Consider the following 71,237-nt stretch of genomic DNA (forward strand, 5'->3'; position numbering starts at 1 on the left):
TATAATTTCAAAAAGGAAAGTGTGGAGAGTCTCAGTTGCCAAAATACATAAGTGGAATGACTTTCGGCAAGAGCCTTTCAAATATCCACACTCTTTCATTTATTACTCACTTGTTTGTTCTCTTTGCATTATTTTAATATGACTTCTTCCTTGACAATCATGACGAGTAAAAACAATAATACAGTAATACATGTCTGCTGGCGGCCGTGATGGCCCAGAACGGCATGGAAATACACCAGCCATTCTGGAAAATTGACATATTTTCCTGAAATTCCTATTCCCAATGGCCACCCATACATTTAGACTTAAATTCTCTATTGCAGTCTGACTTTTGTGCCTTTTGTAAAAAATAAACAAAACTGCTTTTCTTTAAAATGATCTGACATTGACTTAACATTCATTTTATGAATCAAAAGCATAAACGTGTCTTATCACTTACTAGGTATCAGGATTGGTGAACATTCAAGAGTTGAAAACTGGTACCGACAATAGTCAAGGGGGAAAAAAAAGGTATGGAACATCTCTTGTATTTTGTAACGATTGGCCCGTTCACTTGCGTTCGTCTACATTGCTTGATGTGTGACAAGCCAAAGACAAAAAAAAAAAAAAGTATGCAGATTGTAAAATATGAATTTTTAAACAGAGCTTAGAACTGTAGAATGAGTGGAAATCCCAGCGTGATTGTGGAAGTCCTTAGAAGAGGGGTTACACAGCTGAAAGGTCTGGTTTCCGAAAGAGCATAAACACTCTTTCCGAAAGAGCGTGGAGGAAGAAGAAGCGCTGACTGTACAGGCTGGGACAAAGTGTTGCAGATGAACTACACAGTTGCCATAGGGAGCATCTGGATTTGAACCAGTTGACCTGTTTATCTGCAGTCAAATGCTCTTCCACTGAGAAATACACCCCCCACGACAAAGTTCCACACGGTCTCAACTCAACTGTATCTATAGAGCACTTTCAAACAGCCATCACTGTATACAAAGTGCTGTAAATGGAGCAACTAACATATATACAACAACAAAGCTATAAATCAGTAACAAAGATGGTAGAAGGCACCAAACAGTAAAACTAAGATCAGATCTGAGTCATGCTGAGTCAAATGCCAAAAAATACACGTGAGGCGGGTCTTAAAGATGGGCAGCAAGGGGGCTTGCTGAATGTTCAGTGAGAGGTCATTCCAGAGAGAGGGACCAGCAACGGAAAAGGCTCGACCCGCTCTGAGCTTCCGTTTAGTTCTTGCTACTTCTAATAATGTCTTGTCCGCAGACCTGAGGCCCCGGGCAGGTGCGTAGGGGCGGATGAGCTCAGAGAGGTAAAGTGGCGCGAGGTCATTTAAAGATTCGAAAACAAATAATAGGATCTTGAAAAGAACTCTAAAATGTGTAGGGAGCCACTGAAGGGATGCCAGAGTAGGAGTTGTGTACCACATTTACAGTCAGCCTACCAGTACGGTATACAGTAGCACGCCACAAAAGCGGAAGTTGGAGCACTGCTGTTCTTCAGCACACATCTACAGCACACACCAAAACTACGTCGGAATCCCCCTGCAAAATTCTCACAAAGGGATTTCCCTCAAAAGTGATTTGATTTTCTGTGGTGCGCCCAGAGGTGTGAAAAAAAAATCTCATCTGATTTCAGCTGAATGCTTAACGTGTGTGTGCATGTAATCTATCGTTAGGGGTAAATACTTAAATAGGAAGGTGCTGAAAAGTTTAATCAAGCAACACACACACACACACACACACACACACACACACACAAAGGATGTAATATGTACAATACACAAGATATGTTATGGAAACATAAACCTGTGTGTCTTCAAATCACTTTCCCTCAAAACAGCATTTGTTTTGCTTTTTTTCTGTGTTGTTTTTTTTCTGAATCTTATTCCAAAAGAAGGAGCTGTCTAAAGGGCTGTTCACACGGCACACATTTGCTCCGGCGCTGCACCGATGTATTTTGTTGCGATATATTTTGCACCGCAGCAAATTGTGTGGAGCATTCACACGTACAAAGCCGCTGAGCGTGTCTGCAACGGCGCAGCGTCGGCGCAGCCCCACTTGCGTTCACACGGCAGTTTCTGCAGCGGAGCAAAACGACAGAAAACAAATGAGCTGTCGTGTTGGTTCTTTTTAAAACGTATACACAACTCAAGCGACTACTGGACAGGCACGTCCTTCTCCTTCTCGGTCTCTGTGCCTTCTGCTGGAGAGTGACCGCCCCCGAAAACGTAAATCAACGATGACTTCAATGACACTCAGAAAAGCAAACACATCATGCGCCAAACAGAAAATCAAGAGAGGAAATAACTAAATAAATTATATGGGGGGCGGGGGGTTGTGAACACACAACAAAGGAACAAACTACACTAACAACTCCGAGACAGTCCAGTCTCCTACAAAAGGAAAGATGTTACCAGCCAAGTCTTGTGTCGTTATTAAACAAACACATGACGGAAGTCCGACAGAGCGCGAAAGCAACGCATTCTCGCCGTACGTACGCTTCACAAGCATTTGCTCTCGAGCAAATTTAACCCAGTTGTGTTCACACGTGCAAATTTACATCGGTGCTGCTTCGCTAACAAGCATTTGCTCCGGAGCAAATTTTTAAACCACCTCCCTGAGGTGGATCAAATTTGGTCCGGTGTAAGCCTTTTTCCGGGGCTACGCCGGAGCTATTTTGCAAGTGTGAACGCTCTACTGGGGCAGCCCCGGCGTAGCACCGGACCAAATCTTGCCGTGTGAACACCCCTTATGCAAGCGGAATCACGTTCAACGTTGTATAAGTCCAGTCTGATCACCTTAAAAAGTTTGGTCGATTGCTTCAAGTTGTATCACGAAGAATATTTTTCTTTGAATTTCCTTCCTTCGGGATCTTCCATATCCAGCCGATTCAGTTCTTTCATCACTATCAAAATGGCCTCAAGTTCTTGCATTCATTTATTTGTTTAGCTTGCTTTGAGAAACAGTTCGTAATGTTTGTTTGTTTTTTCTTTATACATTGATCTCCATATGATCGGACCCATCTGTCATCTAACAAATTGAACGTGGCCTTTGAGGACATATTTTTTGCCCAGCCTAACCTACTTTACTGTACAATCAACACTTATTAACTTTTTTTACACTTGTAATTCCTTCATGTAACGCTTATGTCATGAAAATATTTTCTCATTCAAGTTAAGTATATTTTACTATTGGGCTATGAATTCTTTCAAAAAGCTGTACAAGAATATTTAAATGTTACTTAAAACATTGCCTGAGCAGTTCAGAAAGGTTTGACCCGGGGATGGATCTTTTTCTATTTACAATACATGCACTTCCTATGAAATAAAGCAGGGGTGCCCATTAGGTCGATCCTGATCTACCGGTAGATCTAAGACAGGTCCCAAGTAGATCCGAGGAGTGTCGAGGAGAAAACAAACAAACAACCATTTGTGTGTCTTTGTACATGTTAGTAATATATTTTTTTGTGTTCATGTACACTGCACCCTAATCATCTTATCAGTCTAATTTTCACCAAATAAATATTGAAAAAATAAAATAAAGCAGGTAAATCTTGAATTTACGGTGGCGCTCTATCTTTTATCGTCATTATTCTCATTCGTGTACAATTCACCGAGGGCACGGGCAAAGAATAGGAATCTAGGAGGGCCCAGGGAAGCACTTTAAAGCGGTACGTGTGAGCTACGATAGTTAAGAGGCTGCAAAAGTGCATCGCATGCCTCAGTTTCAGGCTGTTTCTCATCATGAGGTGCGTGTGCGTGTGCGTGTGCGTGTGTGTGTGTGTGTGTGTGTGTGTGTGTGTGTGCGCGCGTGCGTGCGTGCCGGTAATGGTAGATCCCGGGAGGTTAGTTGATCGAAAAGTAGATCTTCGATCCAAAAGGTTTGGGCACCCCTGAAATAAAGTATGAAAGGACATAAATTGTGCCATCTAGTGGATTTGGTGGGCATAGCTAATGATACCAGTTATACACATAGTCACCACAAGTAACCTCTCTCTCACTCTCTCTCTATCTCTCTCCCTCGCTCTCTCACTCTCTCTCTCTCACTCTCTTGCTCCCTCTCTCTCTCTCTCTTTCTCACGCTCTCTCGCCCCCTCCCTCTCTCTCTCTCTCTCTCTCTCAGGCTCTCTCTCACTCTCTTGCTCCCTCTCTCTCTCTTTCTCACGCTCTCTCGCCCCCTCCCTCTCTCTCTCTCTCTCTCTCTCACTCTCTTGCTCCCTCTCTCTCTCTTTCTCAGGCTCTCTCTCACTCTCTTGCTCCCTCTCTCCCTCTTTCTCACGCTCTCTCGCCCCCTCCCTCTCTCTCTCTCTCTCTCTGCCCCCCCCCCACACACACGCACAAGCACTATCAAGACAATTAGTGACATCCAACTAACTATGTGACCAAACCAGTGACAAACTTGCGCTGTCTGTCCATCTTTGACATTGTGGATGAAAGACTGAAAGGTTGTCCGTCGTTATATGTGCCTTGCAACTGAAAGTGTAGTCTGCCTTTCACGTTTGGTTCCCATGTCCCTTTTTTTTTCCATCTTCCTCATTTCAAACTTCCCTGTTAGGGTAAATTTCCCAACACGAATGTTGTTGTCTATGTGCTGGAGTGTGTTAGTGTTTTATGCGTGCTGCACACATGTGCAGACGTGTGTTACCTGAGGAGAAAGCTGAAAGTAAGGGGAGAGAGGCGGAGCCTAGTTAGGTCTGACATACCTACAAAAAGTGGAACCTGAGCGGATAGTGGGCGGGGAACTGCCACACACAGTATAACAACAGCGGTTTGATTTTTTTTTTTTTTTAAGGAGCAGATTGGTGCAGGAAAAGAACCAAACAACTCTAGCGGAGCGTGAAGGTGCACTAAAACTAACTTTGAGAATGCCGAGTTTGGGAGGAAAGAAGAAGGACAATGTGTCCAGAATGGAGAGATTTATTGAAGACTTGCCACAGGTGAGAGAAAACTTATCAGGACAAGAAAGGACATGTTAAGAGACAACTTGTCCAAAGTGTAATCGTGCCCACAGTGAAGGTAGACTTTGGTTCCGTTTATGAAAGGATCTGAAACTTTCACTACTTCCTCACTTTATATGTGCGCAAACACATTCACCGAAAAGATTTTATTGACTGCAGTGGTTCCTCTTTAACAGCGCGATGCACTTTAGATTAGGTAAAATCAGGTCTAAGCGGTGGCGCGGGTGGTGTAATCTGATTTTGGTGATGGGTTTTATCCCGGCCCAGGAAGACAGATTTGGAGTGAATGACATCTTATTGCGTTCATAAAAATGCCAAATTAAATTCATTTAATGCATTATTATCATCATCATTTTTATTTTAATTTTTGTAACACCCTCCTGGGCCGGGAGGTTCTGTCACAGAAAGTGTAAGACATTCTCGATCTGTTCACTTCTCAGCGGTGATCTGTGATCATCCACCTGTGATGTTCTGCTCGCTATTCCTTATAAATGTTCTCTGTGCTCTTAAATCTTCTGCAAGGTCAAATTTGACCTCCATAAAATCAAAGAAGAGTGTGACTCTCCTGCGTCAAATATAAAGGGATTGAGGGGAGCCCTTCAATTGGTCAGGAATCAAGTCACCTGTGTTCACTCCCACAATGGCGCAATCGCCCCTTTCTAATTGCGTCCATCTGCAAAAATCCAAAAGAAAGTAAAATCCATCCATGCACAATTAGATGCCGCTTTGCACTAGACTTGAGTTGAGCACAAAAAGAGGGCCTAATTGTTAAATAATGAATAAATAGAAGACTTAAAAAATATTTTTAGCACATACTTTTGTACGATAATGAATTACGAGTCCTTTTTTGACTGTTGCAAGCAACTTTTTCAGTAATCTTTTAACATTTTCATACAAGTGTAAACAAAAGTGCATAATAAAACTAAAAGTAAAAGTGCTCACCCTTTCAAGATGTCTGTTGGACCCATATTGGTAGGTAATTCTTGCATGGTAAAAATGCAGATGAACGAAGCAATAATATTGAACGTTTGACTTGGAAACACACGGACAGTTAGAAGAATGAATTGATTTTCAACGCCAAACATGAAATGAGACCGCATGCAACCTGATTGAGTTGTGATGTGCTGTGATTTCAGCTGAGCAACGAGATGCAGCTGAGCATCATGAACAAGGTGAAGAATGGAGAGCTGTCCATCGACGACGCTTTGGACCTCGCCAGGAAGGATCAAGGCCAGTTAACCAAATTGCAGAGTGCTCCCGAGGAGGTCAGAACCTTTCCTCTGAGACAACATCCGATTCGTACCGTCTTGAAGTCATGATACTATCATCCCGTGACAACTTAATTGCGCACAGATATGACAAATATGGGGGACATTTTCATGCTGTCGTGGGATTGCCGTGATATGAGGTGATGTACTGACAAGCATGAGAGTCCATCCATCGGTTTTCATTGGTGAGCCGGGCTCATTCGCACTCACAGTCCTTCGTTCATTCTCTTCTTTGAGATGTCACAAGAGTCATCTCAGCATTCGACGCGCCATATAAAAGTGTCGTTTTTCGTTGCATCACTCTCAAGTGGAAACCTTCTAAATCCACTTCACAATGACGTACTTCATGTCCTCTCGCATCCGCTATTAAAAGCAGGTAGCTATACAACAAAACAAAGTGTCTCCCCGGTCCACCACAAATGTTTTCCAAAAACTTTCACTCACAAGCCCATCTCCATCTTTTTGTCGTCATGAACCAGGTGCGGACATAAGAATACATATTTGCTCATGTCTTTTATGCAGTGCTTTGCATTATTATTATGGCTCTAAAATGTGACTTACGCAGTTGTTGGACAGTTATGAGGAATGTGTCCAATTCACCCAATAAGAAATTTGGTTCAGATGGGAAAGTAATCAGTTTTTTTTTTTGTATTCAATATTCACTATGTCGTGTCTTGTGACACAGGAGGAGCTTCCCTCACAGTACAACTTCAGCGTGCACAAGCATGGACGCTATAGGTGGAAGAAGAGGGTTCTTCAGGTATCTATCTATCTATCTATCTATCTATCTATCTATCTATCTATCTATCTATCTATCTATCTATCTATCTATCTATCCATCCATCCATCCATCCATCCATCCATCCATCCATCCATCCATCCATCCATCCATCCATCCATCCATCCATCCATCCATCCATCCATCCATCCATCCATCCATCCATCCATCCATCCATCCATCCATCCATCCATCCATCCATGCAGATGGATTTCACCACCAAAATGCTGTGCACGATCGAGAAAGGCATCGTCAAGCGCCAACTTCCCTTTGTCATCATCAAAAGTTGTGATGACGGAGTCGGTTCCAGGTTCTCTATTTCGTTCAAAGGCCACCATGATTACGAACTGGAGGCCACTTCAGTGGACGACAAGCATAAGGTTGAATTTTGACACTTCTAACACAAAGGACGTGTGCATTTTTGCTCTCACTCCATTATCCTCCGTGCTTCTTTTTTCTCCAGATAATGCAGCTTGTTAACCAGATCATTTACAGAAACATCTACAGTCATGCAGAGGGGGGCAGTGCAGGCACACACCAGCAGCCTCAAGCATCGCATACCTTACGGGAAGGTGTCCTTATGCTGCACAGAGGCGGGCTGGCATCATTTCGATGGGTCAAGTACAAGCAATTTCTTCTAAGTCATTTACTTCACTTTTGCTTTGGATATCAGGTTAGTTCCAGAATGAAGGCAGACAGGCCAGATCTAATAATACTGTTGTGTAGTGTAGTTACGGTCAAAAGAATTAGCCCCCAAGGAACTATTGTACAGTTACGTTGTGTTTTCAACACATGCAGAAATATTTAGCCAGTTGTTTTCTGATCAACACAGCATGTTGAAGTGAATTGTCCATTCAAGAACTGATACTGTAAAATTGATGCGTCGAGAAGGAATGGGAAGGCCTTCAACCCTAAAAATACAGTTCCCACGGTGAAGCATGGTGTGAACTGCAATATTAGGGGCTGCTTTGCTACTTCAGGCACATGAAACTTTCTGCCAATCTAGGTTGACATTGTTGCCCAATTTTCAAAGAAAATGACACTCAAAACTGCTCCTTCCAAAGGCTACTAATTGGGCCATGTTGTCTGCTCAGGGGGCGGACAGAATTTAGTGGAACTATGCTATTCTTGATACACATGCCTAGCTGCTACTTAAAAAAAATACATGATCTCCTCTATTGTTATTCCAGATATGAGGTCCAGCTGCACCCTGGCCAGCTAACACTGACCCCTTTCAGTCGACGTGGCGCCGCCGAGGGCGAACTGATGTCCTCGACGCCCGTCAGCGTTGTGATCCATCTGTCGGATGGCGACGCCAGTGTCCAGAAACCTCTCAGTGCCGATACCTTCACCCTCGTTACTCGCAAAAATGAATACCAGTGAGTGGAGGTCTCTATGTCAAGATAACGAGAAATGAATCTGAATATTTTGTATTCCCATTGCGAATGTTATTGACCAGCAATCATACTTATGCTATCTTGAAGGGAAAAATGTTTTTTTAAATGTTCATTTTCTGCCTTAAAAAAAGTCCTATGATTGGCTGGCCAACAGTCCAGGGCGTACGCTGCCTCTTGCCCAAAGTCAGCTGGCACAGGCTCCAGCTCACCCGTGACACTAATGAGAACAAGCGCAATAGAAAATGGGTAAATGTATTGATGCCTAACAGAAGCACCATCGTTGAACATGCACGGGTTACTCTTCTATCAAGCTTCTTTGTAACATTTCTATTTTGAAACTTGTTTGGCACTCTAAAAGATTCTTTCTGCCAAGCATAACAGTTCATCTCTGTTTAAAAAGCACGGTTTGTTCAAATCCTGTTCAGGCTGCGTGTTGATAGAATGGCGTTAGCTAGCTTTGTCGGCTAATAGTGTGACATCATTACATACCAGCGAGACAGCGTGTAACTTGGCAATTCATTCAAGAAAGAAAGTGCATTGTAGGGTGCTTTGACAGTAGTTGTAAACAAGAACCCCCCTTAATTTGACTTTTTAAAACACACTTCTTGTTTTATAAGTCTTATACTGTAAATGTATACCCCTGCCATTGTGATTATTGTCCACTGTTCATCAAAGGAGCGCTGATAAGGGGGGTGACTCTGACGTGCTCTAATTCTCATCACTCACAATCAATTTTCATGGGAAGTGACATTCCTACTAACAGTGTATCAAGCACCTTGCAACTAAATATTCAATCAAAGCAGTACAAAGGATCAAGATATTGTGGTTTACTGGTTCACTACAGTTTCAGAGTGCCCCCCTCGAGTCAGCCGCTTCCCGGTGCTGTGCAGACGGAGCGAGACGCTTGGGTCCGCGCTATCAGCAAGTTGTGTTCGGACTGGAAAAGAAAGTCAAAGAGCGAGCGCATGTTTTTGGGCGGCGAGAGCCTCCGACATCTCAGCATAGCAGAAGACGTAGTAGGGGAGGACAATAACGACTCGGACCTCGAGTCTGCTGGAGAGGATCTTTATGAAGATTCAAATTTGGCTGGTGAAATGAATCAAAGTTCCTCTCCAGAAATTCCTGATGTCCCAAAACGGGCTGCTCCTGATCCTACCCTCTCCCACCCCAGCCCACCACCCTCTAGCATGGACCCCAAAAACAATCGAACAGGATCACAAGGGGAAACAGTTTCCTCCACCAAGACAATCCCACCGCCGCCACCTTTACCCCTCAGGTTCAACCTCAGTCCAAGAAAGATCCACACTAAGGCTTTCCACTGGGACCTAGTTGGACCTGACAAGGTACCACACTACCGAACACCTCACCAATTGATTAGGTCTCATATTTCTACAGTTTATGGGGATTGGTGTGATTGGCTGTGATGTATTAACCGATAACAATGAAATCCGGGGTATGAAGGGATGGCAAATCTGTTGTTTCTCTGCAGATCGCAAAATCATTTTGGGAGAAAGGAAGCCAGCGAAGAGTTGAAGTCGACACAAGGCGTTTGTGCATGCAATTTTCGGTGAAAAATGTCGGGTCCTTTGCAGCACCGGAGCCCAGCAGCACGCAACACATCATGCTCAACCAGAAGATTGCGCACAACTTCAGTGAGTAACCAAACATGATTATTATTATTGCAAAAGCCACGATGACTCTAAAAAAATGTCTTCAATAGTGACAAAAACATGTCGGTCAGATTCACTGTACATTTAATGGCGCTCCCAAACATATAACATGGCATTGGTTTACATTTAAAAGCCCTTTTGTAAAAGCTGCCGGTTTTGAGGCTCTGTCATACAAACAAGGCACGGTTTAACCCGCCTCCCACTGCTCAGGACCTATGCTGGTCGCACATGGTATTACCATGACGACAAGGGGTGGCCAGGGGCTGCTTGTGCTCAAGGCCTGAGTCTGAAGAAAGTAAAGTGAGTGAGATGCATACTGATGATACCCTTTGCATTTTTGTCAATATTAGATTTTCAGGGGAACAACATATTGGGAGGTGTAAGTTCCTACTTAATGGATAGGTTTTACCCACCCATTAACTTTACAAGCACAAGCAAAGAAAAAAATGGGACCACGATGTGAGCGTGACACATTTTTTGAGGCCGATATATACTGTACTGTTCTTCAGCTTGCCCTGCAGGGTGCAGTGCGTCATCAATGTTACCAGCCGCTGTGTGGCTCCATAGAAGTGAGCCATATTGTTTTTCCTCTTCAAAAGCTTTTCTCAGAATCAGAATCAGAATCAGAATCATCTTTATTGGCCAAGTATGTAGAACACACAAGGAATTTGTCTCCGGTATAACACGCTGCATTAGTATCATCGTAAACAACAAAATCATTGAACCATTTTAGAGTAACCAGTAGCAGTATTTGTAGTACAAGAAGAGTGACTACGTCAGTGACTGTTTAAGGAGTTAATGGCTAGAGGGAAGAAGCTGTTTAAGTGTCTACTGGATTTGGTGCGCATGGATCTGTAGCGTCTGCCTGAGGGGAGTAGCTGGAAAAGGTGGTGGGCAGGGTGCGGGGGATCCAGGAGGATTTTCCGTGCCCTTGTCTTGATTCTTGCAGTGTGCAAGTCCTCAAGAGTGGGTAGGGCGGTGCCAATGATTTTTTCCGCCGTCCTAACTGTCCGTTGAAGTCGGATTTTGTCCTTTTTTCTCTGATGAACTGGTTGCACTCTGCGTGTATATTTCAAGAGCGCAGTCAAGAGAGACCGTCTCACAAGCGGGCAAGATAATTAGAGTCCATACATTAATGAAAGATGGATTGAGAATGTGCTAGTTAACCGAGATTCCCTGTTGGACAGAGAGGACCTCAGAATGCTTTGGCAAAGGTCTGAAAATGTTGCTTCGATGAGCAGCATAGGCCATGTGAACACAAAATATCGTCATACATAATATTCAGCCCAATCTTTTGGCGATGTTCATGACGGCTCGATGAAAGAAAGCGATTGTTTTCTTTTTTGGAGCTGTAGAAAGACAAACAAACTCCTCCAGAAGTCCATCCATCCTTTTTCTAATCCGCTTATCAGCATAAGGTTTTCGGGCGTGTTGGAATCTATGCCAGGTGTCTTTGAGCAGTGGGCAGGGTTCACCCTAAGCTGGTTGCCAGCCAATCGCAGGGCACACACAGACGAACAACCATCCATGCTCACACTCACACGTCGGGACAACTTAGACTAGAGTGTTCCATTAACCTGCCATGCATATTTTTGGAATGTGGGAGGAAACCGGAGTACCCGGAGAAAACCCACGCAGGCACAGGGAGAACATGCAAACTCCACACAGGGGGGCCGAAGCCGGAATTGAACGCTGCACCTCTGCCCTGTGAGGCCTCCTCCAGGAGTCAAGTTTCATTAATGCAAATATTGGGGGTGGGGGGGGGGGGGATCGTTTTAACAGGTGTTTTTACCTCTCTGCCTTTTGTGGTGTCTTGGCATCTCCCCAAGCATACACACGCACACACACACACACACACACACACACACACACACACACACACACACACACACACACACACACACGCATAGTGCACTTTATTTGCATGTTTATAAAATAGAGCCTTAATGCTGTTTATTCTTATTATTCCTCTCATTTCTCATTCTCAACCATATCACTTATGCTGTGAAACAGGAAGTGTGTGTGTGTGTGCTCGTGTATGTGTGTGTGTGTGTGTGTGCGTGTGTGTGTGTGTGCGTGTGTGTGTGTGTGTGTATGTGTGTGTGTGTGTGTGTGTGTGTGTGTGTGTGAACAAACACAATGGAGCCGCTGGAGTCTTCCTTGTGCTTTCGCAGAGATGTTAATTCAGTGTAATTCGCTAGAATTGCATTGAGCCTGTGACGCACTAACACCACCCAAACTTCTGCTTTCTCTTTCAGCAGTTTTTGCTATTTATAGGCGAGTTTGGGAGGGGTAGCCGGTGTGTTACTCCCATCAGTTTCCTATTTACCTTAGCAGGTGTAATACAATCTCTATGGGGTTTAAGTCTGGAGATGGTCTTAGCGTGTCTTTCCGTCGACTTCTGAGTTCCTTTTGATGCCACCATCAATGTGTTCCATTAATGAAAAGAAGTAAATATATCCCAGAAGAAGCCATGCATGCCCAGTACAAGAATTTACCCACAATGAGCATCGCTGCTCGGCTTTTTATGCTTGTGTCATGAGCAGTTCCTTTCTTTCTTCAAACCTCAGCCTTTCTGCCATTATGATCGCTGTTCATCTTTGTCCGAACGACTTTGACCCCTCCTAGTAAAATTCCAGTCTGGACTTTGTATTCTTTGTGCTGAAGCGTGAGCATGAATTATTTTATTATTGATCTAGACTATTTTAAAAGTTTCACTGTTGTTGTTTAAACCCAACACGTGCACACAAAAAAAAAAGAAAAAAAGTGAAAAGAATTAGTCATCCAATAGCTACAGTATGTGATCCTTTTAAATGTCATCTGCTCATTTTGCCTTGAGTTGGAAAATATGAATATGCTAATAATTGTTTTATTACAGCTTTTTTATTTGGCATTTCTCTCATTTTCAAAAAGAGCTGTGCAAAGCTTGACAGTAAAATCCATAAATTTTGGCACGTGGACACAATCCTCATGGATTGTAAATGAAATGAACATCTTTCATTAGTGTAGGAATTAGTTGTTTGTATGAATACCTGCCACTTTTTGAGGATTTTTTTTATCTGTTTCACTTTTTGACGGCTTCATTTTTAAAAATGAATAAATATTTACTCATGAATCCTGATTCCCATGTTTCACATTTCTGCTCGTGACAGACAGCAAAAATGTGATTTGCATGTCTGAAGTGTGACATTTTACATCTGCATAAAAAAAAAAACCCTCTTGAAGCAGTCGATTCTCACACACTGCTGCTTTCGTATGTGTGAAAACAAAACAAATCGACCTGATGTTGCAAATGTGTGTTTCCCCGAGGTGTTTGGGAGAAGTGAGGCGTAATTAGGCTGCAGACGTTTTGTCTTTTTCTTTCCAGTCATTCCATTATAGGGCAAGACAAAAAAAAAAAAAAAGACAGCCGAGCTCACGCTGTCGACTCTCTTGTTCTCGCAGACATTTTCCTCAAAAGTTTTGCGGTGCAGCCCGCAGAGCTGAAGGACAAACTCTTCATCATTAACGAGGAGGATGGAGGCCTGTCTGACGAGCACATCACCTCTCTGAGGAGGTATGACTTTTTCAGGCCCCAACTTCCTCATTTGTATTCCTTCCTTGCCAAGACGAGAGGCGAGTCGATCTTTTCGCCCGAGTCAGCGAGCGGGGGAAGCGATGCGTTTCAACCTTTAGCCTTCAGTAATGTCCTATTTCAACTTCAAGAAGATATTAATGTCATCAGGGCATGTGACACTGAGGCTGTGGAACAAAGTGAGAAGCAGTAGAAGTTGTTTTATTTATATTATCTGATCATCTGCTTCCTGCATTCGCTAATGAAAGATGGAAACAAATGAAAAATTGCAGATGAACTAAGTCAACTTTTTTTTCAATGATTGATCTTAGCAATATTGATTGAAATTCACAGGTAGTCTGCGCCCGGTGACAAGCGCATGATTTATTATTTCATATTTAACTCATTCACTCCCAAAGACGTTTTTAAACGTCTTTTCAGACTTGTTCTAGAATTGGCTGGTACTGAATGAGTTAAGAAACATGACAGTTGGTGATCCAAAAAATGTCGGTCCAACTCTGACAATAACAAAATCGACCGGGGCTAAAAGCAGAGTGAGGAAAGCATAAAGGAGTGGGGGGGGGGGGGGGCGCTGGGATGGACAGACAGCCATAGCATAGCCTCATTCGCTGATGATTACTAGTTTTGTTGAGGTAGAAAAGAAGAGCACGCCGGCCCACATCGAATTCAACCAGCAGAGGTCCCATCGACAGTCAAAGCTCAATATGACATCGGCAATCATGCCAAATGGGCCAGTGTTTCCTCTTCTGCATGCCCCGGGTTCTCATACTAAAGAGCAGATGGCAAAACCTTTTACCAGAGCAGTGCGGTGATGAAATTTTTATCCCAGGATATTTGTGGAGTTCACAATGAAAGTGGCCTGCTACTTGCAGTTAACTCACTGGATCTGGATTCTGACTCCCCCTGGAGAGCACCCACTGATCTAATGTACTGTGGAGGGGAAGGATTTTATTTATTCTATGAAAACATAATATATATTTTAATGCGCCACTGCGTGTGCCTCAGGAATACAATCTTAAAAAGAAGCTCTCCCAACAGGTGCTGCAATATTAATGTCCGGTGGCCCTCTGGAGGCACGAGAGGGCCTCATGAAAAAGTCAATGCATTTGGTTTGGAGTTCAGAAGCCGAGCAAATGACAGAAAGAGGAAGTTGGACCGCACATGAGTACGGTTAAAGTCAGCGCAGGCACTAAACGGCTGCACCCGGGCTGGCGAGGAGCATCCGATCTAAATGTAGAAGGGCATCCATCCATCCATTCTCTGAACCGCTTTATCCTCACAAGGGTGCTGGAGCCTATCCCCGGCTGTCTTCGGGCGGGGGACACCCTGAACCGGTTGCCAGCCACAGTGCACACAGAGACAAAACAACCATCCGTGCTCACACTTACACCGAAGGATTTAATTTAGAGTGTTCAATCAGCCTGCCATGCATGTTTTTGGAATGTGGGAGGAAACCGGAGTACCCGAAGAAAACCCACGCAGGCACGGGGAGTACATGCAAACTCCACACAGGAAGGCCAGAGCCGGAATCGAAGTACCTCCGCACTGTGAGGTCGACGCGCTAACCACTGGTTCACCGGGCCGCCACATAGAAGGGCAGAATGGCATAAAAGGGTCAACACAGGAATGCACCTTGAGGTCCAGAAATATTGGGGAGTGACAGAATCCTATCGTTTTTGCCTCTAAACACCACCTCAATGCGTTTGAAAGACACCTATGACCAACCTTTTTTGTGTCAGGGACCAGTTGAGATAAGTACATGTTTGCTTTTGAATTGGCAATTTTAAAGCCAATTTTTCATTTGCAGCATTTGTATTCACATGCCTTTGCTTTCAATTTGAAATGTCAAAACTTCTGCATTAGACAGGAATTAAAATGCAGCACAGAAAAGCGCATCTCTCTATAGGACAAACAGCCACATTTGCTCACTTAAGTCAAAATGAATGTCACCAGCTCACTAAAAAGCAGCAGAAATGTGCATTCTCTTAGCCGAGAGGGATGGCACTAGTAAAAAATTAATAATTAAAAAGAAAAGGATGTTTGTGGCGTCCTCCGTTTTGCTATTAAGATCCGAGAATAGCATTTAAAAGGTGGCACATTTAACAAAGCCTTGGCAATGGTTTGTGTTGAGTGTGGGATGGCAATTAACATGTTGCTTTCAGCTAGCTAATTGTGTGTTTTTAAAATCTGACAGGTATGTTCCCACGGTGGAGGATGTGGAGATGTATAAATCCTACAAAGGACCAGTGAGCGAGCTGCATATTGTGGACCAGTACATGATGGAGGTAGAGAGTTTACTTTCTCCCATTGTGATTCCTTCAGTCAGATTTAAAACGCCCGTCCCCGTTCCAGTAACATTATTCTCACTCTGTCAAGACACCTTCTTAACAAAATAACACCTGCCTCCCATCTGACCTGTATGTGCTTCAGTGAAAAGAGTTAAAAAAAAAAAAAAAAAGCACAGGCATCCCACAACAGCTTTCAAGATGGTAGGCCTGAGAGGGATTTAATATGCAAGACGAGGGCCTGATCTCCTGTGCAACACGATGCGTCTTCGGTCCAAGCGAATGTTACCTGTGACAAGCTGTGGGCCAGAATAAAACATCCTCCGATAGACTGTTTGCCGTGTGCGGCAAGCTCGAGGACGTATTGGAATGCTGTATTCCACAATGCTAGCAGATTTCAAAAAAGTAAACGAGAGGACACTGACTGCTCTTAAGAGCACACATCATCTGAATCTCACTTGTTTCTGTGTAAAATTGTAATTCCGTCTGACACGGTATCTCTATGTGGAAGAGATGCTGAGTAAAAAATAACGAACACCATAACGATGCCCAATGCTAACATGCTAATGATGGATAATAACGAATGGATTTGGCTGTTTTACATGTACATTGTGTTGGACCCGCTAATAACGGACATTTCTCAAAGATTCCACATTACAAAAATACACATTGATGGTTAATTAATGACTCTAGATCACAGGTGTCAAACTCAAGGCCCGGGGGCCAGATGTGGCCCGCCACATCATTTTATGTGGCCCGCGAAAGCAAATCAAACATGTCAACTTCCATGATTGATGCTTGCTAAAATCTTGAAAAATGTCAAATTCTCATATGTAATAAATAACATATATTGTAAGCATTTTCTTGTGACCAGAGTCACTTCAAACATAGTTGAATAACACATTATTCTTGACTTCTTCATAGTCATAATTGCCTTCGAAGGGAAACGGTGACTCCAATGTGGCAAAGAGTTTGACACACCTGCTCTAGATTGTCGATAGATATGAATATTACTGTGAATGGTTGTTTGTCTATATGTGCACTGCAACCCCCCCCCCCCAAAATAAAAACAAAAAACAAAAGTGGTTGCACCCCACCTCTAGGCTGTTGTTCACGTGTGAGTGACCCAAACAAAGACAAGTGCTATAGAAAATACACTGCACTCCATTATTATCGGCACCCTTGATTAAGATTTATTATCCTCATTTTTTTTTGCTCAAATGATATAGCACCAAAATAATAATAAAAAAAGGAAAATCAGACCTTTAATTAATATGGAATTATTCAGTAGGAAAAAAAGGGGCTAGAGACGTCAGTGTCTAAACATAGTGAAAACGTCGCTAGTTAGCATAATTTAAGACCCAAGTCTTAACTCTTGCTCTCCATCTCACTCGTACTAGCATCCACATGTGTTTACATAAAAAGCCCATCTTTCAGCATTGCAGATTTTACGTTTTACATTCACTTTATGGTCACATGAAGTGGGCCGGTTGACAATGTTGTCATCAGTTCTGTGCTCATTTCCCTAAGTTATCATTTTAAAGTCTTGGCATTCCTGCTTCATTTTGCAGATGTGCCATATTCCCTACCTGAGCACACAACTAGACCTGCTGCTCACCCTGAGAGAGCTTCCCATCAGCATGAGGGACCTGCAGCCTGTGAGTGCACTGACCCGGTAAAAAAAAAAAAAAAGGTCAAATCCTTGTTTTTGTGTGTCGCATGGCTAAAAGCTCCCATCACACTAACAGCTATTATTCAGCCAGAGCCCTTTGACTGTCTTTTGAATCTTCATGGCTTTCTTTTTATTTGATTTGTAAGCCTTCCAAACAGAATGCACTTTAAAACGACTCTTGATTTGATGGAGCGCGAGGAAAAAAAAAACATCTTCATCAAATCAAATTTGTGCTTTGTTCAGTCGGTGTTGCGAAGAATTCAAAGAATGCAATTTAACTTCATTCCGGAAACTTCTGCTTCTCTATGCAGACAAATGAATGAAGAGAGGTCAAAAGCAAAATAAGCAAATATAGTTTTTAGTGTTTTTGCTCGAGTGAGGATCAATATTTCATCATTAGGCAGTGTGACTCTCTTACACAGGATCATTGTTTATTGGCTTGAGGGACTGCAGGCTGTGAAGTTATTGAAGTCAGACAGCATCCCTCCCAGCTCTTCTTCTACTCTTTTATTTTTCATTCTTCACCAACTTCGCTTTCATTTCAACTGTCTTGCAATGAAGACAAAACAGCAGCGCTGCATCATACTCAACCGAAACAGGAAAACTCGTTTGGTGAGCAGTTCTTTCTACCTGTTTGTAATTTAAGTCGGCTACACATGCCATTTTTTGGGCATTTTGATTTTAGCTTTGCATTATGTTCGCGGCAGCCACGGCAATCACCTTTAAGGTTGAGAAAGCGTGGATGGTCGTGACAGGATGGTGGGGGGACAGGATAGGCAAAACTGACAGGCCATGACTGCCGTGGATGCCTGGACAGATTTTTAACGCTCACAAAATAAACCGAACTGCTTCATACAACAAAGAGGATGCAAAAAAGTGGTTAAGATTGCACGATCGGGAAGAGAATGGAAACCTAGCTTAACATGAGGCAAAAAATAAAAATGAGCGGGTGCGTTGACCTTTGAGAGATAGCACAGTGCCATAGGGCTTCCAAAATGTTGGAAAATAAAAATGAAAATGAAGGAGTAGCAGGAAAATATACTGTAACAACAGTGTGGGGGGGGGGGGGCGGGCATTAGGCTGTTTCCTCATTGGCTTTTGTTTCACGTCCAATTCAGTGTTCACCCCACACATAATAAGAATCTGCCATCATAAATACTGAACAGGTTTAATATTTATGATTTTCGGCCCCTCTTATCACCCCTACAACATTTTTTATCTTTTTTTTTCATATGAATACATTACAACATAGGACAAAGATAACGACATTCAAAAATTCCCTTCCCATAATATTTAGTTTAAAAAGTTTTGTAAAACAGCTAATGCCCTGCCAATAAATTTTACTTTGATTGTTGTCAGGTGTTAGGGTTAACCTCTAATTTTGTTTTACTGTAACCGGATTTTGAATTGGAATTTTATTCTGACAAATATCAGAATTTGCTCCAATGTTTAGCTTTACTCCAATATGGATTTCTCAACAATTAAATGTGTGTAAAAACAGACTCATGAAAACCCTGAAAATTTGTTTTGCTGTTTTAAAATAGCTAATAATCTAATTGATCTATCTAATTTTCACTGGATGAGAAAAAAATAATGTCTTACATTCATGATGGGCGAGCTATCGTTTATTCAGTCCAAGCACTTATTGGTTAATACATCATAGCGTAGTGTAGCAAGCCTCCATATACGTACATACATGCCACCTCTTGCTTGTGAGCAGTGTAGTGATGCCATGACATTGTTCAACAAAGTACTGTATTTGCTTATATGACTCGTTCAAGTTTGAGATGCCTCCTCCGAACTAAACTTGGAGCTCAGTTTGTTTGAAACAAAACTCGAGGTGGGGTCGGAAATGGTGAAATCACCGCCGGTGAGATATTTCTCACCAGCTGGTGGGAACTTTCACTGCCAAAATATCTTCACATCCTAGAATTGACATCTACTTAAGTGTTGTGAGTGTGAGAAAGAGCGTGAGACAGAGAGAGAGACACAGACAGACAGAAAGAGAGAGTTTAATGCACGTAGTGATTAGCACATATTGTACAAATGTGTTGAGCCACCAACTTCTCAAGAAGTTGAATGACTGATGGGAATTCAGGAGTTTTAAGTGTTGGCTCAGCAGGACTTTGAATCAACTGACAAAAGTTGCTCGAAGCAATGTAGCGTCGAAATCGCATAATGATAAACAGTACAACGGACTTCCACTCAATCAGGCCATGTTGTTAAGCAACTTTCCCAAGTTTGTAGCATAGACCCGTGGTAGCCAAGTGGTCAGTTTTTCGACTTTGGTGAGTGGATTGTGGTCAAAATAGTTTGCTGTGTGACAGGAGGCTGTTCCACTTGTCCCGGTCAAGGCGTGCGGACGGATCATTTGTTTTCTTTAGAATCATAGCCTTAATTATTTAACTTTCAAACGTGTTGGTATAGGTGGCCCGGTATTCCAGTGGTTAGCGCGTCGACCTCACAGTGCAGAGGTACTGGGTTCAATTCCAGCTCCGGCCTCGCTGTGTGGAGTTTGCATGTTCTCCCCGGGTCTGCGTGGGTTTTCTCCGCGTACGCCGGTTTCCTCCCACATTCCAAAAATATGCATGAGAGGCTGATTAAACACTCCAACTTGTCCCTAGGTGTGAGTGTGAGTGCGGATGGTTGTTCGTCTCTGTCTGTGCCCTGCGATTGGCTGGCAACCGGTTCAGGGTGTCCCCCGCCTACCGCCCAAAGACAGCGGGTATAGGCTCCAGCACCCCCCCCCTGCGACCCTTGTGAGGATAAAGCGGATCGGAAAATGGATGAATGAATGTGTTGGTATAATGTAGGCGAAATGCTAATAAAATATCCTGTGGCATTATAGGAAAAAACAGACCTCATGCACTGCAGACATTATAATAAATGATAAAAATTCGAACTCTCTAGCATTGTCCCTAGGTGTGAATGTGAGCGTGGATGGTTGTTTGTCTCTGTGTGCCCTGCGATTGGCTGGCAACCGATTCAGGGTGTCCCCCGCCTACTGCCCGAAGGCAGCTGGGATAGGCTCCAGCATCCCCCGCGACCCTAGTGAGGATTAAGCGGTTCGGAAAATGGATGGATGGATGGATGGATGATAAAAATTCTGAATAAAAAATAATTGCTCACGTAACTTTCAAACGTACTAAAACAGGCGAAATGCTAAAAAAATGTTGTTGTTTTTTTTTTACGCATGCGCAAGTCAATACTCTGTGGCATTATGGAAAAATGTTTTTAGCATTTTAACCTAAACGTACGTTTGAATTTAGTTGCAAATATGTTTGAAAATACTAGCACATACGTTCAAATAAATTTAAATACGTTTGAAAGTACTGTACTTGCAAATACATTTGAATGTTGGTATTTTAGTGTATGTGTGTGTGTGTGTGCGTGCGTGCGTGCGTGCGTGCGTGCGTGCGTGCGTGCGTGCGTGCGTGTGCGTGTGTCAAATAAGACAAAATAAGCATATGGTGACAGCATGTTGGTACTGGCTGGCTCTGAGGCTCTGATTATGGCATGACTCCCCCATCATTCATTTCTATTCCAAACAGCTCATCGGAAAAACCGAACCAGTCCTACTTTCACTTCCGCCCTGTGCTTGTTAAACAAGAGATTCGTGTGTTTTTCCAGAGGGATATTAGCACTTGACACAATTACATACAAAATAATCATCTCGCCCAACAACACAGGCCTGATTATTCATCTCATTGGGTCAAATGAGGTGGTGTTTAGAATGTAAAAAAAAACAAAAAAAAAAAACAACCTCAGTATAGCCCAGAGTTATTTTGGCCTCAATACTTGCATTCAAAACATGTTTGTTGTGTGCGTGTGTGTCAATGTGTGTGTGTGTGCGTGCGCGCGGGGGGGGGGGGGGGGGGGATTAATTCAAGTAAAAATAATAAACTCTGACGCTGTGTTTGCCTTGCAGTTGATTGGCCAGAAGATTGCGATGTGTACAGAGCTGAACAGTTGCAGGTCATTCGTTTCCGTGCTGGAGTACCTGCTGGCCATCGGCAATTACCTCAACGAGAACGCCGGAAAGAAGAAGGCCAAGGGATTCCGCCTCTCATCCTTAGCTAAAGTATGACTCCGCTGTCGGCTGACTCGGGTTGTGGTGCAGCGCTAATAAGATAGCGCTCATTGACATACACAACAGGGCTTCTCTTTCATTTTGACTCTGGGCCTTCCTGCTGTGGCCGCTTCAGTTCAATCGCTTGTCTGGAGCTTACATTTTGACGAGTGATTGCTCCGTTCCTCAAGCTCACAGACGAAATGAGCAATTACACAGCGTAGGTATTCAGTTCAGGAATAGCGCAGCCAATGTAAATCAATACAAATGTATTACAGTAATAATAAATGATTTTTTTTCGCATTATAGCTTATTGGAATAGACACCTGGCAAAAGTATTCACACTCTGTACTTGAGTAAAGTACAGATACTTGTGTCAAAATATATCAACAGCAAAGCAAACGCATAGTCACAGTCGCGTAGAATAATATTGCACAAATTAGCTTATTGCATCATTGCAGGAAATAGTATAGCGCATAACACAACAGCAGAGTTGTAACTTGTGGGTTGTAACAACCGACGTCTTTTGCGAGACATGCTGAGAAGGTGGCATCCACGTGGGGTCGTGAACCTAACTGTGTTTCTCTTAAAAGTCTAAATTGCTTTTCTCTCTTGTAGCGGTTGGACATATGTGCAACTGTTCCGAATTTAATTTGAATCTCGTGTGCAAGTGGCCCCGCCAGGAATTTTTAAGGGCCTCTGTGCTGGGCCCACACCTAAAATGTCCTCGACCTGCTTTAATGAAGCCGAGGCCTTCCGTTCCCTTCTGAGGTGCGGTCCTATTGAGCTATTAAATCGACATAGCCTGAGATAGATGGTCTTAAATGCACGCCTGACTACCATGTGCGGCAAGACAAAAAGGCACTGAAGATTATTTTACTCTCACTGGCTACTTCTTGTAAGATTTGCTGGGACCCGTATGACTTCAGGGGAATTGGACATTCAAATTTGAGAATTTATATCTTTGTAAAGGCCGATATCACCTACGTATTGTCACGTTGCGTGGTGGTGGTGGACCCCAAAAAGCAGGCAAGAGGCAGGAGCAGGGTCTATTTGACAAATTGTATTAAAACAGAGAAAACTAAATCCAAAACAAAAAGAATCCAAAGTAGCAAACAAAACCATGACTTGAGCAAAAAACTATCAAGAACAGAAACATGACAAACATACATGACAGCAACAAAGAAACAAACAATGACCCGACCATGAGTGGTCAGGCGGGAGTCCTTTTATACTACTAATTACATAATGACCAACAGGTGTGCAGCTGCAGGGGAAGCCCTACAGTGCCACCTGTTGGTTACAAACCAAATCATGACACATATATTGGAACACATTATGACATTAGACAGCATTGCTCCTTTTTCCAACATAACCAAAGCTACAATAAGTGATTAATGAACTGTAAAAACCTTGCAAAGCACAATTGTCGGACTGTTTTTCCAACATATTATTCGATAGGGAAATGCTCACCTGTGTCAGCTGGTAGTCTATGATTTTCTTGAAGAAAATTCCATTTCAACCTTAGCCAGAGAAGGACAAAAAAAGTGAAAAAAAATCCCTTTGTTGGAGTGAATTGATTTGTTGCGTTGACAGCACGAATGTCTGGCCTTCACATGAAGGAACTCATGAGATTACACAGGCACAGACACACACCCACACACTCGCACACACGAATGTTCAATCTTTCCTGGATGTCATGTGGTTTTTTTTTTTAACTAAGATGGCACTATCATGTCGTTGCTTACAAGTGCTATCGGTCCACAGCTACCGCAGCTTCGCGGTACAGAGCGAACTTTCACCCTGCTCCATGCCCTTGTGGAGCAGGTCATGTTGCATGAGCCGATCTTGGCCAACTTTACCAAGGAGTTGGGAGAATTTGAAACGGTCCCAGGAGGTATTTCCGTCTTCATGTTTGCTCAAAGATGAAAGAAAATTAAGTTAAATGAAACCGCTTTCTCGATGTGTTTCCTAGCTTCTGTCAAAGGCCTAATCGCTGAAGTCGATGGTGAGTAGATAGCATTTCATGATACTGCAAAAAGTGTTGGCCCCAATGGCACGCGGCCTAATAATAGTGTTTTTTTTTCTATTAGTACTGAAAAATGAACTGCAGAAAGTCATCCAATATGGAAAAAGCTCCAAGAAGAGAAATGTTGAGGCGCATCATGCACGCTTCAGCAAAGACCTGAAGGTAGGATTAAAACTGGTACCAAGATTTGGAAGTTGATTTGTGGCCACTTAGTAAACGGTCATTGGTAGTTAGCTACATCAGTAACACAAAGCTAGACAGTTGGTAGGTGGTTCAATGGTAGGGAGATGGCATGAAGGTAAATGTTTAGGGGAGCTGTGTCAAACATACGGGCTGCGGGCCAGAACTGGCCCCCAAAGAGGTTCGATCAGGCCCGCAGGATCATTTAAAAGTGAAAAAATGCAGAACAGACACGGAATGAATATTTTGAATAAATTCATGGAGTATCCGCTAGGGGACACCGTTTTGATCAGGGTAGAAGACAACAGCAGTCTCAATATGTCACTGAGACAGACCCAACACAGCAGACGCTATCAAGGACATGTGAATACTTTATTCTTTACACATTTAATAGCGCTCTCCTTCGTTTGTAAGGTGTGGGCAGGGATTACATTTAGATTTTATATGCACATGTGTAAATGGTTTTAAAATTATTTTCTTTATAAATCTCGTTTAATCTTAAAATGCATGACTATATTTTTCAATACCAATTACTTGTTAAAGTTTTGTGCATTTGTGCAATCAGTGAGATTGTTTTTAATCCGGCCCACTTGACATCTACCGAGGCCGTATGCGGCCCACAATGCCAAATGAATTTGACACCCCTGGTTTAGGGAGTAGGCAGAGTATCTAAGTCGACAGGTAGCAATGTTGTCCGGAAGCTGATCTTTGTCCCCATTTTATGTTTGTTTGTTTGTTTGTTTATTGAACATAAAACATATATACAGTAATAATTTGACAGAAAATAAGGTAGATAAAAAAAGAAAGAAATCAATCTTCATACAACACAGTTATTATGTTCAAGGGAGTAGGAAGAAGTAAAAAACTTATCTAGTCCTACCCCGTTATGTGATTGTATCTAATAAATCATTTTTATATCAATCAGAAAAGAAAAAAGTAAGAAGAAAGAAGTCTCCATTAAGGCTCATACTTTACCCTTAACCGTGATATTTTTACAACTTTTGGTTTGTATCGGGATTATATACTTCCACACCCTGACACTCTTGTGTCAATTTTCTCTTGTATTCATAATGGATATTTATATACCTTTCTCTATTTATCAACTTAGTTCTGATTTATCATTATATTTAATGTTTTGAATTTATCATTTTAACTCTGATTGATGTAGGTTGTTTGTACTATTTTTTTGAATTTGTTTTTGAACTCAGCAAGCGATTTACTCATTTTCAGGTCCGTTTCGAGATTATTCCACAGATTAACACCTTTGATAGATACACTTCTTTGCTTGATGTTTGTTCTTGTTTTGAGTTTTTTGAATAAGTTGGTACCTCTTAAATCATAGCTGCTTTCTCGAATTTCGAAAAACTTCTGAATGTTTTGGCAGAGCAGGTTATTGTGTGCTTTGTACATTAATTGGGCGGTTTTAAAGTCAACCAGGTCATAAAATTTCATCGTATTTAATTTGATAAATAGTGGATTTGTGGGTTCCGTATATTTTGATCTATTAATAATTCGAATTGCTTTTTTTTGTAGGTTGAGAATAGGGAGTGTGTTTGTTTTGCAGGCATTTCCCCATATTTCCACACAGTAGGTCATATATGGTAATAATAATGAAGTGTATAATGTGTACAAAGATCTCTTATTTAGCACTTCCTTGGTTTTGTAGAGGATCCCTACGGTTTTGGCTATTTTTCTTTTTACGTTATCGATATGTGGCTTCCAACATAGTTTTGAGTCTATTACTAATCCGAGAAACTTGGTTTCATACGCTCTTTCTATCTCAATTGAGTTTACCATAATTTTAGCTTGGTGTTTGATTGGTCTTGTGCCAAAAACAATTAACTTCGATTTTTTCAGGTTAAGTGACAATTTATTTCTGTCGAACCAGTTTTTTAATTTGTTTAATTCGTTTTCTACGGTTGTCAGGAGCTGTTTCAGATTTATTCCAGAACAGTAGAAAGTTGTATCATCAGCAAATAGGACACATTTAAATTGTTTTGAGACCTTGCAGATATCATTTATATATAAGATGAATAGTTTTGGACCAAGCACTGACCCCTGAGGAACTCCGTGAGTGATTTTTAGTTGATTCGTTTTTTTATTGTTGAGTTGCACGTACTGATATCTGTTTTCTAAATAACTTTTTATCCATTTATAAGCTACACCTCTAATGCCATATCTTTCTAGTTTTTTCAATAATATACTGTGATCTATTGTGTCAAAAGCTTTTTTTAGATCTAGGAAAACCCCAACAGTAAATTCTGTTGTCTATATTAGTGGCTAATGCTTCCACAAACTCCATAACTGCCATTGAGGTGGTCCGTTTTTCCCTGAAGCCATATTGATTCTCACTTAACAGCGCATGCTTTTGTATAAAGCTATCAAGTCTGCGAGAAAATAGTTTTTCTAATATTTTTGAAAATTGTGGTAGTAGTGATATTGGTCTATAATTTGTAAACCGATGTCTTTCTCCACTTTTATAGATTGGAATAACTTTAGCAATTTTCATTTTTGATGGAAAGATACCAGCTTTGAATGACAGGTTGCATATGTGCGTGAAAGGTCGCACTACATATTCTATAATCTGCTTTATTATTGTCATGTCAATATTAAAGCAATCAGTTGACTTTTTATTTTTAAAAGTTTTTATAATATTTGATACTTCTTCTTGTTTTACAGCAGTAAGGAACATCGTGGAGGAGTTTTTTTCTACATATCTATCTATTTCAAACAAGTTTGTTGGATCAGGAATTTGTTTTGCTAGGTTACTGCCGATGTTGACAAAATACTCATTAAATTCAGTTGCTATTTCTGCAGTTTTTTCCAAAATAGTATTTTTGCCTTTGATAAAATACTCTGGATAATACATTTTTTTAGGACTATTTCTGGTTACTTGGTTAAGTATCTTCCATATTTCTTGTGTGTTACTTTTATTCTGCTCTAATAGTGCATGATAATGATCTCTTTTACTGGTTCTTATAATATTTACTAGTTTATTTTTATAGGTCTTATATATTTTTTCTGCTTCTTCAGTTCTCAATTTTAAAAACAATTTATATAAATTGTTTTTCTTTTTACATGCGTTTTCTATGCCTTTCGTTATCCATGGCTTACTTGGGTCTTTATACTTTTTGGAGACTTTAGTTAATGGAAAATGTTTATCATATAAAGAGATTATGGTAGACTGAAATACTTCAAACGCTGTATTTGGGTCTTCGTTTGAGTAGACCTCGGTCCAGTTTTGTTTTTCTAGGTCTTGCTTAAAGGCGTCGGTGGAGCGTTGGGTTCTTAGTCTTATTTCTGTTATGTGAGTTGTTGACTTAGCTTTTCTATCAAAATAATGATGAAAAACTGCAAAAACAGGTAGGTGGTCACTTATGTCATTAATGAGAAGTCCACTTTCCATTTTATGGTCAATCTTATTTATAAATATGTTATCTATTAATGTGGCCGTGTCAACTGTTATTCTGCTAGGTTTCAGGATTACTGGGAAAAAGCTGTTGCTGTACATAGTATTATGTTAGAACTTAATTTCAAACTGGATTATATCGATTTCCCCCTCAAAAATCTCATCTGACGCATGCGATCAGAATAAAGGTATCTTGAGTTTATAGAACCGACAGATTTAGTCAGAGAAAGTGAGTAACAGGTTGGTGGCACAATGGAACCTAGCGGTGGGTCATAGAAAGCACAAAACGCAGTCGGTGGGTAACATGATGACTAGTTGCGAGATGGCTGAAATGTTGATCGGTGTTATATAGGTAACACAAGGATCAGTATTAGGAAGAAAACTAGAGGCCGCTCAGCATAAAGGTTAGTCAATCAGTAGAATGGTGGTGAGTCACAGCGAGCCACCAGGCTTCTGGTTCTGTCTCCCCCATTATTGCTCTCTTTTCTATGTAACTGGAAAGTCCTTGTGTGTTTCTTGCATACTTTTTCAATTCAATTGTATTTATAGAGCACTTTCGAACAGCCATCGCTGCATACAGAGTGCTGTACATGGAGCAATTTAACATATACCATAAACAGTAAAACAAATCGGTAACAAAGACGGTAGAAAGCACCGAACGGTAAAACCAAGAACAAATCGAAGTCATGCTGAGTCGAATGCCAAAGAATATAAGTGAGTTTTGAGGAGGGATTTGAAGATGGGCAGCGAGGAGGCTTGCCGAATGTTCAGTGGGAGGTCATTCCAGAGAGAGGGACCAGCAACAGAAAAGGCTCGATCCCCTCTGAGCCTCAGTTTAGTTCTTGGTACTTCTAATAATGCCTGGTCCGCAGACCTGAGGCGCCGGGCAGGTGCGTAGGGGCGGATGCGCTCAGAGAGGTAAGGTGGTGCGAGGTCATTTAGAGATTTGAAAACAAATAAGAGGATCTTGAAAATAACTCTAAAATGTATGGGGAGCCAGTGAAGGGATGCCAGAGTAGGAGTTATGTGCTCCCTCTTACGAGTACCAGTCAAGAGGCGGGCAGCGGCATTCTGGACCAGCTGAAGGCGCTTAATGGAGGACTGGCTGACTCCAAAGTAAAGGGAATTGCAGTAATCGAGCCGGGATGTAATAAAGGCATGAATTACTGTCTCAAAGTGTTCATGAGAGAGGAGAGGTTTTACTTTGGCCAGCTGTCTAAGGTGAAAGAAGCTGGATTTAACAACGGCACCAATTTGCCGGTCAAGTTTGAAATCACTGTCCAGTTTAAGGCCCAAGTTTGAGACTGTTGACTTAAGATAAGGAGACAGGGGGCCCAAGTATACAGGATGGGATGTACAAGGGCCACTGGGACCAAACAAGATCACTTCTGTCTTCTTTTCATTGAAATTCAAGAAATTTTGTGCCATCCAGGTTTTACTTGGCCAATAAATCTGATTCTGATTCTGAGTAGGGAGGTAAGTAACTTGAAGGCATGCATGTACAGTAGGTAGTAGGTTGGCAGGTCAGTAGCTTGGCGGTGAGTAGATAGGTAAGTAGCTTAAAGGAGTGTATGTAGGTAGCAGTGGCAGATGCTGGTCTGTCAAGGAGGGGAAGCTCAATTTCGGCCTACATCATGAAATGTGTCCGTTTATTTATACATGGATTCTACTCTCTGTTCCTTTTCAAGAGAATTATCTGTGACCCTGTCATACCAACAAGGCGTCTTTTCCAGGGACTGAACTAGTGTCCTACAACTACAGCACCTACAATAAAACCCACCAGAAATAAAAAAAGAATTTGTCGCTCGTCGTTTTCAACAAAGAGAGTGTCGCTCAGATGATTAGAAGTCTCCAGTTCAATTCAGAACAGAATGAGAATTGAAAAATGTTCCCACGATGCCTACACCAAAAGATCGGTGATTGGCTCATTTCGCTGTCAACCAAAAACAGATTCAGCCTCAGACCGATCATCCAATCATCTCGACGCCCAGCGTCCACGCTGTAGACGCTCAGCGTCCACACAGTTTGAAGCACAGTGAAGCTGCGGGAATAAATGAGAAGAGAGTCGCGTCGTAACCGGTAATAAGAAGCTGATTCGGAAAAAAGTTGAGCGCGTTGTAGTGCATATTTAGTCAATGACATGTATTTGATCACTTATTTTTGGACATTTTAGGGGAAGCTGAGTAAGTAACTTGAAAGTAGACATGTGCTTAGTAGATTGGTGGTGAGTAAGTACGAGTAGGTCAATGGCACCAAGATGCAGTAGTTGGTTAGGTCAGTAGGTAGCCGGAAGATGGATCAATAACTATAACAAGGAAGAGATTTTGTTTGCAAGTGAGTCAGAAGTGATCGCAATTAGCACAGCTCATCCACCAACCACAAGTCAGCTGTGTGAACACTGCATACGAAACAGACTGGAGTTTTCTGAAGGGATATTTAGTGACGAGCACAGACTGCCTGATTGAAAAGACACTTACCTGCACGCCAATGTTTTTATTCCCCAGGTGGCAGTGGAAAAATACAACACAGATCTTTTGGCCTTGACGAAGTCTTGTGAGGAGATGAAAAAGCTCTACTCGAGCATTTTGGTAATCCTTGACTTCATATGTCAGAAGCTTCTTTTTAGACAACTTGCTCTATTCTCCTGTCGTGTCAAATTTGTAATAATTTGTTGTCATTATAAGTAGAAAATGAAAATGAAAATTGTCAACTATCTTAGTACCGTATTTTCCGCACTAAAAGGTGCACTGGATTATGAGGCGCACCTTCAATGAATGGCTATTTTGTATTTTTTTTTCATATGTTGGATTATAAGGCGCAATCTACAATGCCTCCACTAGATGGCGGTACGCTCCTTCCGTTCAACTCGAGAGGCGTTCATGATCGCCTCTGAAAAACGTAAATTAACTACTATTACTGTACTTAAATGAAACAACAAAATTTGAAAATAATGTATCAAAACAGAAAAGAAAGCGAGGAAATCACAGAATAAATTTTATACCCCCCCCCCCCCCCCTACAGAATTTATTTTGTGATTTCCTCGCTTGATTTTCTTCGTAGTTTCATTGAAGTAATCATTACTTTACGTTTTTCGGAGGCGGACATGAACGCCTCTCGAGTGGAATGGAAAAAGAGAAGGCACGGAGACGGACAAAGACGTTCAGTACCTGTATTTGTTGAGACTGTGAAAAACATTCATAAAGTCTGCATTTAAAAAAAAAATAAAACCATAGCTCTCCTTTTTTCGACAAATACAGGTGCGTCTTTGTCCGTCTCCGTGCCTTCTATTCTTCCGTACAACTCGAGAGGCGTTCATGACCGCCTCCGAAAAACGCATTGGCATTTCCTTGATCATAGCTCGAAACAGAACGATCAGATGTCAGTAGTAGTTATTAATTCCTTTGTTGTGTATTCACAAATGATAAAATCACAATATAAATTCTTTAGGGGGGGCCTATAGAATTTATTTTGTGATATCCTCACTTGCTTTTCAGTTTTGATGTTTTATTTTCAATCTTTGTAGTTTCATTGAAGTAAACGTTAATTTACGTTTTTCGGAGGCAGTCTTGAACGCCTCTTGAGTCAAACTGAAGAAGAGAAGGCACGGAGACGGACAAAGACGTACCTGCATTTGTTGAGACTGTTTTTAAAAAACAACACCACAGCTCTCTTTTTTTCCGAGCCGCAACAAAAACCTATTTCATAAAGCAGCTAGCTACCCAGTTCACTGAACCAACGGCAAGTTATAACATTGTAAGCATGTCTCCAGCAAGGAGCCATCTTGGGGGTCGACATATTACCGTAATGACCATGCACAAGACGCGCCGGATTTTAAGGTGCTCGGTGAGCTTTTAAGAAAATGGAAGACTTTTTGGTGCGCCCTATAGTGCGGAAAATATGGTATATATTCCGTGGCCACACTCAAATCCCTTATATTGCAAATTGGCATTCCCAGTTGAAATGGTTAGATTTTTTTTCTCATATAAAATACCTGCTTTGGCTCAATGAAGGTTGAGAAACGGCGCCTTCAATGAAGTAGTGTAGAATCAACACTGCTTGGTGACAGTAGTAAAGGATTTCATTTCTTTCCTATCTGTCATTATCATTTTTTTTTTGTCTGAGCATCTTAAGTTCATATTGTCATGTATTTTTGTGTTCATTTTTCTCAAACAACCAAGCCAGTCTTTCAGAAAAATCCTTCACGTGGCCTCGATCCATCTCGATTGAAAGCCCACACATGCTCACCGCTGGCTCTCGCTGCTGAGCTATGATAGAATGAGCGCTATGGAACGAGCGCTAGGAGAGCAGACAATTGGGTTATAGGAAGCCAAAATTAGATTGCTCTGTTTCGCCACAGCTCGCGCTCCAGTCAAGTGACGAGAGATTGGAATGAGCGCAGCAAATATTCGGTCTCGCTTGTATTGTCTCTTCCCTGTACAAGCTTCCCCCTCAAGTCAAAAACCCAAGTGACAGTATTTAGAAAGAAAGAAAGTTAGCAACCGGAGCAAGAAGGGTCCTGTCCCGCCTGATCCTGCAAATGGCGCTGGGGTGAAAAAAGACTTTCTTTCTTTCTTCAGAATAATGCGTAGCACTTTTCCAGTTGCGATTAAACTCAGGAATTTGTGTTTTTTCTTCTTCTTATTATTATTGTTGTTATTAGTATTAGTTTTGGTCTAATTTAATTACTTTCATGACCTCATGTACCTCGCCTACTGCCTGAAGTGGGCCGCAATAGGCGCCAGCACGCCCGAAACCCCCGTGAGGATTAAGCGGTTTTAATTCTATATTTATTTAGTTAGTTATTTAGAATAAAGACACGGACTGCTGGTAGAAAACACTTGGTGTCACTGTCTTTCGAAACCAAAGACTAAGTCTGAAACCTCGCAAGGCATTAAGTTGCCACGCGTATGCGATGTGCGCCATAAATAAATCTGCCTTGCCTTGTAATTTGATGTAACACAAAGCCACTGCCGGGCCATCGTGAGAGATGATGGCGGTTGACTGCTGCGATCCAGCAGTGGGTCTGGAAAAAGACACATCTTACTAAATAATAGTAAGCCTCGTCTTGTCACAAGGGCAAAGAATGCTTAATGATGACCTTGACGAGTTGAGATGTTCAATGTATAAAATATCACGGCTGCTTGTAAGAAATTTGAGGCAAGGAACTAGCGGGAGTGCAGAGAGACCCTTTGGAATATGACATGCTCTATGCATGGGGTACCTGTGTTTGCGGTTGCGATAGTTATATCAACCAAATACATAAATAAAATAAATCTATTTAGTTACATACAATATGTCCATTTGCGATACCCGAGGAAGAAAACAGGAGAATCGATATGTGTCATGGTATTTTCCCATTTGTCCAAATGGTTAAAACCCCCACCCCCAAAAACCCAAAACTCAGAAGCTGGCAGCGGCACTCGCTCCAGCATGCGTCATGTTGATTAGGCCACTTAACCCCCATCAACCTTTAAGAAGTTTGGAAATCGGTGTTGGTGACCTCTAACCGTCCAGTTGAGTACGAAGTAAGCCATCCATGTCCAAGTCAGTGTTGAAAGTACACCAGCGGAGCAGGTGGCATGCAGCAGCACTTTATGAGGTAATTAATTCAAACGACCAGTGTTAAGAACAAACGTGAGCCCACCAGGCTATCGCCGCACTAATTAGGCTAAACTGCATTTGCTAATTGTAAAGTAATGGTGTTGGCTTCAAGGGTGCGAGTGTATCCTTCCAAGTCTGTAACCATGTGTGTGTGTGTGTGTGTGTGTGTGCGTGTGTGTTTTCTCTTTCTGCAAGGTGAAATTTGGAGAGGCGGGCGACCAGGACTCTCAGGAGCTCTTTGGCTTCATCTGTCAGTTCATCCACGACTTCAAGAGGGCCCGTGCTGATGTTATATAGAATTCATTGGCTGACATGACTAGAATATCAACCTTTTGGTTTCTCCACAATTTGAAGTCTATGTTTTATCAATGTTAAATTCAGCAATCAAAACAGTGAAACCTCCAATAAAATGTTCTCAAAGGAAATAACGGAAATAGAAAAAAGTATGAACAATATTTTAATTAACATGACGCCAATAGAACTCAACAGAGGGAGACTACTGCTTGTAATGAGGAGGCAATTCTCATTACAATTAGACAAAATCCCTTTTTTATACGTGTCTATTCCTCTTGGTGACAAAAAAAAAACAACAAAAAAACATTGAGCGTCACATTTGTGTTTGTTGGTCCATTCTTTTGTTAGTTAGCAGACTTCTCCATGTTTCATGGATGATGATGAACAGATGGGCAATGCCATTATATTTTGGGGTCATGCCATAATGACTCAAATGTTGAAAATGTTTTTCTTGAGCCAGGCATCACCCTCTGCAAAGTTTTGTACTCAAAGTGTAATTGTGCCAAATGTCGTATTATTATTTACTATGTTGTCGGACTAATACTTTTGCACACTACTCTGGCCAGGAGTCGGCTTCTGGCGCGCTGGGCAGATGCCTGGTGGGCCGGCATCTTTTGGAAGGAGCAACCCATTAATCCAATATAGCAAATTGTACAAATTAACATTAATAGCAGAATTACAAAGTAGCATGCAAATTCAATAACAACTTTTCTTCAGAACATTTGATCCTCGTAGCCAATGTCAACTATTTCAAGTACAGTGATACCTCGCTATTTCGTGGTTCGTTTATCGCGGCTTCAGTGCCTCGCGGATTCATCAAAAATGTTTTTTTTTTTTTAAATGATATACATGGAGTACAGTACTGTATATGTTGCTCTATGCGACTCGCTGTTGTTTTGCTGATCTTCGCAGCTTCTCGCGGACCGTTTGCGGACTTAAAACAAAAAATCAAGATGTTAATTAGTCGCTACTTCGCCGGTGGTTTTGGTCCCCATTAACCGCGATAAACGAGGGATTTCTGTATTTTTACATCATAGGATGGAAATGACATAGCTGAGAAGTCATTGCCCATCGCAGCATCCACAGTCATGGTTTCATGAAATAAAATCCAGAACCTTGCTCAACACTTTCAGAATCCAAGCAGGAACAACCCTAATCAAAATCTGCGTAAAGAATTGTGAAGAATTTAGAGAGTTTTGTGTCACTTTGCTTCTTAGATATGATTTGACCGAAAGTGCCATTCATCGCAGAATGCAAACCAGGACCGGCTCTTATTGTTTATTAAAATAAACGTAGAAAATAATTTTTTCAAAGCTATTTTCATGAAGTTTTTTTTTTTTTCATCAGCCGGTTCCTCGCCAATTGCATTTGATTCCCGGCAGGCAGGTGTCAATATAATTTCCTTTTGAAAATTGGATTTTGATGTCATTTTGATGTTGAATTGATATCAGATTCCCAGTGAGTTGCTGCGTCGAGCGAAATCCGTGGAGCCACTTGACGACGTCAGTTCGGGGCACTGCTGACGTCAAATTTGTTCTTGTCGAAGCTTGAAGGTGTTGTATTAACCTGCAAGGCGCACACGAACTTAAGTGTGGTTACTTGACAATTAATTAACGTCCGGTGCGCGTGCGCGCAGGAGGTGGCCGCGTTTTGGGCGCACGATCGCGCAGCAGCACCGAGCACATTTCTTCAGCTCTGTGCGTGGAGCGGACGCGGACTGTCAGTCGGGCGCATTATCCTTTCATGCGCATCAACGCAATCGAAGAGTTGTGACTGACGCACACGTATACGCACGAACTTTATTTATTGACTGAATTTTATTTTCACGAGACGCTCAGGCGTTTCTCCCGTTGGGAATTTGGACTCGACGAGGATGGCGCGCGCGAAGAGGGTGTCTCTCGTGGACGCGGCGCACGGGCGGACCCGTTAAGTGGACAACTCGCGGACATGCGGTTGTTGGGCTGGAGCGCGCTGTGGGTTCTGGTTGCCACGCTGCGAGGCCAGAACGACACGGAGCCCATCGTGCTGGAGGGCAAGTGCCTGGTGGTGTGCGATTCCAACCCGGCTGCCGACTGGCGGGCGTCCAACTCGCCGCTCGGCATCTCGGTGCGCGCCGCCAACTCCAAAGTGGCTTTCTCGGTGGTGCGGAGCAACAACCACGAGCCGTCCGAGATGAGCAACAAGACCAGGATCATCTACTTCGACCAGGTCCTGATCCTCGGCCGCTTTGTGTTATGTGTCATGACAAGCAGTTGTCCTGTTTTTGACAGTGTCCGTGCGTGCGTGTGCATGCGTTTGCCATGTGTTGTGTGGGGGAGGGGGCCATCCTGAACATCACCTGCAGATCAAGCATCCACCCTCAAAAAGGTACTTAACGCAACGATACGGAAATCTTTTAGTTTTTTTCTTGAGGATGGGATGTGTGGTCTTTCCATTTGCTTGAAAAATTATGGAATGTAATGGATGGGCATTGAAGTCCGCCTAGTCATCCATCCATCCATCCATCCATTCACCCATCTATCCATCCATCTTTTATAGTGCCTGTCCCGATTCGGGTCATGGGTGAGCTAAATCGGATCCGTTCAACTGTCCCCCCCCCCTTTTTTAAGGCAATGCTTAAACTATTTTAAGGTTGTTAATTGTCATACAAATGTAAAAATAAGTTTCCACTGTTAATTGTAAATTAACGGAAACAATAAAGCTTAACTTTAAGGTTTGAATGCCCGTGGTTTCCCGTCCCCATCTATCTTTTCTAAGCACCACTTGTTGAGAGAGCCTGGGTGGAGTTTGTTTTGGTATTTTCACAGACAGGCACAGAGAGAATTGGGCATTTGCGCTGTTGTGGGAGTAAACACAGCTGACTTGATTCCCAGACCATGGAAGCATCAAAGCAGTTTCCTATTTTTCCCTATAAATTCAGTGCATAAGGGGTGTGCGGTCTACATGATGGAAGCATCATGCACTCATTGGAGTCCCTGCAAGAATTCAGCACACACAAAGTATGTCTACAGAGAACTGCAAAATCTTCGCTTGTGGGTGATGCATGGTGGGGCGCTGCAAAGTGGGCACTTGGAGACCGACTTCAACCCCGATCGTGCCACTCTCACACACACCAGTTGTGTTGTGATCAGGGGGCTGCTTGTAAAAATATGATGATCATAATAATAATCATAATAATAATAACAAATCCAATTAACGGATTTCTATAATGATTCAGAAGTTTTGATGCGTGCTGTTGTCATATTTATGAATGGAACACCATGACATCCGTCACACATATCAGCGGAGCTCAGAATCTGTCGGCCTGCATCTTGATCAAATCCACCAAAATTGCGTTGCAGCACCTGTGTCACGACTTTGTATCGGTATTGAAGATATCACCTATGTTATATGTTTAGCTTAAAACTTAGTATCATAGACAGGTCGACCTTGACTATTAGGTCTCTGTCCTGAACATCCGCTACTTAAAACAAAGAATGTAGTGTGAAGCTGCGGTGCTATTTCCCCTTGAGTGATTAACAGCCCCCCAAGTGTTTTCTTTTGCGTCTCCCACCTTGGGAAAGTCCCTGAAGGCTGTCAAGTGCCTTCGAAGAGGAACCCTAATCTCAAGATTTGTGGACCAACAGATATGGTCTGTACTTTGTCAAAATGCCAAAATCGAACTTTGCTTGACTTTCTTTGTTTCTGATTTTTACATAAGGGGAAGGACTGCCCGCCCCTAATTAATATAATTAACATACTATGCCTATATGTACGTGTGACTGTAGTTGCTCGGGGCTTCCTGATGAAATCTGAGACTCACAGGAGCCCGAATCGATTCGTGTTGTGCCCTGAACGTTCAGTAAAACATCTTGCAAGAACTTCTCCATTTCCAGCCTCTGACTTTTGCACATCAACTCAGCCCGAATCAAACGAACACGCGGAGGACCTGGGGAAGTGGAGAACGGTCAAGGGATCCCGCCGTGTCGACAACAACACGCTTCCCCCTGTTTGATCATCCTCCAACAATACCGAACCCAACCAGGGAATATAAGATAAGATAAGATAATAATAACAATATGCACATTCACGAAACCCTTCATTAGTGAAAAAAAAATATATATACTGTATATATATATATATATATATATACTGTATATATATTGGAATTTTACGACGTACTATCACGACAGTCACACGTTGACTACTAAGCAAACTAAATTTCCCACAGCACTGATTGGACAAGCAGTGTCATGTGATCATCTGCAGCCAGTGATGGCCAAGCGGGCGTCATAACTAACTGACATGTTGAGTCGCGTCTGTCTTACCCTCCATGGCAGAGGCTCCGTCAAACCCCTGAGACCGATTGACCGAACCCCTGGGGTTCGATCGAACCCCAGGTTAAGAATCAGAATTAGAATCATCTTTATTGGCCAAGTATGTAGAACACACAAGGAATTTGTCTCCGGTATAACACGCTGCATTAGTATCATCATAAACATGGTCATGACAAATAATTATGGAAAAATTAAATATGGAAGGACATTTCGTAATGTAAGTGAACCGTAGTGCGGTGGTACCACCCAGTGACAACTGTGAGACAATGCGCAAAGTGTCAAGCGGAGCTAAAGTGATCAGTGGTAGAATACAATCCTATAACAGTCGTACATGGGTGCAGAAAATCATTGAACCATTTTAAAGTGACCAGTAGCAGTATTTGTTGGACAAGAAGTGTGCAATTGTGCAGATGTCCTTGAGCGCTTTGAAGAACCACTGCGTTAGAGTCATATATGTTTTGTAAATACTTAATACAGCATAGAAACTTTGTTTTTCTTCTTCTTTGTGTGCTGGAGCCTGAACTTCACACCCGAGAGGCCAGACCAGATTGAAACCAATGATTTGTCCATTACTGAGGCAGTGCTAACCACTTGCAGCCATTTGTTGATACATGTACAGTCTTCAATCAATTCATTTTATGGCGAACTTAAATAAATCACCAAATGTGTTCACCATGGAAAGCAACTCAAGTTTGTGAGCTCTTTCTAAAGTCATCAGAACTGCCCTGTCCTTTCGAAACAACGGAAAGCTTGATTGTGAGCTTCTGTTTTCTGTCTTTCTTTTGCAGGTTCTCGTAAATATTGGAAACTTCTTCACATTTGAGTCTGTGTTTTTGTCCCCAAGAAAAGGAGTCTACAGTTTTAACTTCCACGTCATTAAAGTGTACCAGAGCCAGACCATACAGGTATGTCATTTTAAGAACACTGTTCAGCGTCATCGACACCCGCATGGTTCAAGTAAAACAATTGAGATTTTTGCACTCAAGTACCGCAATTCGGGTATGCGTCATTAGCTGCGTGAAGAGGAAAAAGCAATTTGGAATCAAGATTTTCAGAGCGTAATCTGCCAACGTGAGTGCTATGTCAACAGGCAGATCTGCTATAATATGAGCCGCACCTCATCAAAATACACTGGAATGAAATTTGAATATGTTACATGAGAGGCATGTCCATTATCAAATCAGAAAAATAGCTCTCAATGGAGGCTACCCTCAATTAAATCAGCGGGGAGAAGAGTCAGCCCAGGCCAACAAAATGGTACGTGACCTCCTAAAGGGGACATTATACAAAATGCATTTGGAACTTTAATACCGTTTATAAATAGTTGGGTCTCCGGCGTGCCTTCCACCTCTCAAGAGGAAAATCAAGCAACGGAGTAAATCTTTAGTATCTGCATTCTAAAAGTGTGTGTGTGAGCCGTTCCACTGGGGCTGATCGACACGACGACTACCCCCACACCGAGCTTCCCAGCCAGTGAAATGGCAGCTCGGTTGGATGAAGTTCCACAGAGGAGGAAATCATCTTGACGCAGCGGCCGAAGCACTATCAAAGCCAAAAGGTCGTCTTAATTGCATCATTAGCACAGATTAGCAAATAGAGTTTGTGCGTCTGATACTAATGTTATAATACTTTTGGGTTAAATTAACAATGTGGGGCTTTGTGTTTGGTGATTTTATGCGCCACACCGCTATGCTAATTAAAAGCTGTAATAGAGCGGATTGGTAATGAATGCTGCCTTCACAATTGATAATGTTGTGGGGCTCACAGATTAGACAACAGCATACGCTTCTGAAATGAGATATTTGATTTCTTAGTGAAGTTGTTGGCGGAGTGGGGTGGATGTGTTTGTTTTTGCCCAAGTGTGCCTGTGCCACAAAAATGCTTTCTTTGTCTGGCGTGAATGCTTCTTTCCCACATTGATCTATTAAAAAGAAGATGTATTTCTCCCTTAATACTTGTATCACCTATATATTTTTGTTTACTTCTGTATTGTCAGTGCTTAGTGTGAAGTTAGTTACAGCATGCGTAATTTGACCATCTGCACATGTGGGTTGTTTCATGTGATCCGGCAAGGTACAGTGTCAGATGTGTCACTTGAAATGAACAACCTGTAGGCGGTGAAAAAAACTCCCCATCAGATATAGGCATTCCATCAAAATTGGGCACTTGCCCGATTGGGCAGATGCCTTATAAAAATTGTGTTGGCCAAGAAAGAACAAAAATGCTGGTAAGAATTCAGATAAAGGTGCAGATTGACTTATTCACACTGTCGGCGACTGGAGTCACCACGGCATGAACGGGACAGGTCCGTCCAGTACGTGTGGTGAAATGTCCATTCGTATTGTGGCATCATCCTTCCTGAACCAGGATGTAGCTTGCTCAGTAAATTATGCAAATAAAGCACTCCTCATTTCTTTTTCATTTTCGGGAAACCATTTGCTCATGTGTTCGCCTTCACTTTCCTTTTTAAATATAGTAATCCAAAAGGCTCCTGTGTGTCACTCAGACTAACTTTCTAATCTTTTTCTATTGTATTAGGATGAAATAAGCCTTGATTGGATCCCAGGCAGGGAAAGCGGCATTTACCAATTACTTTTTTTTCTTTAGGACACTCCACAAAATGTGTGTCATGATTGTAACATAAAATTGCTCGCACTATTCATTCATTTTCTGATTTGACAATTGTATCCTATTGTGGGATTTAAAATGCAATTCTCTGTCTCGCTTTTCTCTCTCTCTGTCTCCCTCTCTCTTTAACTTGTCATTAAACTGAGAAGAGACCATCTCACATTATGGTGTTTAATGATGACTCTCAATTTCAGTCAGCATGTCACCATTTTGAACAGGAGGGAAGAAATTCAAACCAAATTTAGCCCTTTAAACTCGAATTTGAGCCGCATGTTGCATGTTAGACATTGACCTAAAATTGTGGAGATGATTTTGCAGTTGTTTAATTGTCTGACTTGGTAGGTGAACCTCATGTTAAATGGGAGGCCTGTCATCTCAGCCTTTGCCGGGGACAAGGACGTAACCCGCGAGGCGGCCACTAACGGAGTTCTGCTTTATCTGGAAAAGGAGGACAAAGTCTACCTGAAATTGGAGAAGGGCAACCTGGTCGGTGGATGGCAGTACTCGACATTTTCTGGCTTTCTCGTCTTTCCGCTGTGAATCGTCAGAAAACAACAACAGTTTGTAAAAGTGACTGACTTCTCTCTCGTGATGTGTCGTCGCTGTATAAATCAAAACATGACTCCCGAAGCAGAGTCACAAAACAGGTTTTCGAGGATGCTTTGTTGAGCGCCAACCTGTCAGTCAAGCTGTCCCCAGAGAGAAGCCTTCCACATCCTGCGAGCACTTTGTTGTCATGACAACTGTTGCTCAGGTGTGTCTGCCTTTTTGCTGACTGAGGTGTTTGTCTTGTCGCCATCATCCATTTGATATGGAATTTGCTTTCAATGTAGCCAACCGCCCAAACATATCCTCGCTATCTGATTAAAAAAAAAAAAACACAATATGTCCTTTTTATGACAACAATCGCAACGCCTTTTCTTTATGCTGTGTCTATAATGTATAAATGAATGTCCGTAGTGTCTTCTCCTATCTGACACTGCATGACTAAAAAGATGCTGTCTCAATTGACCTGACTGTTCATTCAATCACATACATGGAACCTTTCAAGCCGAATGGCCCTGAGGTTGAACGCTGTGGAATCGAATGAGACTTCGGGGGAGTGGGGGGGGGGGGGGGGCGTTTGTCAGAATGGCGAGTATTAACACTTACCTTCGAAAAATGAACATAATGAAAGCAACATTTTACTGTAAAATTATGTGACCAACTTAGACTTTGAATTATTCAAATTTCTATATCAGGGGTGTCAAACTCATTTCTTGTCACGGGCCAGATTTTAGTTACAGTTTCCCTTGGGGGGTCGTTATGATTGAAACCATATAAAGAAGTCAAAGATAACGGTTTATTCACCTATTGTTGAAGTTACTGTAATGAGCGGTTTGGTCACAAGAAAATGATTCCAGTACCACTCTTATTTATTTCAAATGAGAATTGAAAATCTTGGTGGAGATTTTAGCAAGCATCATGAAAGTTACCATCAGTAATTTGCTTTTGCGGGCCACTGAAAATGATGTGGCGGGCCGGATCTGGCCCTCTGGCCTTGAGTTTGATATCAGTGGTATATATGGTCGACATAAAGGTTTGATAACATTGTGTTTGCTAGCCACAGTGAGCAAAATTAGGTGAATGCAAGTGATGCGTCCCTATTTGACATAGAAAGTTCAAAAAAAGTTATTACAAAACAGCTCATGACACACATCGCCGTAAAATTTGCTTAAAATGTTTGCCAAACTGAAAACTCTGTAAAATACAGTTGTGAGAATAAAGATTTACATTTGCGGTAATTGTCATGTGTTTCGAAAAGACTTTTACTTTACATGGTTGACATTGGACAGCGAGCAGATGCTACTTGATCTGGCTCAAGTTGAAGGAGGCTGTCGCTCAAGTCCATTGCCAGGAAGCATTTCATTTTTGGCGCCCATCTGCTGACCCTCTTCCCCTTTCAGTTCATTATTTTCACTTTCCTCTTAACACTTGAGGTTCATACGCTGGGGTCAAGCTGCTTTTACTGAGAAATCAAAGGCCAAAAAGCCATCAGCCCAAATCACTTCGACAGCCATTGTGTTGCATGCATGAGTGCTGGATGACAGTTTTGGCACTTGGACATACAAACTTGACATTCAAGTGGGGTACACACATAGCATTTTTTTTCTTGATGTGTGTGGTGGGTGTCTCACATTTTATGCTGGTTAAAATGATTTTAAAAAATGACATGCCCAATGCTCTTACCATGTGTAGAATACTCAAGATGGCCAACAGAGCACACCACGAATGAGGTGTGGAATGACTTCATATGAATTTGCAATCAACGCTAAGGTGATGGTCAAATTTTGAATTCATGAATTAATCTAATCTAACACTTACATTTTTGCAGTTGTGAACTTGCTTTGCTAGCCTCCAAAACCAAGCTCACTCATTCACTCTCGCCAACTTCCTGCGTTGCACAGTAAAGTCCCGGCCCGGCCCGATGCTGGCTGTTGATTGGTCGTTGTCAAAGATTCATGAGTGAGTGACAGACTACATTTATGCACAGTTGAGCTGTCAAATTAACTGAAGGCCTGTCCATATTTGCCGTGATTTATACAGCTCGAAATGAGCAGGGGCCTTTCAAGAGCTAGCCTGCAGAGTGAACTTCAGACACAGTCTACAAAGTTAGACAGAACTTGTGAGACCACGAAGACCTCAATTTGGGACCGAGTGAGTCAGGAGGCGGGGCCAGTGGAAAGAAGAAGACATTTATAAGCACGTGTCGGCGGCATGAAGTCTGACGTTCGAGAGAAACGCTGGTTGGATCATTTTCTCGCATGTGCTTTGGGTCGACAGTAAACATTCATTTTCACAATAAAGAGCTTCTTGAGCAACAACCGCTTGTCTTTGTTTCATTGTCGAATCAGACTCTATAGTATATTGTCTTTTCAGTGTTGCAGGAGGCCATTTGAGGAAATTGCTGACAGCTGACATGAGGGTTTAAAGTTGTTTCCAAGCTAGCATGAGCGGATGCCTTTTTTTAGATGGGCATACAGTTATTTTGTTTAATTACATGGTACACTTGCATATTTTGCAAATGATGTACGACCAATCTAAGACTAATAAAATAACAAAACTAAAATTCAACAATTGGTGTCCTACGCGAAAATTAAATAAAGATGCAAAGGATAGAATAGGACCTTCAGGGAGTTAGTTTTCTGACCTCCAATGAGGAAAAGTGCTTTGTAATACCAAGGTGGAAATTCATGGCGGCCACCATGACTATGCTCACACTTTATATTTCTTCACTGTTATATTAAGGCCAGATCATAATGATTGATTGATTGATTGACCATTTACAATTATGCCTTCTGTGTGGACAGATTGTTGATCTGGAAGCAACTGAAGCAAAATGAAAAGCACCGCTTGGCTGCAAGTAGTCTCAACTAGATCAAACAAAATCGACATGATGTCAACTATGAGAAAGAAGTTGAGCTTTACCCATATAGACGAACGCCGCTCTGATATATCCATATTTCCACATAAATAGTCTTATCCATGGGCGGCCTGGTAGTCAAGTGGTTAGCACATCGACTTTCCAGTGCACAGGTGCACGGTTCCATTCCGGCTTCGGCCTCCCTGTGTGGAGTTTGCATGCTTTCACCGTCCCTGCGTGGCTTTTCTCCGGGTATTCTGGTTTCCTCCCAGAAAACTCCCTCCCTGAAGACAGTTGGGATAGGCTCCAGCACCCCCCGTGACCTTTGTCAGGATAAAGTGGTGCGGAAAATTAATTAATGAATGGATAGTCTTATCCGCTCAATAGAAAACCGGATTACAAAAAACAAAACAAGAAGAATTCGTTTTGATCACATTAAAATGAATATGACAAACTGCATGTTATTTTCCTGGTCGCCAATTGATCTAATAAAGCGGCTTGGGGGCACGTTTGGTACATTGCGGTGGTAAGAAGCCATTCGTTTCATAAACATTTGCAAAAAATTTTCAAATGAATTCCAGTGGATTGACTTGTCTGTTTTGTTATGGTGCTTGCAATGTTTCCTACGTGACTGACATTCCCCACTTCCATTACATTTCATGAGCACTTTTTTCTTTTCAACATGTGGCGAATAGCTAGATAAATTAGCATTCCTAATGGCACAACCTGTAAAAGGAAAGCTTTGATTGAAAGCTTATCTCCACAAGGTTCGGATTTAACGGTGACAGATAAGGGAGATTCGTTTGAACTCCTGGTTCTTCAGTAAGGTTTTATCAAATCACACAGACGATCCACTGAACGCAAGATGGTACTTTTGCTTTGCAAACGTCTTATGTGTAGTTCACCACGAGGGAGTGATTGTTCAAATAGATTGTAAGAAAAGTCCACTGAGAGTCAAAGATACTTTCACAAAATACACGTGACATTCAGTCTGGACAGTTGTAATAATTTGACAAGGCAAATTAATGTCATTAGTTTCTGAAGTAGGCGTCATCTTAACCTCAGGGATCAAGCGAAATCGCACACATGACGAAGAAAACTAGCCATATGTATGCGACCGGCTCTTTCGGCTGTGTGGTGTACTCAAGGTGACCTTCACACTGATGCTTCCACTGTTTAGTGGTGTGTGATTCGCAAGCATTTTGTTCAGAAAGCCGAATCCTTTGAGTGAAGTTAACTATTCTCAGTTCATTTGAGCTCGACCAGGAGCGTGTCGGCTGGGGGCGCAAATGAAACTGCAGCGCCTGTCACTCACTTGACAATCTTCAGCGAATGACCAATGAGCAGGCAGTGTGCAGGTGGAGGACACTAACCCTAACCTCTAAACCCTAAGCCTAAACCTAGCCCCTAACCCCCTAACCCGAACCCTAATCCGAACACAAACCGTAACACTAACACTAACCCTAACCCCGAGCCTAACCCTGACTCCTAACCCTAACCTTAACCCCTAACCCCTAAAACTAAGGGTAACCCTAACCCACTAACCCCTAAACCCTAACCCTAAACCTAACCCCCTAACCCCGAACCATAACCCCCTAACCCTAACACGAACCCTAACCCTAACCCCCTGTACTGAACGTCCTGCTTCGTCATTCTTGAATCATTTGTGAATGGTCTGGTCTTTGCATCTGAAAGATAATTTAAATTTAATGATAGGCGTACAATTGATTTGGATTAAATTGGGTAGATAATGCCAGATAGTTTCCTGCCTTTCCCCCAACAATCAAAAATTCTAACGTGTTCAACAAAATACAATGAGAAATAATGCAAAAGCATACACAACAATGCAGAAGAAAGGTTTCCTCCCAAGTCAAGTGGAACAAAACAAAGTACCGTATTTTCACGACTATAAGGCGCCATTAAAAGTCTTAAATTTTCTCCAAAATGGACAGGACGCCTTCTGATGCAGAGTGTCTTGTGTATGCGCTGAGTTCCAAAACCTGACTGATAGCCGACACGCTGTTTATATAGAGAAAAGGCGGAAGTGACTGTGGACAGGCATGCGGCAAAGAAGTCGGCCAATCAGTGAAGGGTGGGCGTGTATATATACATATATGGAGAGAGAGAGAGAGAGAGAAAAGGCAGACGTGAGTGACAGGCATGCGGGGAAGAAGTCCGCCAATGAGTGAAGGGTGGGCGTGTAAGTGGACGCTAAAGGGACGCTACAAGCAGGTACCAACACCTGTATAGAGTGTGGCTATGTGCATTGTTGCAAAACAACTTCGGTTTTGGTTTCTAAGAACCCCCGAAAATAAATTCTACAAAGAGACACGCCTACGAAGCTCAGTTCAAACTTCAAGCCATCGGTTATGCTTTTGGCATGCGTGCCCATCTCACAGCAGCGGTGAAAAACCAAGTCAAGCAAATGAACTCTGAGCTTGCCGTTATTCCCGGAGGCTTGACTAAAGAACTCCAACCGCTGGACATCGGCATCAACCGGGCGTTCAAAGTAAAGTTGCGAACGGCATGGGAACAATGAATGATCGATGGCAAACACAACTTTACAAAGAGTGAGAGGCAGCGCCGGGCGAGTTACGCCACAATTTGCGAATGGATTGTGGCTGCTTGGACGAATGTGTCTGCTTGCACTGTTGTTTGAGTTTTTGGCAAAGCCGGCATCATTTCTGTGGAGCCACATGGCAATGAGAGTGAGTGACAACGAGAGGGAACACAGCGTTTTTGATGGATTACCGGTACTTGCACAATTGTTCAATTCTGATACAGAGGATGAGGACTTTGATGGATTTCTGGGTGATGATTGATCGAAAAACGTGAGTACATTGTACAATGGCTAAATAAAATACAACGGAACTCAGTTTTGCTTCCGTTGCCTTTTTAAAAACGTGTTTTTAGCTTGTATCTGTATGTCTTGGCATGCTACCGTATGCTTCAAGCTAACGTGTTTTTAGCGTGCGCGCATGAATGCCGTATGTTTAAGCTGGCGTATGTTTTACCACTTTAAAATTGCGCCCAATAATACAGTGCGTTTTGTCTATGTGTAAAATACAGAAATAGCACCCATTAATGAGTCGTGAAAATACGGTAAGTATAATCGTCTGAGTCTTATGTGGACATATGAGCATGTCAATAAATGCAAACAGTTAAATGAGGCTGAATGAACCGTCCTCCATTCATTTTATACCAACCTGCGTCGGCAAAATTTACAGTATTGCTATTGTATATTCACAAAAGAGTCCTATTTTTATTTTTCTTGCATCCCTTTGGGTGCGAAAACAGCTTTTCTGCAACCTCCATTCTGCCTTCGCTATTTGAGGATGTATAGCGATACCACATCACTTCATTTATACAAAGCTAAGGCCATCCAGTTGGTGGGAAATAAAATAAAAAATACCAAGACACCATGCTGACATATCTAAATATTCAGTTCCGACATTAAATATGCAAAAACGAATTTGTTCACGTGACTCAAAGTGGTGGTTGTTGGCCTTCCAGTTTGATCTGACAGTAAATAAGTGCTTTGCCTCCACTTAGCATCTTCATCAGTTCATGAGTTCTTTCTGGGCTTGAGTTGATGTTGTCGTTGCCACCATGTGAGGCACTTTGTATTGTCCTTGAAAGCTGATGTATAATTATATTTTTTGTCACAGAATGCACATTTTTCAGATTCATTATGTGACAGCTGAAAAAAAAAGTCACAAGATCCATGTAATGAATTGATCCACGTGAGTTTGACCGACTGTATATGTGCATTAGATGCTGTTTAAAGAAAATATACCTTTCGTGTCAAGTGTCAATAATCTGCTCAAAACATTACGGCTGTTATCTGGTGATCTGCTCTTGTCTTATCCATGTGGTGACTTTTCGCTTGTCGTCAAAATAAAGCCAGCATAAAAAAAATGAGTACTGATGTAGGCAAAGGTTAAAACCGTGACATAATGAAGCATTCATTTTTCATGTGGATGTTGTGGCATGTTGACAGGACGTGAGAGAGAACGTTTGTCAAATTTGACAAAATGTATGTTGTTGGTGCATTGATAGATTCCGAAAACGGATGCATTATCGCAATATTTTTTCTTTAAGCATTGCAATCCAATTTTGATAAGTGCGCAATTTTAGATTATATATATATATTGTTGTTGTTTTTTTAGATAAGTGCACTGGTGTTCCCCTTGATTGTGTCCACAAGGTCATATAACCCCTTGAAGTGGACTGTAACCAAGCATTAGTCAGAGCGGCATGCAGTCTAATGAGCAAACACACGGTGGCTCATGATGATGATGTGTTACCCTGCTTCCACTCAGCCGCTCAGCACCTATGGAAGAAGAGGGATTTTTATTCACAGTCCAGGGAACAGAACAAATTTCTGTTTGGGGGGCCATAAAAGATGCCCCTGACCCACCCAGCAGCTCTTCCCGAATGCTATTGGGGACCTTTATGTTGGTTTTTTTTTTTTTGGGGGCTTTTTTTTCAAAATAAAAGTTGACGTCTGTCATGACTTGAACCCTGCATTCAAACACAATAAAGAGGTCATTTTGTTTAGCTCAGATGTGAAAAATATCAGCGGTGTAATTTACATCTCATGTGCAAGGTGGCCTTCAAAGTGTTCAATAATATAATAGAAAGGAATGACCATCTCTTAACCGCCCTGTTGCGAGCAATTTGTTTTTGAGTGAAAATCCTGTGAGACTCACTACTGCCCAAGATGTAAAGCGGTACAGCCATGTAATGTATGATTGTATCAGAGTTCAGCGATTTGACAGCCACACATACGTTAATTTTACTGAACGGGAGTCTCATATTGTGGTTCTTTTTGTTTGTTGACTCACACAGTAGGTCAAGTTCAGACAGTTTTTTTTTCTGGCTGCCCCCCATCGTGACTGGCCCCATCTGATGTTGTATATGTGTTTGTGTTATTATCAGAAGCTCATGCTGAGATTACTGTTTGGTAAAACTAATCCGTACATCCAACAACATTGCAACTCAGCTTAGCTTTGACTTTGACGTCATAGTGCCTTATGCAATCCGTTGCTTAAAAATGGCAAATCTTTGCCCCGGTAATCTCAATGGCTTGCTTCGGGAGACATTTTATGACATAGGTAGCTCACCCCAAAAATAACATAATTGTGTTACTTCTCATCTGATTCATAGACAGGCACTTCAGAGACTATAGAAACAATTAAGAAGTGTGTTTTCTATAATTTACCACATGTATGTAATCAAGTTCCATTCTTAACCATCACACAAATGCTGTCAGCTATCCGTAGTTTTTTCCTAATATTAAAAAAAACATACCACATAATGCAAAAGTACCGTACCACACTTTAAGGCACACCTAAAAGCATTCAATTTTCTCAAAAGCTGACAGTACGCCTTATATTACGGTGCACCTTACATATAGATTAATATTCTGATTTCTTGGACGAGGTGTTTTAAATGTCCTGAAAAGTGCTTTGTTACAGCTGCAGTGTTTGTGAAAGCGCTATAAAGATAAAGCTGTATTGTATTGTATTCCCTTTAGAGCAGCTCCATTTATCGGATGCATAACACAACCGCAGCCACTATTGCCACTTCTATTCTATGCACCTTATAATGTGTTGCGCCCTAAATATCAAAACAGTTTTAAAATAGGCCATTTCATTGACGGTGCGCCTTATACTCCGAAGTGGCTATAATGCGGAAAACACAGTAATTTGCACTTTTCTCGCCACCGACTTAATTGTGACATCAGTAAAAAATAAGTTCTTTTTTTTCACCTCAATAATTCTAAACAGAAAAATATCCATCCATCCATTCTCTCAAACCTTCTTCAGGAAACTAATCTGTAACCTTGTACGAGATAGTTGCAAATGATTGGCAGGGCATATATAGACAAAAAAAAAAACCCATTCATACCTATCGGCAGTCTTCAATGAACCTAGCATGTATGTTTTTGAGTGTGGTATGAAGAAAACCCATGCAAACATGGAAAACATGCAAACTCCTCACAGATGATGGAACTACTCACTGTCTAGCAGAAGTGCTGCCACAGTAAAATATAAAAAAAACTAAACAGAATAGAATGAAGCCTCTATTAATCTGACAGTGGGGACTATTTTAATTCTAATTTGTTCTGTTTTTTTTTGATGAAAAATATTATTCTTGTCTATTAAGAGAAAAGCATTTTTGAAAAAGGGGTCCGGTCTACTCCTGCTCGGCTCATCCTAGCCGCCATCATGACGCTAACCACGAGTGACATGCCGGCTTTCAGCATCTCCAAATCCTACCCCCTCCCCAAATTTTACCTTTCCCTGATTCTGTGAGTGAGTTGCATTACGTCAAGTTGATGCTAGCATGGACATCATTGAACTGCCACTCTGTCATCTGTGGGGAAAGATAAGGGTGGTCGGCTTCCTGTCACGGCAGTTCCTTTAAAAACAAGTGTATAAATGACTTTGATTGACAATGACGGCATTAAGGTGGTGGTGAATGCAAGAGGAATTGCCTTCCCAGAAAATACCAAGCAGGAGGTTGAATTTGACATGTTCCCTTAAATGAACCAACATCTAGGTGAAGGCTCCAGGCCAGTCCAATGCCACGTATTTCTTTTTTTTAATCTATTGATATCCATCCATTTTCCGAACCACTTTATCCTCACTCAGGTCACGGGGGGTGCTGGAGCCTGTCCCAGCTGTCTTCGGGCAGTAGGCGGGGGACACCCTGAACTGATCACCAGCCATTCACAGGGCACACTCCACACAGGAAGACCAGAACCAGAATCGAACCCATGACATCTTCACTGTGAGGTCGACGCGCTAACCACTCGATCACAGGGCCGCCATCTTTTGTCATAAACCTTTTAATTAATTGTCAGTAATTCATTTCACCATACTCACTTTCCTGTTGCTTTCTCGTCAATCAGAGTATATCTGACTGACGAGAAAGTATGGCATAGGACAAAAAAAAGGCAACTTCATAATCTTAACATCAGTTTAATTCATATCGACTCAAAATGAGAATTCGTGAAAATAAGTCATCGGACCTGCGGCACAGAGAATTACATTTTGCCTTCAGTAAAGGATGGTTGTTATAAGCAAGGGGAGGAGGGTGGTCCAATGCAAATGCGCCTCAGAGACTTTGAGAACCAATGACCATGACTCTCGCTGCCAGGAAACGACTACCCGAAGGACCATACATCACAAAACCCACCAACCATTCACATATTAGGCTCCCGCTAAACTAAAAAGAGACAGTGGATGATAGGCCAAAACACATAGTGGTAGTGGTGAGAAAAATACTTTTTCATTCAGTTGTTATCATAATCTAATCTAATCCGACTTCAACGGACAGTTAGGACGGCGGAAAAAATCGTTGGCACCGCCCTACCCACTCTTGAGGACTTGCACACTGCAAGAATCAAGACAAGGGCACGGAAAATCCTCCTGGATCCCCCGCACCCTGCCCACCACCTTTTCCAGCTACTCCCCTCAGGCAGACGCTACAGATCCATGCGCACCAAATCCAGTAGACACTTAAACAGCTTCTTCCCGCTAGCCATTAACTCCTTAAACAGTCAGTGACGTAGTCACTCTTCTTGTACTACAAATACTGCTACTGGTTACTCTAAAATGGTTCAATGATTTGTTGTTTACGATGATACTAATGCAGCGTGTTATACCGGAGACAAATTCCTTGTGTGTTCTACATACTTGGCCAATAAAGATGATTCTGATGATTCTGATTCTGATTCTGAATTTCGCAATTTTTTTTCTTGCTCGGTTCACAACCTTAGCAAAGCTCTGGGCACATATTGTTTTGATAGCAAAGTCCAGACAATGTTACGCTTAAACAACATATATATCGTAAGTTAATAAAACAGAAACTGTTTTGTGGGGTGAGAAGTTATTTTTCGTTGTGCCAAACAATGAAAATGCGTATTGTATTCAACTGATTGCAAAAATAACGTATAACTTGTGTACTTTTACAGAACATTTCAGACTCCAAAGCTTTTGACTTAATTACAGGAGTTGAATCAACACTTGTACTTTGACCTTAGTCTTTTGAACACAAGTACAGTATTTGTACTTCAACTTGAGTAGACAGCGTGAGAAGCCGACCGTTGCCACACTTGCATAAAGGCCTAAAATACAGTAAACGTACACCAAGGACAAAACTGCTCACAAAAAAAAAATGCAATTCCACTAATTTGGATAGTGCCGTCAACACATTTGCTTGTCTGCAGGTGAGATGTATCAAATGGATTGGATGCAACTTTCAACAAAGTGAAAATCAATTCGTGATTCACATTTTTCCTCACATCTTTTTCTGACAATACCCATTAATTGAAACAGTACGGTTTCTATTTTTGTTGACAGGTAGGTGCCAGTGTGCTTTTCAGAAAATGTTGCACATCCTCAAGTGTAGTTTCAGGGGTGGAAGTCCCATCAATGCCATGTAGACCACATGGCGCTGCAATGAGTGGAATTGCTTCTATTGGATGGCAAACAAGTCAGCTGCGGTCGCTCCCACAACGGCACAAACGCCCCTTTGAAGCTGTACCTTTTGGCCAAAATACAAACTAATAAGACACTAATAGGGCCCTAAGAGTTTGAGGCCGATCCTAAATGAGCCTTGCAACTGTTGAAATACCTCACTTGGCAAAAAGTACGTTTGGATAGAGTCAAAGCAGTCACTGTGTTGCCTTGCGCCAGTGGCGGCTTCGCCACGTGATCGGCTTGCTGAACACCACTTGGACTTACGCTTGTTAGATGGTGGCGTGAGGTCACAGGCGGCGCGTGACTCATGAATAGCACACAAAGAAGTGTTTTAAACCTTGTGACACACACAGACAGATTGCAAGGTCTTGAAATAATACCAGAACAAAAAGATATTCACCTGACAGTATATTACCGTGTTCCTGAAAATTAGAGCCTGGGTGGTTTATTTAATCAACTGAAAATGCTGTCAGGCAACTATTGTGGGGTTGTTAAGGTCCTGGCTGTTTGTGATTTGGGCTTCTTGGATATACGGTATAGCACATTATTTTACTGAAGAAAGTCTCGGTATGTTATTACCAATTACAAATGTTGTCTTTTCAAACTTTGTGATTTGTTTGTTAGTGTCCACAGGTAATGGATCTCCCCTCATTCCAGTGCAAAAAGAAAGGAAAAAAAAACATTCCCTTACCTCCGCAAAAGTGTTTAAATTAGAGAACAGATCACAGTCTACACCAGGGGTGTCAAAAATACGGTTTGCTGGTTAAATCCAGCCTGTAGGCTGAATTTGAATGTGAAAACCCTGCAGTTATGTGCTGAGTTAAGACTTGGATATCTGTTCAGTTGTGAATATGGATACGCTGAGTCCTGACTTGTGATTGGATGAGAAAGCAAAGCGGGCAGGGGGGCAGGTAAGGATGCTAAATTCATTGTTAATACTCTGGCTTGGTTATGGCCAACAATGCCTCATCCTGTGTGTCAATAACAGATTGTTAATCGACCACCTCCTTCTCATCCTTTTAATGTCTGGTCAGATGTTCCAAGACATTGTGGTTTCAAATCATTTGCCATGCGTTGCTGTTTCTCTGTCTGATTGCATTTTTCTTTTCAACTCTTTCATGTCCAAACAGAACACCACAATAGAATTGGGGCAAATCACTGCAACAACGTTGTTTTTTGCATTTTTGTGGCATAAAACCTGTGGAACTGGAGGCTTGGTTGGGGGGGGGGGGGGCGCGGCTCGAGAAAGCCAGCCAGGCGCAAATCGACCAGAAAGAAGGAAACATTCACAAACTGGTGCTAACTGCAAGAAAATGATTTTCCTTCTATGTCAGACATGAATGCATGACACCACTTACAACAACAAGTGGCAAAAATGCAAATATTTTAATGGCAAAATTCAGAACCACACACAAAGGATGTGTATCTATGAAGGTGTACAATTTGGTGTTCTTTTGATTATGCTGGAGGTCTTCTCTGAAATAATTCCATTCGAGTCTTTCCGAAATGATTTTATTCTAGTACTCTCGCAAAGAATCTAAACAGCAACAAACACCAAAGAGGTCATCTGACTGAAGGTTGTTTTGGTCTCTCAGCGTGAATGTGAGCAGAATTTCTCAATCATGTTTACAAGGTTGGAACATTAGAGGGAAACTTTGAGCCAACTCGGCAGGAATGAGAAAGTGCCGACAATGATGCCTGGTGAGAGGGTATGTTCCACTTTCTGCATCTTTTGTCTTCCTGTGTGCACTCTTTTGATCATTTGCTTCCTCATTACAAATCACGGATGCTGTTCTTGTGTACTGTGTCGTATTCTGTCAGTCTGAAAGTCAAAAGAAAACCCTCAATTTGCCCGCCAGGTAACGGCTCATTCCAGGATGAGAAGAGCTGTTCCTCACATGGCATTACAAATGTGCACAAACTACTGAAATATGAACTTGTTTTGTAAATCATAGCTGTCCTTCAACCAAACATAACCGTCGCTGTGCTAAACGTGAATCCTACATTTGATTTAAAATGTCAATTAGTTCTTGAGCCGACCCTAGAATAGCATTACTCTCTTGCTCCTCCCACTTGTTGACCAACTTCCAAATGTAAGCTTTAAATTAGCTCGACCGATATACATGGTATAGAAAATTGAGGAATGGATAAAAAGTCTTGTTTTCGCTTTATGTCGTCTCTATATTTTCGTTCTTTCAGCATTATTGTGATAATGCTGCTCTATCTATCTAGATATACTGTATATATAAATAATTCAGGGTAAAAAGAAGGACAGTCAATTCTTTACTTGGTCTGACATCCTTCAAAGAGATTAAGAGCGATCAGTTCTGCTCATATTGTCAACAATAATTCTCAAGATCTTGGTGCCACTGTGTCATTTAATTGTCTCACCGGTGTTTTTATTAGCATCTTATTCTGCAAAGTCAAGGTAAGTAATCTCCGAGGGCTTTGACGAAAGAACAGTCTGTTTCTTCACCAGCATGTTGGACTTTCCCTAGGCCTGTCGCTGGCACCAGTTATTAGTTTTGACATACACCAAAAAAAAAAAAAAAACTCATTTAGAAATCAGAGATGGATAATTAAAACGCCAACTCATTCCATTCCCACAGGAAAGTTAGCATGGGTTGCTTGCAGCAGCTGCCAACATGCGAGTTCGTTCCCAAAAAGTCGCTGGTTGGCCTTGCCCTTTTTGTTCCTCTTGTACCAGCTCTGGTGTACTCTGACATCATGCAAGTGCATTGAAAATATTTTTTAAAGCCTACAAACCAGTGGTTCTTAACCTGGGTTCGATTGAACCCTAGGGGTTCGGTGAATCAGTTTCAGGGGTTCAACGAAACAGTCTCAGGGGTTCGACAGAGCCTCTGCCATGGAGGTTAAGACACACCCAACTCAACATGTCAATTAGTTATGGTACGCCCGCGGGGCCATCACTGATTGGTTCATTTTATGCACAATTTAAAAAAATTATACTTCATAATAATTGTGTTTACTTTTTCAGTTTTTAATAAATGTGTTTTTTCATGTCTTGAATTTGTAAAAAAAAAATCATATTTTTATTTTTCACTCATGAAGGGTTCGGTGAATGTGCATATGAATTGGTTGAGTTCGGTACCTCTAACAAACTGCTTCAAACAGATGCAAGTCAAATCCTGTGCCTTTAACATATCCAAAGGCATAGAGGAGGACAAAAGAAAAGTATCAATATTCAGTCAGCAACAGTAAGCAACTGGGCGGTTTTCTAATGAATAAAAGACAACAAAAAAGAGAGGGCGTTTCAAAAATCAAAGCCGTCCCATTGTGGACAATCCAATAGACATCATGGCTTCATTGCTTCACGCTAACTCGATGCATTTGTTCTTTGCTCCATGCTAATTTGGTTTTTCTAGTTTTGTGGTGAGTGTGCTCATGTCAAGATGTTGTCATTTTCTGTCTCTGTCTACATTTTATATGAAACACGGAGAACTCTTTCTAGATTTTGTCTTAAGACCGTGCGTTTTGAATTGCGATATGAACAGCGATTCGAGATATCTCTACCTATAATTTGTTGACAGAATATACTTGACCAAGGGATTCTCAAAACTTTCTTAATCTGGCAACACTTTACAGTGGAGATTTTTTTTCCAAAGGCCCTCTCATCATTTTTAACAGCAATTAAATATACAGTGCATGTACAAAGTACTCGGGCTGGGCAATTAATTGAAATGTAATTGTGATTTGATTGTGACTTCTTCCAATCAAAGGACTAATGTGCTCAATGGCGCGGTGTACGTGTTTGCAAGTTCCCATTTTGTTCAAGTAAACTGAAAGCACCAGGCTGGTTGTGCAGCAAAGCGTGTGATCAATGTTATTTGGAAGCTCCCTGAGCGTGCTTTAAGCTGCTTAATGACACCCCTAGTTGGAGTTCACTGAAAAAGGAATTGCTATTCTTTTATTTACATTATTTTGAATCCCATCCAGGCGAGGGAAAACCATAGACATATATGGTGTTCGCCATAGAGCACGTGTTGGTGTTATTCCACAAAAAGAAAACACCAGTGAGGCCAGAGTAACGATGAGTCTTGAATGCAAACGGCAGGACGACTTGGTCTTTACTATTTAATAAACAAAAGTGGCACAAAAAAAAAACAAGATCTCTTTGTCCCTGTTTTTAGTTTGTTTGCTTTGGTCAAAAAACTGTGCTTCTATCATGAGCTGACTTCATCTCTCTAACGTCCAGCTCACTCCCACTTAACTTCGCACTTTCACCAGTCACGTGACACCCAAGTAAACAGTTCCAACAAAGAAATATTTTAACATACAGTATCTTTGTATATTTTAAACAAGTGAAATCTCATCCATGCATAAAATAATCCTGACAATTATACAGTATTTAACCTAATTATCAAATATGCAGGTGACGGGGTCAGGCAACCATTCAAACCTGCATTGACATCATCACCGAACGGGAACCGAACCCACCGTGCCTGCGTCAAAGTCAGGCGAGAAAACCACGACGCCATCAGTGACTCACTTTGACTTCAACAAACATCATCTTCCATTCCATTCCCAATCATACGACGAGAGTGCGACAAATGACGCTTGCACTCCAAATCACATGAATGGAAACTCCTGTTATTCTTTTGTGTGCCATTAGTTCTAATCTCAGTATTTTCACCGTGCACGCTGACCTGAATGCAATGCATTAATACTCCATTCTTTATCCTCTTTGTATGCCGCACTCTCTTCAGCTCCAAAGAATTTTAAACCTCCAAATGTCCTGGCATTTTTCATTGGTATTTTAAGCAAAGAGTTGTGAGGTCTTAGAAGACGGCTGGCATTAATTCCTCTAAGATAGACGGATTCAACTACTCCCTGGAAAGAGGCTTAAAATAAAGTTCTCCCCCACCTCCAAATGACTGAACGTCTGTTTCTCACATATTTCAGCGGCTCTAAAAACAGTAGAAAGACCATGACACCGGCTCCATTTTTTTGTCCAATCGTCTGTCGAGCTACTGAAGACATGTTTAGTTACATCTGTGAGTTGCTATCTCAGCTGTGTTAGCATTGCACGGCGATGCAAGCGTATGCCTGGCAAACTGCTTGACAACATCCGTCCGATGTTTTTCTTCTTATTTTGTTTTCATGCTCAATTAATGTTGCTCAAAAGACCTAATAGAGGTCCAAGACAAGAACATAAACTTACGGGAAACCATGATGACAAAGAATATTCCAACACCATCATCCACATTCAGTATTGTAGTTGTAAGTCTCGGACCATGACAAGATAGATGTTTAATCTGTTCTTTAATCAGAATATATTGTCCATCCATCCATTTTCCGAACCGCTTAATCCTCACTAGGGTCGCGGGGGGTGCCGGAGCCTATCCCAGCCGTCTTCGGGCAGTAGGGGGGGGACACCCTGAATCGGTTGCCAGCCAATCGCAGGGCACACAGAGACAAACAACCATCCACGCTCACATTCACACCTAGGGACAATTTTTAGAGAGTTCAATCAGCCTGCCATGCATGTTTTTGGAATGTGGGAGGAAACCGGAGTACCCGGAGAAAACCCACGCAGGCCCGGGGAGAAGATGCAAACTCCACACAGGGAGGCCGGAGCTGGAATTGAACCCTGTACCTCTGCACTGTGAAGCCGACGTGCTAACCACTGGACTACCGGGCCGCCAGAATATATTGTGAAATGATAATTTAGTCAGCACAGTGCAAGACTTCTGCCAATGCCAGATTGTCAGGAAAAGTGGAAACACGATTGTCGGATTGGTGTTTGTCCATCTGTTTGTCAATGTTTTGCAGTGCATACAGACTACTGAAAACATTTGTGAAGTTTAGAAATAATAATTACAATGTGGCGTGATGTATTTCCTCAAATCGTGGCAGGATGCATTTCATCCACTGCAGACAGTACCGTGTGTTTAGAGTGGTTGAAACATTTATTAGGGGGAGGTCTTTTTTGTAAAGGCCTATATGAGTTGTATAATAATGTTAAATAATATGATGTCATTTATTTCCACAAATAATGATGCTTATAAGTACTGTATTTTCCGCACTATAAGGCGCCTTGGAGAATAAGAAACCTTCAATGAATGGCCTGTTTTAAAACAGTTTTGATTTATAGGGCGCACTGCATAATAAGACGCAGAGAATAGAAGCTACAATAGTGGCTGGAGTTACGCAAAAGGGAAAACAATACAATACAATAGAGTGTTATTTATGTAGCGCTTTCACATACAGCTGCAGCTGTAACTAACGGCTTTACAGAACATTTAAAATACTACGTCCAAGAAACCAGAACATTGATCCACATGTAAGGCGCATCGGATTATAAAGCGGACCGTCGGCCTTTGAGAAAACTGAATACTTTTAGGTACGCCGAAAATATGGTAATTTGTACTGCGGTATATCTTTCTCACTGTGTCGTTTCTATCGCAAAACAACCTCGATCCGCCCTGTGTGGTTGTTTTTTCATTACAATTTTTCGAGGCTGTGGATCACAATGGAATAATTCCCCAGAAATTCTTCCAACGTAGTTCTACTCACTGTCATCCGACTTGCCAAAAGATGTAGGCGTCTCTTGAAGCGATGCAGCAAGGGACTCCTCTGCGCACAGTTCCTGTTTTTCAGCAAGCAAGAGAGAGCCGGTTGTGGGCATGTCACAAACAGACAGTATATACAGTACACAGAAATCGTGTTTTACAACTATACTTAACCATATTCACAATGTCATAAGTACGTGTGGATAAAATGCAACAGATCCCGGGAACAACATCGGACATCTCAGTCCAGAAATCTGCAGTGCTGGGAACAGCAAGGATACTGCGCAGAACCCTCAAGCTTCCTGGCCTCTGGTAGAGGACCCGAGCTGAATGAGGGACGGACACCACCCGAGGGGGGGGTGAGACGAGGAATTTTTATTTATTATATATATTTTTTTAAGTCCGCAAACGGTCCGCGAGAAGCTGCGAAAGGCAGCAAAAAAAGAGCGAGTCACATAGAGCAATATATACAGTACTGTACTCCATGTATATGAAAAAAACCATTGATGAATATGTTTGAAAAAATCCGCGATGCACTGAAGCCGCGATAAACGAACCGCGAAATAGTGAGGGATCACTGTACAACCTCTCCATTCTCAAATTTTTTTGTTGGCACTTCACTACTACTTGTGTTCGTCCCACATGGAATAACCCCAACTTCTTGCTAACTTTCTTTTTCTCCCTCCAGCGAGGAACTCTCTCTAGTGGGCATTATATGGCTCTTTTGTTTTGTTTTTTGGTTTTTTTTGGTCAACTACAGCTTAACGCAAGTCATGTTTGCTTTGAAGTGTTTGTGGTTCGGTAGTCGACTGTGACACAAGGTGATAACTAAATGTAATTACAACCGTTTGCCTGTTTTCTTGACGAGACAAAAGGAGGCATCTATTTGAGGGCAGCGGTTTATTTGTGCATGACACCTGGTAATTAAGTCTGGCCTGATATCTATTCAAGTGGAGGCCACTCCATTAGGAACTACCAACTAAAGTTGCTTTGCATCATGTAATTAGAATAATGTCCAAGTGGGAAGAAGTCTTTGAGTCTTTCAGAGGATTTTCTCCATGCGTGTCACACTGATTCTGGCCAGTTTGGAGATCCAGCGATTGGCGTGTGTGTCGTTGTGCGTCGACATCTGAATAAAGCCGCTTTTTCGGAGAAGCGAGACGGCCCCCGTCTGTGGCGAGCTGACATCCAGCACAAGACGTGCGAAGCCCCGTTCTTTACAAAAGTCTAATGCCCGCCGGGTCAGGTGGGAGCCCACCTTCCTCCGACGCCACGGGAACGCCACAGCCAAGTGGGACATCTCGCCGCTATCGCCGCTCCCGTCGGCCGATGATCCTGTCCTCATACCGCCGTTCAAGTTGCTACGATGCCCATCTTCTTCCGTTTCCCTTTGTCCAATCACCGCCACCATGCCCACCACCCTGGACAGTTCTCTGTCTTCTGCCTCCGCCACCCAGAAACCATTATTTGGGTTGTCCAAGTAGTTGGCTTGGATGTCAGCCATGTCTGCGTTGAGCCTCCTCAGCATGTAGCCCTCGTAGATCTCGTGACAGCAGAAATAGATGAACCCGGCCCACGCCGCGCCGAAGAGCAGCGCCTGGAAGTAGGAGCTGCCCCCAAGCACGTAGCCAGCCATGGAGATGCTTAGTGCCACACCCACGTGGTCAGAGTGGCTCATGGACTTGAAGAAGGCCGGGTATATGTTCTCGCGGATGCTGTCACCAAACAACTCTGTGACCACACCATGATCGGAGGGTCGGTATTCCCTGATGTTGACCTGGACTGAAGGAGGGAAGCAGGGGGGAGAGCTCAATGGAGGCTAATCGACGTGCGGCTTTAACAACATTCCTCCTGGATTTTCTGATTTGTAACCAAAGAGCAGCACTCTCGTTCTCCGAAGGCAATTTTTATTGCAAATTGATGCAAAGAGCAAATGTAAACATGTGGAAAAAGCAGAACTCAAATTGGGATGACATTATTTCCTAAAGCATCGTGGGATGAGAATATTAAGACTACAAACACCTCACAGAATTCCAAAATGTTATTCCTGAAGTAATCAGAAAATTCGAGAAGATTCACCATAACTTACGGTTGTTTTTCCGGGCCATGACGACTCCTTTTTCTCCTTCTCCTACGTTTTCTGTGCACTATGAACTTCTCGACGCTGTGCTTGCCCCGAAGGTTTAGCTACGGCTAATCAGCCAATCACAGAGGGGATGTAAATTACTCTAAACAAATCCCTCTTACACCTCCCTCCAAACACAAACACACATTGAGATTATCAAACGGCTGCCTGAGTGGACACGCTTCAAATCAAATAAATCACAGTGTTGTTTGGATGATGGGATGTCTTTCCAAAGTTAATTATCTCAGCTGACGAACTCTGCAGTCAAGGAGGATGAGCACAAATCCCGATTAAATTAAAGCCTGATGTGAATCCAGTTTGTTCGTGCTTTTCAACTCCAAGAAATAATATTGGCTGCAGCCGTGTCCTCCCTCAAACTGCCTTTAAAGGCGCCATATAGCGAAAGCAAAACCGATATGGTGCCAGACACATACATGGCAGCAGGGTCCATGTGCTCTATCTCATCTGATCTAATTTGCTCTGCAGTCTGCAGAAGCACGGCCTTTGGACCCGCTTAAAGCAGCATAGTCCTTCATGAATGTGGGAGTGCTACGAGGACGAGCAGGTCTCCAAATCTCTCCACAGAATTCTCACGGTGACTTTGGGGGCTGCAATCACATCTCAAAATTCCCCCCTCAGTCAAACACACTTAAATGATGCCAAAATCACCACCTACTTGTAGTATGGCATGTGCGTGTTTTCAACGTACAGATTTGGATTTGGTCAAAATGATCCTTGTACACACAAATTCGAAGAAAAAAAAACATGACAGAAAAGATTGTGCTGGCATCACCTTTGAAAGGAAACTACCGATACATTCATTCTAACTGCTATCAATCAACAGTGCCTTTCGAATAGCTTTCATCAGCATATAGTGCTTGTAAATGTGACATACTGTTCATACCACTGAGCATCATGCATGTGCATGACGTGTTTTCGACCAATTTCAGCACACTAAAACATGATTGGCTCTATTTTTGTGTCTAGCGTGAGTTTCGCACAAAAAGTGTCTAATTGTGCACGTAGGTGGAGTTTTCTTTTTCTTTTGGGATTTTCGCAGCCAAGCGGTGATACAAATACAATACAATACAATACATGCAGATTTATATAGCGCTTTCACAACAGCGACAGCTGTAACAAAGCGCTTCACAAAACAGTTAACATAAAGTAAAATAATAAACACAACACATAACATAAAACACGGACAGTCGTGCAGTCCTAACCACTTTTCCGTCACACGCTTTGTTGGGCAGGTTGTGCCCATGAACACAGCCGACTTGATACCCGCCTGCCAATGGAAGCCACCTCCTCTATTTCCCTTTTAAATCAGCATCTGAGAGGCGCAATGTCTTTTAACATTGCGGAAATAGAAATACACAGTCCGTTCAGAAGATCTAGTGAGTGCGCAAAGTGAGCTTCTAAGGAACTGCAATCAGACCTCCACGGGCGGATGATGTCAAGTTGGCCAATGGTGATCAGAGAGGTCACCACTGTGAAGTGGGCACTGTGAGCCCACGTTCCAACCCAATTGTTTGTGTGTCCCTTGCCTCCCAATAGCTGTGCCATGGGCAGGGAGTGGGATTTTTAAAATATAATAAAGATGATAATAATAACAATCTGTACAATGACTTGATTTCTGCAATGATTTAGAGCACAGTTATCAAACTCAAGGCCTGGGGGCCATATCCGGCCTGCCGGGCCATTTTATGAGGCCCGCGAAAGCAAATCATATGTGCCAACTTGCTAAAATCTGGACCGAAATGTAAAATTGTCACGTGAAATAAATAACGTTGGGATGTCACAATAGTTTTGTTACCCAGTTTACACTCACTTGAACAATGTTTCAATAAACTATTATAATTGACTTGACTGATTTCAAAACTTGTAATATATTCATTTGTTGTGTACAAGTAATAATTTTGTGGTTTCACTGTCGTAACAGCCCTCCAAGGAAAGACGTAGCTCCAAATTGGCCCGCGACTAATATGAGTTTGACACCCCTGACTTAGAGGGTTTAGTGCATGCGTTTGTCAGATTTATTAATTAAACACAATGACACCCACCACACAGGTCAGTGGACTGCAGAATCTGCGTTGCCTAAGCTGCGATCAAACACACCAAAATTGAGTTATACCAACCTGCGCCACAACTTAGACCTGATTTTAGCAGGTCAAAAGATTATTTTACCTTCCGCCATCAAATTGTCCGGTGTGCTGGGGGTGTGTAAAAGAAAACACCCTACAGAACGACCAGCATGGCGCAGCATGGTCTGCTAAATTCCCAAACACTCTAAACAAGGATTGCAGCTCACAAAATTGCAGCGCCTGTTTTTTACACCCAAGCATACATGCGCAGTGTACAGAAATAGAACCCTTTGTGTTCTTTTACAAAGGTTTTCTATTCAAGTAAACATGGCATTCAAAAGTGTAATTAAGTGCACTTGGAAAAGTTTCCAGTCTGCCACATATCAAGATTCTTTGTTGGCCACCTCTCAGGTATCAAACCTTATTTCAATATGACAAAAGAGAGAGCACGCAATCTATAATTAAGTCATGGGTTATTACTAGAGGTGGAAATTGCAGGCTTTTGCTCGCGGTGCATCATGATAAAGTGATTTGCGATGATTTGTGTATGTGAAAACAATCAGCAACAATACAGTTTTATATTTATGTTATGGATATTGAAGATATCACCTATATATGTTATATGTTTAGCTTAAAACTTTGTATCATAGACAGGTCGACTTTGACACTAGTCTCTGTCCTGAACATCTGCTGAAGTACTTGAAACAAAGAATGTAGTGTGAAGTTTAGATTCTATTTTCACTTGATTAATTAACAGCCCCCAGAGGGTTTTCTTGCCTCCTCCACCTCGTAAAAGTCCCTGAAGGCTGTCAAGTGCCTTCGAAGAGGAACCCTAATCTCAAGATTTGTGGACCAGCAGATATGGTCTGTACTTTGTCAAAATGCCAAGATCGAACTGCATTGACCTTTCTTTGTTTCTGATTTTTACATGAGGGGAAGGACTGCCCGCCCCTAATTAATATAATTAACATACTATGCCTATATGTACGTGTGACTGTAGTTGCTCGGGGCTTCCTGATGAAATCTGAGACTCACAGGAGCCCGAATCGATTCGTGTTGTGCCCTGAACGTTCAGTAAAACATCTTGCAAGAACTTCTCCATTTCCAGCCTCTGACTTTTGCACATCAACTCAGCCCGAATCAAACGAACACGCGGAGGACCTGGGGAAGTGGAGAACGGTCAAGGGATCCCGCCGTGTCGACAACAACACGCTTCCCCCTGTTTGATCATCCTCCAACAATATTTAATGAATGTATTGATGATTTGATGCTAGTCTACAGTTACTGTATCAACAGGGACAGTGATAAGCTGAGCCACATTGTATAATATCTGGTGATAAGTGATAATGGTATAATGATCTTACAGTTATGACTTATTTAAAACTCTAATGTCAGGTACAGTATATTTAAGCCTACAATTTTTGTGAAAAGGTCACATTTGTCATGGTAGCATGTAGACACATAGCATTGTGAGAGAAGTTCAGAGTGAAAGCATGTTATGTTGCAAACCGGAAATCTCAACGAAGCTTTCAGATGCACATTGCAAAATGCCGCCTCCATTATCGGTGTGGGCTTGTGCCTCTCAAGAGCGCAGCGTCAGAGATATTCGTGCGATTTGACAGAAATGCCCACACGCTCATACCTGCGTTCTGCAACAGCGCAGCCATTGTGCTCCCACCTCTACTACTATGTGCTTTTCTGAATAGAATGAATAAGCGGGGAGAGAATAATAGAGCTGGGAAACGTTTCTTGTGAACTTTCAACCGACGCTCTTCTAACATTCTAAGAGAAAATCCAATAGATATGTAAATAGTGCTTCCAGTGATTATTGGATGTTTCACCATCCCAATTTTGCTGCTTCACATCTGTGTTGACCTGTGAACTAGTATTCAAGTCATTGAATACTAGTTGAATATTTACTCTATATTTCTTAAAAATGGCCATTGGCAGGAAGCTCCTTTCAAAAGTAATATTGTTCGAAGAAAGAAAAACGTGCTGCAGAGGTTACTTGCCAAAGAACATATTGGCAGACCATATGAAAAATGGCACAACATTTTGGAGACCGATGAACCCAAGAGGCCCAGGGTTCGATTCCGGGCTGCAGCCTTCCTGTGGGGACTTTGCATGCTGTTCTCCCCGTCCCCGCCCTGTGTGGATTTTTTTCCGAGTACTTCTGTTTCCTCCCACGTTCCAAAAACATGCACTGTAGATGAATTGGACACTATTGTCTATGTGTGCTCTGCGATTGGCTGACAAACAGTTCAGGGGTGTACCCCCACCTACTGCCCAAAGACGGCTGGGATAAGCGCCAGCATGCTTGCGACCCTCGTGAGGATAAACAATTCAGATAATGGATGGATATCGTATCACGAGTTACTCTGCGATTCCCGCCTTTAATTGATCACATTAATGCATTGTGCATCCATTGACTCTCAACAAATGAATCCAACGAGACAACAATGATGTGTAAAGACAGAGCAGGTCGAGCAACTGATGAAAATATGGCAAATTTTAACTCAAATTTCGAAAAGGTACTGAGTTCTTTGAGGTACAGCTACTTTTGTGCGCTCACATGTAGAAAAGAACACTCCCGACTGCGTTGATTACACTGCTTGGAAACGGCATCAATCAGGCTGTGAAATTCAACACACTTTCAAACTACTTGACGGTATTTAGGGCCTTTTTTTAAAATGAGAATTGAGCCAAAAACACTTGAGGGCTGATTGGTCATTGTCATGAATAAGAGTCCGAGTTTTTGAAAGGAGCCATTGTACGCAACTGCTCTGTTTGGTATGCTTGTCACATGGTGGCTGCATTAAGAGTCTCAACCATTAAATTCCTCTTCATATGCAGGCATCATTTAAACACACTCCACGCAACACCACTTCAACTCCAGCCCACTTGCCTCAAAATTTTGGAATTGAACCTGACATGCCTCCAAAGTGCGTATGTGTCGTGCAAAAACACAGCACAAATATCCATTTAGTCCAAATGTCTTGCATTATTTTATGAATGCATTTCTCCACGGGCAATGAAATGTCTCAGTACTGATGGCATGTTTTTTTTTTTTAAATCTGTGAGTGCTCATTAACAAACAAACTGGAGCGTCATCCGTGATTTTTTTAAATGTTTTTTTTTTCTTTTTGTATGTGAAGGACTCATATCTTGTTACTTTTTTAATGAATAATTTTCCCTTGTCACTGTTCTGCATCGGCCTCCTGCTTTGGAGTGTGCTGAGACAAAAGTGATGCGTGGCCTCACCTCAGAGTGAGAAGCCCAACTAATCATCATCTTGGAACTAAGAGGATTGCACGTAAATGCACACACTCTCACGAGGCTAGCAAGTGTGTTAAGAATTCTAGTGAATAAAATCCGAACACCGGCTAAGGAGAGGCTGATGGCAAGAGATAGGGATACAAGTGGAACTTCTAATGTAAGGGTGTACATAAAAAAAAAAAAAAAAAAACTATCTCAGAGGGCTGCATACAGAAAAAAAAGGCTTCAATGGTCACTTTGACATTTTACAGCTTTGACAGATGCAATGCGCTAAAATTGTTATCAGTGTTGTAGCAGGGAAAGGTATGCGGAGCAATTACCGTATTTTCCGGACTATAAGGCACTTCGGAGTATAAGACGCAACTTCAATGAATGGCCTATTTTAAAACTGTTTTCCTATATAAGGCACACCACATTATAAGGTGCATAGAATATAAGCTACAATCATGGCTGCGGTTGCGTTACAGATCCACTAGATGGAGCTATGCTTGAGGAAATATAATACAATATAATACTCTTTATTTATATAGAGCTTTTACAACAGCTGCAGCTGTAGCAAAGCGCTTTACAAAATATTTAAAATACTATGTCCAAGAAATCAGAATGTCGATCCATATTTAAGGCGCGTCGGATTATAGGGCGCACTGTTGGCTCTTGAAAAAATGGAATGCTTTTTGGTGCATCTTATAGTGCGGAAAATACGGTATATATCCATCTTATTTTATTTGTACCGCTAAATCATAGCTTTTTGGTTCATGTTATATGGCAAAAATTGATTTCTTATTTTTTACTTCATCAAGATAATAATTAGTCTGATTTGTTTCAGAAACAGCACCTGGCAAACAGTTGTGATTCAAACAGTTTTCTTCTGATGGAATATTGTTTTATTTCACAAGGCATTCAATCAATTTGTGGCTATTTTAGTTGTACATATGTTTGGTGTCTTGATTGGTGTCCATATCAAGAAGACTCTCTGTAAAACCAACATATTATTTATTAGTTGTGCTGCTTGTCATGGGCGGTGCACCCATACATATCTATTAAAAAGGAGATATGTTTTTGATTGAAACATATAACTTGCATACAAATTAAAAATGGGAGGTCACTGATGTCAGATTCAAAGGAGATGGCAAACACAACACCAAGTTTCATTACATCAAAAATGTCAAACATCTGGTCAACACTGAGACATGAGGTGAATAATATCACTTCACAAAATTGCATTTTTCATCTTCTTTGGCGAATTCGTCAAAGAGGGTGGACGGCATATTCAGTTTGCTCAGTGTTGGATTTTTGATCTTAGCTTGGGCAAGGGGGTTGTTTTTATGACATTAGGGATTGGGGTTTAGATTATATAATAACCTCTCGGAATCAAGTTACACATTACACAAGAAACGAGAAAAGAGTTTTTAATGGCAGGTGCTGAACCTCAAACACTTGATCTCAAATGATCAAGCTTGTTGTCATTCCATTGGACAAGAAGACCTTTAATTCAAAGGAGAAGAGTTTGTTGTAAACCTGACGTCTTTTCATTCATTGTATTGGAGGTAAAAGTATTTTAATCAACGTGTATAACAGACGTTTAAATAACCACGGTCAGCACAGACCGTGTAAACGTACACGAAAGATATACTTTTCATTTCCAACTGTATTGTGTGGTGATGAGGAAAAAAAATGACAAGCCATTGTTGCTTTGAATGAGAAGGTAAACTAAACCAGACATTTCACAGGGAGGTCAGATTAGAAACTGGATTCATTGGCTACTTGTGATATGAGACATTTTTAAAGGGGAGGTCACGCGATGTGTACACAAACGTGGCATTCCAAGGACTATTCAATGTCCTGTTTTCTTTCTATAATGATTACATATAATTTCTTATGAGCAGTTTTAAAAAGCAATGCCTATATTTACTGAAGTACAGTTGAGTGGGAGCAGGCCAGAATGGGAAGTGATTATATTTGCATTTTTTTAAACCTACATTAGCTGACGGTGTTCAACACTTATTTAAGGCATGCATCATCATTTGGTTGAGAGCATTTTTTTTTCAGAAATCTGCCAAACTCTGTCCCCAATTTGATTTAATGTAGACAGGAATCAAGTGCAAAGTGTTTCTGTGTATCAAATCAATTATATCTGATGTAACATCTACAATGCACTCTGCATAAAAGCCTGACGCCAGGTTGACAAGGACAGAGTGATGTTGGAGAATGCAGATTGAGCCCAGTGATTTTCTCGAGCTCTCGTCTTTGTTAAGGTAAAGGGTGAGCTAGGAACCTCGTGCAACCTGGAGTGGTCATGTTGCAATCGCAGGGAACCTCTAAACAAACAACCATTCACCCATTCGTCCATCCATCCATTTTCTGATCCGTTACCCTCACAACGGTCGCGGGGCGTGCTGGAGCCTATCTCAGGTGTCTTCAGCCAGATGGCAAGGGACACCCTGAACTGGTTGCCAGCCAATCGCAGGGCACTATTCTACCCCCAGTGATTACGAACAACCATCCGCGCTCACACTCCCACCTAGGGACAATTTAGAGTGTTCCAATGACCTGTCACGTGTGTTTTTGGAATGTGAGAGGAAACCGGATTACCCGGAGAAAATCCACACAGGCACGGGGAGAACATGCAAACTCCACACAGGAAGGCCGGAACTAGAACAACCAACCATTCATACTCAAATGCATTCATTCATTTTCCGATCCACTTTATCCTCTCAAGGGTTGCGAGGGGTGCTGGAGCCTATCCCAGCTGTCTACGGGCAGTAGGCGGGGGACACTCTGAACCGATTGCCAGCCAATCACAGGGCACACAGAGACGAACCACCATCCGTGCTCACACTCACACCTATTGGACAATTTGGAGTGTTCAATCAGCCTTTTTTTGGAATATCGGAGGAAACCAGAGTACTCGGAGAAAACCCACGCAGGCCCGGGGAGAACATGCAAACTCCACACAGCAAGGCCGGAGCTGGAACAACCAACTATACTCAAATGCAGATCTGGACAATTTGAGTCTTAACTGAACCGAACGTGCATGTTTTGGGAATATGAGAGGAAGCCAGAATACCAGGAGAAAACCTACGCAAGCATGGGGAGAACATGCAAACTCCATCCTTCATCTCGACTTTGAGGCAGATGTGTTAACCGCAGGCCCACAGTTGCTAGAATGTTGTTAATTTGCTTCAGTGGGGGTGAATCCAAAAAAAACGACAAAAAGATACATCGACCAGCCTTAAGAGAAAAGCACACCGCTGGAAATGAATTGTCCTTCTTTTGATTGGGCCGGGTGTATAAACAATAAAAGTGCAAATCTCAATGGCTTCTGATCATCGGAACGAAAAAAAATTAAGATGATTTACCTTCAGTATCTTTTTTTTTTTTAGCTTGTCGTCACAGACCAGCACCATACCGGTGTCACCACTTTGCAAATCTCCAACATTTTACAGCCGCGGTACAGATGCTTTTACAATGGGGACTGGGGATTTTGTTTTAAAAAAAAAACAAACAAGTCATAATTCCTCCTTGTTATCTCTCTGTGGTAGCACACCATTAGGCTGTAAAAGTGCATCCTTATGTGAGAATGAAGACGGCGCGTGTTGTTGCAACATCAATTGAGGCTAATTGGCTGACGGCAGAGCTGAGTCGGCGCGGCGCTAATATGACTGATATGCTTTTTAAAATTTTTCTGGAACACAATCCTGCTGGGGTGAATGTAAAATATTCATTCTTCTTCAGGAAATGCCATCCAAGGAATATTTTGGAGCAACGTGGACTTTACGATTGATTCGTTGGAGCCACCCAGAGGTCATCAGCTGCGGCGATGTGGTAATGTTGAATGTTGGCGCATCATCACTAACATCAGCGTCGTCAAACAAAGTTGTGAGAGTGAACTTTTCCGTTAAACCTCAACAGCTTTCCAATCCAACATGTGTGCAGCCTGTTCAAATTTCAGTGTGAACGTACATCCTATGGAGAGATTCTAAACCCGCCTGAAACAACACCAATTGATCTGCCTTGGCCAAATTTAAATTTGACAAGTGGTGGTCCAATCAGTGTTTGTTTCAGCATTTGTCGCCTGGAAGTACGACAGGAGTGTGGTTTGAATAACAATGACAGCGTGACAGACTGATGATAACAGTTTGGATTTGGCATGAAATTATGACGGACTGATGATGACAGACGGGTGGCTTTGTTTTTCTGGTCTGACTTCAGGAAACATTCTTCTCCACAGTTGCCCCTCACACTATCCAACAGCCCTGTGTCAACCGTCGAGACCTTCAAGTTCCTGGGAATAACAGTCTCCCAGGACATGAAGTGGGAAGTCAACACCATCTCCATCCTGAAAAGAGCCCGGCAGAGGATGTACTTCCTGAGGCTGCTGAGGAAGCATGGCCTGCCACAGGAGGTGCTACGAAAAGTTCTACACGGCAGTCATCGAATCAATCCTGTGTTCTTCCATCACGGTTTGGTTTGGGGCCGCCACAAAAAAGGACAAAATCCGACTTCAACGGACAGTTAGGACTGCGGAAAAAATCATTGGCACCGCCCTACCCACTCTTGAGGACTTGCACACTGCAAGAATCAAGACAAGGGCACGGAAAATCCTCCTGGATCCCCCGCACCCTGCCCACCACCTTTTCCAGCTACTCCCCTCAGGCAGACGCTACAGATCCATGCGCACCAAATCCAGTAGACACTTAAACAGCTTCTTCCCTCTAGCCATTAACTCCTTAAACAGTCACTGACGTAGTCACTCTTCTTGTACTACAAATACTGCTACTGGTTACTCTAAAATGGTTCAATGATTTTGTTGTTTACGATGATACTAATGCAGCGTGTTATACTGGAGACAAATTCCTTGTGTGTTCTACATACTTGGCCAATAAAGATGATTCTGATTCTGATTCTGATTCCTTGACAGAGAAGTATACAAAAGGTGTGAGGAGCAGAGAGAGGTGGCCGAAATTTGTGAGTTGAGAGGCTCTGTATGCATATTTAAAAGTTTTGCTAGCATGATCTAATGTGTTACCCCCTTTTAAGTGTGTCGGATTAAACTCTCCCGTTATAATGTGGATGCTTCTATGATGACATCGTCATAGTATAATTACAGTTTCAGGACAAAAGCGAGTAGCTATGCTAGCGTTAGCATTAGGTGGAGTCTTCTCCTGTAACCTGTAAATGTGTGAGGTGCGTGT

At 42.0% G+C, this 71,237-nt stretch overlaps 3 protein-coding genes across 9 annotated transcripts; 2 read left to right on the top strand and 1 right to left on the bottom strand.

Moving 5' to 3' along the window:
• The first annotated feature begins 4,781 nt into the window (after positions 1-4,781).
• On the top strand, positions 4,782-33,319 carry LOC147210084 (uncharacterized). Of its 2 annotated transcripts, XM_086104729.1 has the most exons (17): positions 4,782-4,938; positions 6,096-6,224; positions 6,913-6,987; positions 7,212-7,385; positions 7,469-7,626; positions 8,196-8,384; positions 9,247-9,745; positions 9,892-10,054; positions 13,517-13,628; positions 15,841-15,931; positions 17,503-17,589; positions 21,532-21,684; positions 23,440-23,569; positions 23,648-23,680; positions 23,766-23,863; positions 29,795-29,878; positions 33,087-33,319. In XM_086104729.1, exons 1-17 carry the CDS (start codon positions 4,867-4,869, stop codon positions 33,186-33,188), a joined length of 2,349 nt encoding a protein of 782 aa, XP_085960855.1. In that variant the 5' UTR covers positions 4,782-4,866; the 3' UTR covers positions 33,189-33,319. The 2 variants fall into 2 exon arrangements, with proteins under 2 accessions (XP_085960855.1, XP_085960864.1); XM_086104738.1 differs by lacking the exon at positions 29,795-29,878.
• Positions 33,320-33,621: 302 nt separating this feature from the next.
• On the top strand, positions 33,622-41,913 carry cbln4 (cerebellin 4 precursor). 4 transcript variants are annotated; one of them, XR_015100173.1, is made up of 4 exons: positions 33,622-35,393; positions 35,456-35,552; positions 37,087-38,406; positions 40,577-41,913. XR_015100173.1 is itself a non-coding variant. In XM_086104750.1 (3 exons), exons 1-3 carry the CDS (start codon positions 35,133-35,135, stop codon positions 40,667-40,669), a joined length of 576 nt encoding a protein of 191 aa, XP_085960876.1. In that variant the 5' UTR covers positions 33,622-35,132; the 3' UTR covers positions 40,670-41,913. The 4 variants fall into 4 exon arrangements, 3 of the variants coding, with proteins under 3 accessions (XP_085960876.1, XP_085960899.1, XP_085960889.1); XM_086104750.1 differs by lacking the exon at positions 35,456-35,552 and having other exon boundaries at positions 38,290-38,406; positions 40,472-41,913; XM_086104773.1 differs by lacking the exon at positions 35,456-35,552 and having other exon boundaries at positions 38,290-38,406.
• Positions 41,914-58,192: 16,279 nt separating this feature from the next.
• On the bottom strand, positions 58,193-60,768 carry LOC147210086 (N-acetyltransferase 8B). 3 transcript variants are annotated; one of them, XM_086130033.1, is made up of 3 exons: positions 60,647-60,768; positions 59,816-60,339; positions 58,193-58,634 (listed from the first exon to the last, which is right to left on the bottom strand). In XM_086130033.1, the coding sequence occupies exons 1-3, from the start codon at positions 60,663-60,665 to the stop codon at positions 58,554-58,556; spliced, it is 624 nt and encodes a 207-aa protein (XP_085986159.1). In that variant the 5' UTR covers positions 60,666-60,768; the 3' UTR covers positions 58,193-58,553. The 3 variants fall into 3 exon arrangements, with proteins under 3 accessions (XP_085986159.1, XP_085986142.1, XP_085986151.1); XM_086130016.1 differs by lacking the exon at positions 58,193-58,634 and having other exon boundaries at positions 59,443-60,339; XM_086130025.1 differs by lacking the exon at positions 58,193-58,634 and having other exon boundaries at positions 59,443-60,334; positions 60,647-60,706.
• Positions 60,769-71,237: the final 10,469 nt, after the last annotated feature.

The sequence above is a fragment of the Hippocampus guttulatus genome, chromosome 1 (assembly GCF_054856545.1).
Source record: "Hippocampus guttulatus isolate MCC_2025c chromosome 1, RoL_Hgut_1.0, whole genome shotgun sequence".
Taxonomy (NCBI): Eukaryota; Metazoa; Chordata; class Actinopteri; order Syngnathiformes; family Syngnathidae; genus Hippocampus; species Hippocampus guttulatus.

Excerpts from the sequence above, each read along its gene's own strand:
- LOC147210084 (XM_086104729.1), top strand. The coding sequence starts at position 4,867 with ATGCCGAGTTTGGGAGGAAAGAAGAAGGACAATGTGTCCAGAATGGAG. Across the intron at positions 4,939-6,095 it reads TTATTGAAGACTTGCCACAG|CTGAGCAACGAGATGCAGCT; the intron begins GTGAGAGAAAAC and ends CTGTGATTTCAG. Across the intron at positions 6,988-7,211 it reads GGAAGAAGAGGGTTCTTCAG|ATGGATTTCACCACCAAAAT; the intron begins GTATCTATCTAT and ends CCATCCATGCAG.
- cbln4 (XM_086104750.1), top strand. The coding sequence starts at position 35,133 with ATGCGGTTGTTGGGCTGGAGCGCGCTGTGGGTTCTGGTTGCCACGCTG. Across the intron at positions 35,394-38,289 it reads GGATCATCTACTTCGACCAG|GTTCTCGTAAATATTGGAAA; the intron begins GTCCTGATCCTC and ends TTTCTTTTGCAG. Across the intron at positions 38,407-40,471 it reads ACCAGAGCCAGACCATACAG|GTGAACCTCATGTTAAATGG; the intron begins GTATGTCATTTT and ends CTGACTTGGTAG.